General features: G+C 44.8%; 10 protein-coding genes across 13 annotated transcripts in view; 6 read left to right on the top strand and 4 right to left on the bottom strand.

The window, feature by feature from the left end:
• Positions 1-14,418: 14,418 nt before the first annotated feature.
• Positions 14,419-20,250, bottom strand: LOC105566579. Of its 2 annotated transcripts, XM_012020695.1 has the most exons (3): positions 18,917-20,250; positions 17,691-18,883; positions 14,419-14,499 (listed from the first exon to the last, which is right to left on the bottom strand). In XM_012020695.1, the coding sequence occupies exons 1-2, from the start codon at positions 19,984-19,986 to the stop codon at positions 17,992-17,994; spliced, it is 1,962 nt and encodes a 653-aa protein (XP_011876085.1). In that variant the 5' UTR covers positions 19,987-20,250; the 3' UTR covers positions 14,419-14,499; positions 17,691-17,991. The 2 variants fall into 2 exon arrangements, with proteins under 2 accessions (XP_011876085.1, XP_011876084.1); XM_012020694.1 differs by having other exon boundaries at positions 17,691-20,247.
• A 643-nt stretch (positions 20,251-20,893) lies between these two features.
• LOC105566614 (J domain-containing protein CG6693) lies at positions 20,894-22,463 on the bottom strand. The gene is made up of 3 exons (XM_012020757.1): positions 22,370-22,463; positions 21,929-22,243; positions 20,894-21,108 (listed from the first exon to the last, which is right to left on the bottom strand). The coding sequence occupies exons 1-3, from the start codon at positions 22,461-22,463 to the stop codon at positions 20,894-20,896; spliced, it is 624 nt and encodes a 207-aa protein (XP_011876147.1).
• On the top strand, positions 22,463-26,537 carry LOC105566578 (60S ribosomal protein L18). The gene is made up of 4 exons (XM_012020693.1): positions 22,463-22,780; positions 22,920-23,006; positions 24,907-25,113; positions 26,174-26,537. The coding sequence occupies exons 1-4, from the start codon at positions 22,778-22,780 to the stop codon at positions 26,441-26,443; spliced, it is 567 nt and encodes a 188-aa protein (XP_011876083.1). The 5' UTR covers positions 22,463-22,777; the 3' UTR covers positions 26,444-26,537.
• A 1,217-nt stretch (positions 26,538-27,754) lies between these two features.
• Positions 27,755-45,495, top strand: LOC105566581 (cAMP-dependent protein kinase type II regulatory subunit). 2 transcript variants are annotated; one of them, XM_012020696.1, is made up of 8 exons: positions 27,755-28,067; positions 34,166-34,257; positions 40,891-40,974; positions 41,590-41,696; positions 41,990-42,248; positions 42,492-42,650; positions 42,771-42,873; positions 43,146-45,495. In XM_012020696.1, exons 1-8 carry the CDS (start codon positions 27,851-27,853, stop codon positions 43,274-43,276), a joined length of 1,152 nt encoding a protein of 383 aa, XP_011876086.1. In that variant the 5' UTR covers positions 27,755-27,850; the 3' UTR covers positions 43,277-45,495. The 2 variants fall into 2 exon arrangements, with proteins under 2 accessions (XP_011876086.1, XP_011876087.1); XM_012020697.1 differs by lacking the exon at positions 27,755-28,067 and adding an exon at positions 31,976-32,418.
• Positions 45,496-49,362: 3,867 nt separating this feature from the next.
• LOC105566582 (transcription elongation factor, mitochondrial) lies at positions 49,363-53,088 on the bottom strand. The gene is made up of 6 exons (XM_012020699.1): positions 52,800-53,088; positions 52,505-52,653; positions 52,201-52,414; positions 51,935-52,081; positions 51,646-51,817; positions 49,363-51,314 (listed from the first exon to the last, which is right to left on the bottom strand). The coding sequence occupies exons 1-6, from the start codon at positions 52,857-52,859 to the stop codon at positions 50,989-50,991; spliced, it is 1,068 nt and encodes a 355-aa protein (XP_011876089.1). The 5' UTR covers positions 52,860-53,088; the 3' UTR covers positions 49,363-50,988.
• A 1,137-nt stretch (positions 53,089-54,225) lies between these two features.
• Positions 54,226-57,781, top strand: LOC105566583 (H/ACA ribonucleoprotein complex subunit 4). Its single transcript, XM_012020700.1, has 8 exons — positions 54,226-54,380; positions 54,683-54,807; positions 54,896-55,228; positions 55,557-55,967; positions 56,048-56,168; positions 56,316-56,566; positions 56,921-57,136; positions 57,217-57,781. Exons 1-8 carry the CDS (start codon positions 54,371-54,373, stop codon positions 57,292-57,294), a joined length of 1,545 nt encoding a protein of 514 aa, XP_011876090.1. The 5' UTR covers positions 54,226-54,370; the 3' UTR covers positions 57,295-57,781.
• Positions 57,782-57,820: 39 nt separating this feature from the next.
• LOC105566584 (26S proteasome non-ATPase regulatory subunit 14) lies at positions 57,821-59,662 on the bottom strand. Of its 2 annotated transcripts, none has more exons than XM_012020702.1 (6): positions 59,447-59,662; positions 59,213-59,330; positions 58,991-59,140; positions 58,656-58,919; positions 58,323-58,589; positions 57,821-58,218 (listed from the first exon to the last, which is right to left on the bottom strand). In XM_012020702.1, exons 2-6 carry the CDS (start codon positions 59,303-59,305, stop codon positions 58,057-58,059), a joined length of 936 nt encoding a protein of 311 aa, XP_011876092.1. In that variant the 5' UTR covers positions 59,306-59,330; positions 59,447-59,662; the 3' UTR covers positions 57,821-58,056. The 2 variants fall into 2 exon arrangements, with proteins under 2 accessions (XP_011876092.1, XP_011876091.1); XM_012020701.1 differs by having other exon boundaries at positions 59,412-59,662.
• Positions 59,663-60,233: 571 nt separating this feature from the next.
• On the top strand, positions 60,234-61,667 carry LOC105566585 (COX assembly mitochondrial protein homolog). Its single transcript, XM_012020703.1, has 3 exons — positions 60,234-60,411; positions 60,707-60,811; positions 60,882-61,667. The coding sequence occupies exons 1-3, from the start codon at positions 60,354-60,356 to the stop codon at positions 61,091-61,093; spliced, it is 375 nt and encodes a 124-aa protein (XP_011876093.1). The 5' UTR covers positions 60,234-60,353; the 3' UTR covers positions 61,094-61,667.
• Positions 61,668-63,215: 1,548 nt separating this feature from the next.
• LOC105566586 (calumenin-B) lies at positions 63,216-66,071 on the top strand. Its single transcript, XM_012020704.1, has 4 exons — positions 63,216-63,558; positions 64,793-65,348; positions 65,416-65,531; positions 65,632-66,071. The coding sequence occupies exons 1-4, from the start codon at positions 63,469-63,471 to the stop codon at positions 65,818-65,820; spliced, it is 951 nt and encodes a 316-aa protein (XP_011876094.1). The 5' UTR covers positions 63,216-63,468; the 3' UTR covers positions 65,821-66,071.
• Positions 66,072-66,164: 93 nt separating this feature from the next.
• Positions 66,165-66,638, top strand: part of LOC105566588 — a 2,326-nt gene continuing 1,852 nt past the window's right edge. The window contains exon 1 of the mRNA XM_012020706.1: positions 66,165-66,638. This exon is cut by the window's right edge and continues 257 nt beyond it. The gene's annotated coding sequence lies outside the window, so the exon portion shown is untranslated.

Genomic DNA, 66,638 nt, shown 5'->3' on the forward strand with positions numbered 1-66,638 from the left:
AGCGTGAAGCGGCGTAGCGCTTTTTACACGCACGTTTTTTTCGGATACGGGACTCTAACTCGATAGCTATAGCCTGACAATGTTCCTCCGTCGTAACTTTGCAGTTTACGTCATGAGACGCCGAGACAGGCCATTTTGCCGCAAGAATGGCAAAATCACGGTCGGGACAGGTTGATCGCGTGGAGAAAACGCGAAGGAGCCAAATTGTCACCGAACATCCGTCTTGACATTCGGTGTCGCGGTGGGTTCCAAAGTCTGACTCTCAAAGGAAACACGATCTTGCATCCTCGAAGCCGCTATTCTCTCTCGGCGTTCCGTGCTGACGCTTGTTAACGCAGCAGCACCTTGACCGTGCTCTTAGCCCATAATTTTCTCCGCGAACGTCACGGATCCTCTCTCGTTGGTGGATTAATAATCTAGAGTGCTCTCTCTCTCTCTCTCTCTCTCTCTCTCTCTCTCTCTCTTGCTCAGAGAGAGCGAAAAAACGATACGTGAGGGCTAGAACGAGGGGCCGATAGGAGGACGAACGGAAGAGAGAGGTGGAGGAAGAGAAAGAAAGAGCTGGCTGAAACTGAGAACGGAGAGAGAGAGGAAAACGTGGAAGGGTACACAGCGATCGTAGCTCGTAAGTTAGCACGTGGTCGAGTCAAGCCGTGCGAAGGAAACCGAGAAGCGGGAAAGGAGAGGTGGAACGAGTCAAGCGGGCTCACTACCTCATCTCGCTTCTTCAACCACTGACGTAGATGGAATTCTAAGTAGCCCTCGTGTCGACGCGATCTCAGGAAGCCGTGCCGTAGACATTATCGGCTGATTGCGATAATTCACGAGCATAAGTAACCGGAGAGAGAACCGGAATAACACGAGATCTCTAGATCTAAGGTCCTACCTCTCCGTTGCTCGTATTTCTTTCGAATTACAATTTAAATGCCGTTGGCCGTGTCCGTATTCTCATAAACTTTTGTCTCTCGGCTACGTGAGAAAACATACCGATCACGCGCCTTTGTAAATTTACGTCCACCAGTTCACGCTCGTCATAATCGTTATAGAAGACATTGCGTACTCGACGCATATATCTTCCGAACAGAATAGATTTCGTGGTGGTTGTCGCAGTTGTTCTCTACGTCCCTCAATACTCGCGCCACTGTCAGCGTCTCCCGCTCTTCTCTTCTTCGGAACCACCTCATCTTCGCAGCCCGGGCCCGAGCCAAGAGACGGCACGGACGGTGAAGGCAGTGGGCTGAACAGAGAAGACGAGGAGAAAGCGAGAAAGAGAGAGAGAAAGAGAGAAAGAGAGAGTGGCGCGCACGTAGCCGACTCAGGGAGCGAGCATCAAGAAGAGTAGTGAACAGAAGGGACGAGCGGAATGGAGTCAGGGGGTAGGGACGGGAGGAGAGCGAGAGCCCAGGGAAGGACCACACAGGACGCGGCACGCGCGCGCTCTACCGGGTGGGCCAGCACACGTCGGCTTCGGGCGTCTTCGCGCTACCTCGATCGAGCTCGTGCGTCCTCGGTCGGGCCCCGTGGTCGGATCGCGCCGAGGCCACACAGATCGCGCACGCGCGAACGCTTCCTGGGTGGCATTCGCCTGCCGGCCGGCAGGCCGAGCATAGGGTACTTCTCTTCGTTTCACCGTGGGCCGTACAACCTGTTAGTATCGTGCCGTCCACGCATTATGCCTCTCATTCTCCTCGTCTTTCACAGCGCGTCCACCGCCAGCCGGGCCCTCTCCTACTCTCTGTTTCTTCTCACCTTCCTTTTCTCGCAGCGGCCGTCGGCGCAGCCCGTGGGCCCCTCCCGTCTCAGTTCTACCGGCATCACGAGCTTCTAATAAGATTCCAATTTGTCAATTAGGGGGAGGACGGGCCCCTGACGCGCATCTCCCGCTACCTTGACGGGCATTCCTCTCCTGTTCTCTCTCTCTCTCCCTCCCTTCCCACGTTGGCACCTACCTGCATCAGCAATGCGCAATCACGACGCTTTACACAGCTGTCGCGCAAAGGTGCGCTCGATCTTTTTTATCTTTTCGCGCGATCGCGCGTACCGCCTAGCTTCATAGATGGAAGAAAGCTCGCGCCTTTTACGATATATTGATATACGAAATGTACATATCTACGAATTTCGTGTGCCACGCGAGAATGACGGAAAGTTAAACAGCCAAATGTTTACGCGATTTACGGCGATACTCGCGCGAGCGGTCGTTACCAGCGTGCATCACGCATTCTTATGTACTCGTCGGACGTAATGAGATGTAACGAGCGTTGACGCTCCGGGAAGTCCAGGGATTCTCACGACGTAAGCCACCCGCTGCGACTCGTTGTCTCGTCAATATCGCGCCGCAGCTTCCCCAGCATCGATTCCTTAACACGTCGCGCATCAGGCTGCCTCACGCGGCACGTTCGTACGTTGAATTATAAATTATTCTATATCTTAAATTATAAGACGAATTAATGAGACAACGACGATGTTCGGGGACAAAGTTCGTGTTAGTTTCTCATTAAATATGCACTCGAACGTTGAGAAGCGCTCTGCAAGTATTCAGCGCACAGACCTCTGTATACAGGCCTGTGTCCACGATGCTAGGACTTGGTCCAAGCTATTCCATAAAAGCTGCAAGTTGATTGGCTACACATTTCTCGAAACTAGAGCTTGGACCAAGTTCCATCGTGGACACAGGCCTTACTGCTAGACTGCTACCTCCGAGGTGAAGAGTGAGGCAACGGTTCCGCCATGTCTTGTTAAGTAAATAAAGTAAATGCGTGCATCGGTCTGTCAGTGGCACATACTACTTTACTTACCTAACAAGACATGGCGGGACTCTTGCCTCACTCTTCAGCTCGAAGGTAGCAGCAGTACAATAGAAGTCTATGATTCAGCGCCGGACCGATTACGTCGGCCCAAGGGAGCAAACTTTTGATGCTATTTCTCTCCGACGTCCACCGGTAATATTTTGACGTGGACGTAATCTTATGACGCGCCTGAAAAGTTGATGGGCGCTTTCGTCGTCCTTTCTTCTCTTAGACGGCGCCGAACTAGGAGCGTACCTTGTTGCCCACGTGGGTCAATCCTCGCGTACGTGCAATGGGTCCCGGCGACGCGGGGCCCCTCCTGGCCTGCGGGCGGACTATAAAGTTTCATTTCTGCCGGGCGAATGTCTTCGAATTAGCAATAAAGCAGCGATTCTCTCCCCCTTCGCAAAGGCCGCGGCGCGGCGTTGGCCCCTTCTCGTTTTTTGTTTACTCACCAACGAACTGGTTTTGCGGTATACACCGTCCGTTCTTCTCCTCGTCTTCGTCGCCCCGCTGCTGCACGCCATTCTCTCCCGCCGTCTCTCAGGGAAGCCCAGAGCTATTTCGGGGTACGCAAATACACCCGGCCCGCGTGCGAGGGGTGCCAACGAGCGGCCGCGGCGGGCAATATCGTCGAGAAGCCGGCGCGGCGCAAAATCCCGGGTCCGTTCGTTCGTCGACAATTCGCGAGGAGAATTTGTATCGATTTTAGCGCCTAGGGCCGAGCATCTTCGAACATTACCGGAGGACTCGCGGCTACACCACTTGGCCACGCGATCCTCGAAGCGGCCGACTCTCCCTCTCTCTCTCTCTCTCTCTGTCTCTCTTCCCGCTGGTGGTTCCGTAAGATTCATATCATATCGCACCAAGTGCCGCGAAGAAGAGGCCGCCCGGCTTCTCAACTCCTCAAATGATAATTGTACCCGTGGGTATAACGTGCGCGAGGCAAATCGAATTAACGCGGACGTAACTCATACCGTGTATATCATCCGGGACAAGAACCACCTCGAGATGGCCGGAGGGAATATCGCGGCAGGACCCTTTGAAAGCGCACGTGCACACTGTTGCTCGTCCGTGCGTCGCTTCGCGTGTGCGTCGTCGATGCGGCCCGGGTGTGTGCACGCATATCACGCGTCCGTATGCCTGCCTCTGCGCATTATATGCTATATATGATCTAGATCCGTACGCGCAGAGACAAAGGAATGCTTCCTTCTCCCTCTCCCTCCCTCTGTCTCTTTTTCTCTTTCCTTCTCTTTCTCTTTCTTTCAGCGGAACCTCCGGCGTCCTTCCACCGATCCTCCTTAGTACCCTGACCGAAGAGGGTACAAGGAGCTGCGAAGGACGGCGCGAGGAGCCGGGGTACCGCGGAGGAGGGCCGGGACGGCGGCGAGGGAGGAGAGGCGCGCGCGGGAAGAAAGAAGAATAAGAGAAGCGAGAACCAAAGGAGGAATAGGCCATTCTACTTATACGCTGCTCGGATTCAATTAACTCTCCACCTTCTCTTCTCTCCTCTTTCTTCCCGTCTCGCGGCCAGCATGCCTGGCTGCTCCCTCTCGCCCTCTCCTCCTGCCCCCCTCCTCCTCTTCCCCACCTTCTCCTGTCTTATACAGGGTGTTCCTCGGGACGTCTGTACGTCATCACTTGGCCAGTCTCGATCGGAGACTTTTGACTCGAGGGTATTCCGCGCAAGTCCAGGGTATTTGCGATCGCGGCGAAAGTTTGGAGCGCCTCCCGTTCCCACCTTCCAGGGTAAAATGGAGCCGGAGCGTGCTAATTGCGACGGTGTTGATTTTCCGCGCGTCGGTTACGGTGATTCCCCCCCCCCTCCCTCTCTCTCTCTTTCTTTCACGCAGCCAGGAGATCAGGTGCTTCTTGCGTGTGTCGTTGCCGCGGCGATAGCGTCGCGCGCGATTATCGCCGCGCCGTAATTGCCGGCGCGCGGTTGACGCGCCGACTCTTACGACACTGGTAATAATAATGAGGCGCTTTATTGCCGTCGTATACGAGGCGAGGTACCTGTCGTACCTGTCGCGCGTTAAGTGGCCGCGACGAGATAAGAACATTGTTACCAGAAATTGGAAACGTATCCGCGTTCGCGCGCTTAACGGCCGCGCTCTCACACTCGTTCGCTCGCGCGTACAGAAAGCAGACAGGTACGTGCGCGGATGTACGGAAGTGTCTCTCTCCAAGTCTCTTCGCGATTGACGACTCGCGCCGCGCAGACGTCGCTCTGTACGTCGGCGATCATGTTTTCACGTTACTTCGCGTTAACGAAACGATTTCCCGAAACGGGTCTGAGATGCGACAAATGCGTACGTCTACGACAATACTTTGTGCGTTGACTTCCGACACCGACCTAAGTCTTACGACAGAATCGTAAACGGTTACGACAATCTTTCAGTTCAGGCCCTTAAGCGTTTACGGATCGCTCTCTGCCATCAGCAACCTATCGCCGATATCGAAAGGGCCGAGGAGAATTGAGATTGGAGAGCGTCGCAAAACTACGTCCTCCCGTGGGACTCAAACGGGATTCGTCACTTTTTATCGCGCTTTTCATTAAGGCCGGTTCTACATTGGTCGTATCGTAGCATCGCAAGCGTCGCAAATTATAAGTTCGACCAATCAGCGTTGAATCAGCACTAGTCTACGACCCTTGCGACAGTTCAATACGACCAATGTAGAATCGGTCTAACTGGTACATTTTTACGTAAAGAATCCGCGCGAAATGAGAGAGGCTTCCCCTCCGCGCCGCGTCCTAGCTACAGGACAACCCTTCTTATCGTAAACGATGCGACGCAAATAGAGTTTGATTGTCGGTAATGATTCGACGCCTCGTGAACGTGCCATTATCTCCTCTTGACTCGTTCGTTCTTGACTCGGGAAGCAGTTGGCCGAGACCTTGTGCGGATTCGCCCTAAGGGCCGATCCACAGGGCCCGAGGCAGGTTGCCGTCCCGGTATCTCTCTTTATGCTAAATCGCGTCGCATCGGTTTTGTAACGCGAATATCGGTTTTGTAACGCGGACGTGATGGCAAAAGTAAAAAGTATCGCCGATTAAATGATATCGAGCGAACTAGAATGAAATCGACACCGGTCGGTCATCATACACTTGGTTGTGCCACGTCGCGAGAAAACTTCCGTCATTGGATTACAGTCGAGATCATTGTTACCCGATTTGCCTTCGCTAAGCGTTTCTTCAAGGGGCGGTTTTCTTTATATCGACTTTATCGCGCGAGTTATCGATATTGACAGCGCGGTAATCGGATTACGCTGAGTTGCATTATTGCGATGATAACCGTGGCATATGATGCAGCGATTGTACGCGTGAAACTACTAAACAAAGGACCAAAGACAAGTGCGAAAGCTCAAGTTGTGTTATCGCTCATTGCTATAAATAGACCTCTAATAAAATCTTTATTGTTTAATTTTGTCTTCTAATTAGATTGCTGAATACGTTCGATATTAAACATAGTAGTTCCACTTATTAATTTTGCCCGTTATTACCAGTGTACTTTTTTTTATTATTAGTATTACTAAATATTTGATGCTTTCGAAATTTCCGCGAAATACACTACTTTGACTTTTAATGAACACGTTCGTGTAGGCGCAATATTTCAATTGTTAACCGTTGATAATTAATTCAATTTATGAAATTATTTGGATAATTTTTTACAAAATAAAAAACTATTCGAATTTGTTACACATTCGGAATCATGTGATTGCATCTAACGATAAAAGTTTATGTTCATTATATCATTCATAATATTCACACATTCCGCATTGTATTGTTACATTATATTCTCTGGGTAGAATAAATTTTTAAAAGTGCTTTAGAAAAGCAGCATTTTGATTTGAAAAATTAAAACTTTCCAAAAGTATATCTCGATAAAATTTTCACAGGTGCGTTAACTCGTATTGTAAAAGTATCTAAAAATATTCCAAAGATCTTTTTAAAGATTCCAAATTTGAATTATCACTTAGAAACCAATTACATGGCGTTGCGTTAATTACCATAAAAACAAATATATATAATCTACTCTGAACTGCCTCGCGAAAGTAATCACGAGATCAGTTTTCGTAAATCCGTACATAATTGGAAACGTTTCTACTTGACAGAGATTATTCATTTTCCATTTTACGTTAATGTAACATTAATTTCCGAATTTAAGCTCGTTCCGAGCAGCGTACGGAGCGGCGCGCGAAGGTAGATTTTAACTGATTTGAACGTCGACCTCTCGACGGCACTTTGAGGAATCGCGCGAATCGAGGAGCCCCCGTTCAGCTTCGGGGCGACACGAGAATAGTACGAGAAATAATCGCACTCGTCACCGAACGGATTTATAAAATCAGCGACTCGTGGCAGAAGCCTCTACGATCTTGTCACACGTCGGGGAGATGAGAACGGTGCCTTAAGGCCCGCAACCTCTCCTCGAGACGAGATCTTTCTCCTCTCTCTCTCTTTGGTTTCCCACGAGAACCACCGCCGCCGCCGCCTTCTGGAATGTCGCTCTCCCCCTCCCTCCTCCCGCGGCTCTCCTCCACACCATCCTCCTCCTCCTTCTCCTCCTTCTCCTCCTCCTTCTCCACTACCGTCTCTCGGCTACAACCACCGGTCTCCCCCTCGCTCCACCGTCCCTTGTGCAACAGAGTGTCTTGTCTCGCTCTATCACACCAGCGCAACCCTGCCGCCAGCTTTGCCCCTCGCCCCCTCCGGCCACCTCCTCGTCTCTCCGCCGCTTGCTTTTCGGATTCAATGGGGTGAATCTCGCGCGGCGCGATGCTGCACTTCTCGATTTACGACGGGGATCGGATGGTTAGAAATGGTTAGAAATAGAATCGCGCTGCGCGTTGACAGAGCGCGAATAGTTCCCGATGTTTAGACGGTGTTCCTCCACTTTCCGCGAAGCTTCTCTCGTTCCCCCGCCGTCCCTTCGGCGGGGGTGTATCGCGTACATCGCGTATCTTAACGATCCTCGAGAGGAGAGCGAAGAGATAGGAGCATTGTTTCGCGGCGCGCTCGCCAGCTTCCTCCTCTACTTTCTCTGCGCGCTCAGCGAGAGAGAGAGAGAGAGACTTAGCGCGTCGTCGACGTACTCGGCGCTACACTCGATAGTAGATCGTAGATCCTCCTGCGCGAGAAGCGGAAATAGGTTACGAACTTTACGCCGCTTCAAACGCAAGTTTAAATGCCTGCGCGATTATGCGTTTCCCATTTCTGCGGTCTGAACGACGTACGAGAAGAGGATTCCGTTCAACGCGCACATGCGACGCGATGATTTACGAGTCGGTCTTTCCGCAACGCTTTTACCCGCGAAAACGTGGTCGACGTGTCAACTTTTTTTTACACTTGTTATTCGTGATCGCCGTTAAATAGCAGCGACCACGCCAGATCATTGCGAAAGGCGCTTTTTTTTCAAAGCGCGAACGAGCCCGGCGATCTAGCGTTAAGGCCGAATCAGACTAGCGATTGCCGACTCGGATTGGATTGGGATTGGCGATTGGCGATTGTCCTTTAGCCAATGAGAGCAAAGCAGCGATTTAATCAACTCTCATTGGCTAAAGGGCAATCGCCAATCGCAATCCAATCCACGTCGATAATTGCTAGTCTGATTCGGCCTTAACGCGGGTTGAAAGAGTCCCGCGAAATGTCAGACTCCACGGTGTCGTCTTAGATTTCCATACTTATCCCGTCAGTCTCTCGCCGATAATGCGATTTATCGGCAGATTTATCGATCCATAAACGTACAATGAAATATCCCCCGAGACTGAGAGCTCGATGCCTCGCTAATCAGATTGTTACTTAATGCAGCAAACCGCTTATCCTCTTGCACAACGCGATTCATCTGTTTTTCTCGACGGACCACGGGCCTTGCCGTTGCGTTACGACTTGCGAGAACGTTCTGCCACAATCGCCAACAGGTCGCGATATAATTGCCAGCTTAATGGGGCGAAAAAATACGAGCCCGGTTACTCTCGCCGGCTATTGTGTTACCGTTCTTTGGTAAACTTCGATCCGGCCTCCTATTACATGTCTGGCTAAAAATAATAATGGTTTACACTTTGCTGCCTATGTTTGCACCACATATCCATAATTGCCCGTACGTGATTCCGTCAAAGTGTGCGCCGATCTCAATGCACAACGGGTGGCTCGGTTTGCCGAGCGAGTCAGGTCTCATGGATGTTGGTTTTATCGAGACGTATGTCGAAAAACTGGTAACGGGGAAAGCAATCGATCGCTCGAGAGACAATTTTTCTCTTGTGGAATAAATTTAATTCTATTAGATCGAAGTTTTGGTGGAAGGTCTCTAGGAGCACAGTGCATGGATCAACCTTTGGTTAAACATTGGCTCAATACAACCAAATATTGGCCAATGTTTAACCAATGTTTGTCCCAGAACCAACTGGTCCCAGTTCAACGAGACAGACGTGGCAATGAATTTTCTGTTATAATTGGACGCCGCCGTGCAGGCTTGAATAAAAGAAAGCCACGTACGAACGTGCAATTCGTATTTTATATTCTCGACATAGACATGGAAAATATAGACTGAGCGTTCCATTGAATAAGCTGAGGATTGTGAAGAGAGAGAAAGAAGATTTAAGAAGACTTTCTTTCTCTGCCTTACACCATCGTAAAAGAATCGTGCCTGCGCAGTACTACACAGGCGTGATTATCCCTTGTCACGACGGTGAGACAGAGAAAGGTAGTCTTCTTAAATCTTCTCTGTCTCTCCCTTCACAAGCTTCAGCTTATTCAATGGCACGCTCAGTCTATATTTACTATGTCTGTGATTCTCGACTTGCAGAATTGTTTTTCAACTTTTAATTTAACGTCTGAAATTTCCCATTTATACTTTCAATAATACGGATGCGCGATATATTATAATTACAGCGAGCATATTATATGAATAATGTAAAATTGTAAATGAGGATCATAATATAAATAGATATTGACACTTTCGATTATCGGACAGAATTTTAATGCTTAACGATAGCTTCTGTGAGTTTCGTAGGTTTCGCCTTCATGCCTTTGAACCACTCGCCGATTATTAAGCCAACGGCACACGATACTATTTTTCCTACTGGATTGCTTATATATGCGGGGTCTACGATGCGAGTCTCAGGCCCGGTTTCACCAAACGGTTTCGCTTAACTTTAATCTTAGTTTAATTCATGCTTGTCTCTTTCTAAAGTAACAGTTGCGAAGAGACAAAGAACGAATTAAGCTAAGCTTCAAGTTAAACAACGTTGGTGAAACCGGACCTCATAGTCGCAGTGGTAAGAATAATCGACTGTAATCGGTCAATTCAGTCAGACACATAAGAATTGACCAATCATAGTCGACTATTCTTAGGACTACGACTCTGAGACTTGCATTCTAGATTCCATATTACGAGAACCAATAATGTAGGGCCTATGATGCACGTCTCAGAGTCGTAGTCCTAAGAATAGTCGACTATGATTGGCCAAATTCTTATGTGTCTGATTGAATTGACCGATTGCAGTCGATTAGGCCCGGTCTACAATAAGTCGTTAGTCGTTAGTCAGAAGTCGGAACTATATGTTGATCCTTTTCCTTTCTGGGTGGAAGAAAAAGGACCGACATATAGTTCTGACTTCTGACTAACAACTCATTGTAGACCGGGCCTTATTCTTACGACTGCGACTCTGAGACTCGCATTGCAGACCCCGCATTAGGATGCAGAGTTTTAGATCAGGTGACTTAAAGCTAAATCCTGATTGGCTCTCGTAAGCAATCCAGTAGGGAAAATAGTATCGTGTGCCGTTGGCTTTAATCAATCTTTAAACGTAGCTTTCTCAAAGCTATAGGTACGCAATTGTACATTATTAAATTGATAAATAATTTAATATTTCTGACGGTAGAAAGCATTTTACAAATACAAGGAATTTATTGCGAAGAGTTTCTCATTCCAGCCGAGTTTCGAGATCTTGGAATTCCCGACCGTTTGGGACAGATATTTTACCAATTCGACCACCGGAGGATCGATGCGATATTTATCGCGATACGCAATAAACGCGAAGAGGGACGTCATTTTTCACTCGGCGTATGATTGAAGGTAAATGATAAAAATCGCCGTTAAATGCCACGGCAACGTGCGCGCCCGGCGCATAAAACCGCATGTAAAAAGGAAGGGTATTGACTGGGAATTGTGTCACCCGATGTGCACCGTGTTGTCGCACCGGCCAGCCCAGACGTAACACGAGACTGACCATGCGAGGCGACCACTTGCTTAGTGTATACATACCATCTCTACCAACACCGATTTGAGAGCACCATAACACCGTGGTCACCATGATCTTCAGCTCGAGCCGCACGAAACACGAGGGACGCGCAAGCGAGAGAGAACAGACGCCCGGCAGGAGTCTTGCCCCTCTTTCTCTCCCTTTTCCTTTTTGCCATCCCGGCCTCTTCCCTTCGTGCCCATCCTTCACGAGCTGTGTGTGACCAACGGTGTGACTGACACATCGCCCGTGCTTATCGATGACCGTGACACTAATGACAGTGCCACCTAGGCCGCCGAAGAACTTGCGCACAGTGCCGGGGCTGAAAATGCATTTTTAAATATCTATTAACAGCATTTAACGTATTCTGCGAATCTAAATATACGATCTTAAATAAAACGGAATAAAAAGTACGTACATGTATGAACGACGTCGAAGGACGTTGTAGACGTCTTTCAAAAACGCGTGCTGTCTGCAAAACGTCACGAACGTCAAATTAAATAATATAACTATAAATTCTGGCTTTTTATATAAATGAACCCTTGACTTTGAAACGTTAGAGAAAACTTCCTACCTTTCTAACAAGGACTTTGTGCGGCGCATATTGTTTAAACTTTACAAAATTTAGCCATTTCGAATATCGATGATACGATAAACGTTCGAAATAGTTTAACTTTGTGGAACACGTGCGAAATATTTAATCTAATCAAGTGTTGTTCAGATTTGTTACATGTGACTGATTGCATCAACGTCATTTATCACAACAGTATAATTAATTTTACTTTCAAACGTTTATTTTGCCGTACAGCGATAAGTTAGATCGCAAATGAGACGAGAAAATACTTCTAGCGCAATCTTCCGGAAGTTACAGCAATCTTTCCGATCCTTTCCGCAACGATATCGATGTGGAAGAGATTTACAGCTTTCACATAATTATTTTATATAATTATTTAACATAATTATTTTATATAATTATGTCATATGAGTTAACATTTTAGATTACAATTATTGGGCTACCGACATCTAGCTCGGACCTCGCTCGTCTGATTTATATCGTAATGGTCCTATTTAACTCTATTTATTTTATATGTATAAAATGTACACATACATGTATAACACATTATATACATTGATATATGTATATGTACATACAATAAAAATAAAATAAAATAATATAATGGATTATTTTATATAAGAATACGTATACAAATGCATTATACTATACATATACTATTATAATGTAATAATAAATATATAATGTAATAATACATAATATTTTCATCCCCCATAATTAACTTGACACGATTAAAAATTAAGTACGTAAACGTTATTTTATTCTTGCGGCATTTCGTGCCTGGATTATCAAACATTACGTGCATGAAGTAATTTAAACTGCCAATGACGGGCATGGCAAGATATTTTCAAAATGTAGCAAAGTTAATTTTAAAGAGAGGTTATTGATTCCATCGATATCCGAAAGGCAAATAGTCCTTGTTTATAAGCACGTTGTTTTGAAAATCGCAAACGTGGCATGACGCCAGTACCGATTAATCGCTCAGATCACGAAAGCTTTGATTCAACATTCTATTAATAAGAGTCTCCCCAGCATTTATGACTTTCATGAAATTTTGCGATTATTCATGTGAAACTGTACAGGTTTCACATGAATAATCGCAATCTCGAGGTGCCTTAGAACGTTTCAAGAAAATTCTAATACAAATGACAGAGCTGCGCGGTCAAGCGAAGTAACATTAAATGATAAAATTGCTCCAACGAACACCTCTTTTCGATATTATCATACAAAGCCTGATTATTCATGTGAAACCTGCACAGCTGTCATTACGTTTGTCATGCTAATGAATGAATTTAGAAGCTTCTAGTTAACATAAAAGAAAACACTTGGTTTGTGTGAGCAAATTTTCTCAATACCTCTCTTTTTCCATTCTATTGTACTTTCATTTTTCTCTTTTTCTATTCGCGTTACAAAATATTCTTTGTATAAAGACTTTTTTAAATAAAATTGTCTGGAAAAATGAGAAGTCTTGAAAATTCTCGTATATCTTAACATTCATATTGTTCATTAAATTGCTGGTTCTGTTTTAATCGCGAGTAACACTTCCTCTCTTGCAAATCCCTAGCGGAAAAAATTCTATTATATAACTACAAAAAATTTACTTGAAATAGAAATTTATAGAAATTTTTATATCTTCGTTGAAACATTAATTTTTGTGTAAAAATATCTACGAAATAGTACCACAAATCACAATGTTCTCAAATCAAGAATAATATTGCAAGTAGTATTTCACGAAAATGTACAATTTTGTAAAAATTAGTACAAAACTTTACTAGTTTCAAAAATTTGAGAAACAAAATCTTAAAGAATTAAAACATCTGCTTGTAGAATATTACAAAAATTAACAAAAGTGTTCAAATCCTAGTTTTCCACTTTCATGTTGATTTTTATAACACACTTTTCAAATTTCTTTCTTCAATTCTTCAAATCACTCGTAAAATTTCTTAGATTCTGGCAGTTATATTGAATTTTCTTTTGCAGAATTTTGTATAATTATTTCCAGCAGGGATGGGCGTGTATTATTTTTATTTGTAACACAGGACACTTAAATGTGTGCCTAGGAAGCACTTTACATACGTAAGTAGAAAGAGTCGTTCGCGAGTGTAGCTAAAGCAACTTTCAGAATTATCATTCAATTATGTCACGGTACTTTCCATATGTAATTCAGCAGATCTATACCGCTGATCATACTAAGGTATACTTACCTCTTGGCTTCGATCTTTTTCGTCCTTAGCTAAACTAGACCTTTTAAAGAGTTATAAAAGGAGATGTTAAAAAAGTTTTCTATTTCTATTTCATATCTTACAATTAGATGGAAAATAATTACAAAAGCACCTTGGTTTCGAGGGTATTATTATGTTAACTCATAAAATGCGACATTTTTGTTTTTTTTATATAAAGTGTACAATATATCTACGCCGTTGTGCACACTTGTCCATGAGAAACTCGATATAGCGGTTTAATTTGCATTACGCGTGTTTAATTGACGACATTTATATTGGACCATGCAGGTTAATTCATTTGACTTGGTAAACGTATCGACCTTATACAAAAATTAAACACAACCGTTCGACATTATGGAAATCTACAGCGAGTCCGTGCTTTGAAACTTAAGTTAAAACTTTCGAAGACGCGAAGTGGATGCAATCCCGACACGACCGGTCGTCTCTACGTCTTCTTCTTGGTTGCCTTTGAGGATGAAGCTTTCTTCTTCGTTGGTTTTTCGGCCTTCTTCGCGTACTTGTCAATCAGAGAGTCGAAGAAACTGTCCGACTGATTGGCGCGAGCCTTATTGCGATTCTGTATCACCAGCGCGAGATCGTTCGTGGCTGCGTTTTCCTCGTTCTCGATCTTCAGCATCCTCTCCAGATGTTCGGCTTCCGCCGCTTCCTTGGCCCACTGTAATCAGAGAAGCCGATCGGGACCAATTAACACGAGAAGTCGATCGCTGTTTACTGTCGGACTGGAGAGCAGTTTAGTCAGCGCGTTTAGTTCTAAATTGATAATTCGATCCAGACTCGCCGCGGTGAGGAATAGATTTTTCAGAATAGATAACAGTCGATTCGCGCGAGACGCACAAGCGCGTTCTCTGTTAACGAGATTGATTGCAGCCTCGCAACAGGAGCGAGAGACGCGAACTCCATGTATTTCTATTTCCGAAACGCGCCACGCGCCACCGGACCCTCGATAGTGTTAGGCGCACGCGACTTCGCGTCCGAGCGACGAGAAGCGGGGATCTCTTCTTTCTCCTTCAGGGGAACGGCGCAGTTTCGTTTCAAGGGGATCGTCGCTTTTACCGATGGACGAATCAGCGTAAGACGCTGTACGCGGTCTGCAGCATCGAGCCTACACAGAAAGAATTTTCTCACAAAGTTTACCCTGAAAATATCATGTAATCGTGGGACAGCACCTCAAAGAATTTTGAAATTTTACTAGTAAAATGTACGGTAAAATTTCGAAAAACTTTCATAACATTCTTCGAAATGTCATGTTGAAATTTTACCATACATTTCACTAGTAAAATTTCAATATGGTATTTTGAAGAATGTTTTGAAATTCCACCATACATTTTATGAGTAAAATGTAAGGTGAAATTTCAAAATCTTATCCCACGATTTCGTGATATTCGGGTAAATTTTAAGAAAAAAATTTCTCTCCGTGTACTTGAACCGCGAGACCGCGGATCCTAAGACCGCAGAGCGTCGCGAGTCCAGCATCCGAGACACTCGCGCTTTTCAAAGTTTCCGCGGCTTCCCCTTCGGCAATGCCGCGGGCCACCTCCGGGGAGCATAAGCGTCGATGACGCTTCGTATCGCGCGTGACCTACTCCATAATCCGCTGCACAAGAAATTCCGTTATTTATAATTTCTGGCAAGTACGTCTAACGCTGGCTGCCTAATGCTGGTGCATTGCACAACGCCGCACGGAATCCTGACTGTACCGCGAGTCGCGAGAGACCGCAGATTCGTCAGCGGTTAAAAACGAAGATCTTACGTTACTTTATGCCGAGTCAATGGCAGTCGTTGTAACGAGCCGAGGGATCTTATTCATCGACTCTCCCGATCGCGAAAATGCGCGGGCGACGAGTAGCAAGATACACTTTGGCTAAACAATACTTTCCCGCCTCACGGTCGCTTCTCAAAAATCACGTCAATCGCGAGATAACAGAATTATTGCTCCAACTCGGACGAGGAGAGCGCTGCTCTTTGCGCAAGTACAATATTTTGAGACAGATCTCCCTCGGATCGTGCCAAGTAACCGCGAGGCCGTCAACGTGTCAACACACGTATCTGCCCGCGAGTATCGAAGGCGAGAACCTTCGGCAGAGAACCTGATGGCAGAGAACGATCCGTAAGAGCTTAGACTGTCCTGAGTCGTAGACGTAAGGCAAGGCAAAGAAAAACTTCAGTCGTATACAAGAGAATTTTGAGCCTGAGTAGAATATGGCTGTCTTGTACTCTTAAGACAACGTTCCATGTTTAAAATCTTTGTCTTAAAGTAACACAATAACAGTTTTGTGACTTAAGAATATAAGACAGCCATTCTGCTCAGGCCCTTTCGTTTACGGATCGTTCTCTGCCATCAGTCTTCCTAAGGCCTGTGCCCGTGATGCTAGAACCTGGTCCAAGTTCTAGCATCGCAGGCACAGGCTGGATCTACGCAGCAAGTTGCAAGCCGCAAGAAATCGGCCAGTGACGGTCGATTGTTCTTCTCATATTTGGCCGTGATTGGTCGATTTCTTGCGGCTTGCAACTTGCTGTATCCATTGTAGATCCAACCTTACCGCGGCCTTGCAGCGCGGTCCGAGGTCTACATTGATCGGAATATCGCGACGTGTCTCGGCCGAAGGAAATGGGCGTTAAATAATTGACAGCTATCGAAGCACTAACGGCGCGAAGTAATATGTAACACGATCGTGTCATCGGTATGGAATCCCACGGAGGAATTGACTGCGCGGCCCTCAGGCTCCCTCCACGGATCGACCGAGCCAGGGGGGAGGCTCTTGGGGAAAACATGCGTGCGGAAATGCGTTTGCCCGATGATGAACATCATTTTATGGAGATAAACGCCGCTTCTCGTTATAACGGGACGCTTTATTAACGCTTTATTCAAGGCCGCCCGACGATTTCTACGCGTTCTCTCTCTCTCTTTCTCGTTCCGTCCTCAGTCTCTGGCGCGAGAGCGACCTCGGCGGATTCTCCGCGGAGATGCACCTGTTGCATGAGGAATGACGGAAGCTGCCGTGCGAACTTGACTCCCAACAGCGACGCCTTTGAGCGTATATTTAACGCGTTTGTGCCGGAGCGGTGCCGGCCGAGTCGTCACAAGGTCGTTACGTAACGCCCGAGCGCGCGATTGGACGATGACACTTAATAATTATTTCATTACCACGACCGGAGTCGCCGCTTAATTGCAATTAAAATCGTTTCTCGACACGACGCGCCGACACAGCCCGCCCCGGCCGCTCTTCTCTACTTGGCAAACGTTTCACTGTGCTGCATGTTGCCGCGCCCCGAGTCTTGATTCCGAGAAACGAAACCGCGCTCGACTCGCGAGATCAAACGACTCGCTAAGTTTAGTAGTAGCTGAACTTCAGCAACGACTTTTCGGTTTTCTTTGGGTTTACATTAAATCGGGATGTATCGAATCGATGGGTTTGCGCCAATCGGAAAAGTTTACAGAACTCGCGTTTCGCATGTACTTTGAGCACGAGCGCGAAGGTCGAGCTTAGAAAAGAGCTTTTCGTGTACATGAACATTTCAACGAGTTGCCTGGACTTGGCAATAAAGTGCAGAGATGTGAGACTGAATCGTTCCTAGTATCCCTTTAATATCTACACGGTGAGAATTTTCTCTTACGATTTATCCTGAAAGTCATGTGATCGTGGGACAACACGGTATTTCGAAGAACTGTACGAGCGTTTGTTGAAATTTTACCATACATTTCACTGGTAATTATACATTTTTACTAGTAAAATGTACGGTAAAATTTCAAAAACTTGTAAAGTTGTTCAAAGTGTTGTTCCCACGATCACACAATTTTCAGGATAAATCGTAAGAGAAAGTCCCCTCCGTGCACACGATACCTACGCATCAAGTTTAGCTGGCTCTGCCGTTTCCGGAGAACGAGATTTTCGATCCCGAAGAGAAAGTCCCACCCATCTCGACTCTCGCTAATTATCTGCGTCTGGTTAATAATCCTATGAAGCGTCTTTGGGGGAAATACTCGGTGACTATGAGGAGACGTTACAATGTTAAATATATAAATGCGCGCGATTCAAAGTCCAGGTCATCCGGTCACAACGGTGTACGGATGCGTTCCTTGGACCGGCGGGAGCTCAGTTCGGATTCTCTCCTGCCGAATTGGACGACGAGGGAGGCGCGCTCGAGACTAAAACCTCTCCCCGACGGCGCGACCGAGGACGGCGACGACGACGAGCGTCAGCAGTGCGGCGGCCGGTCGGGCGTTCGGTGCCGAATTCTCCGGGCATTCGGGAAGTGGCTTGTCCGTCGTCGTCTCTATCGGGCGAACGCCGCCCTCCTGATAATTCTGCAACGGCGGATGCACGGTGACCGTCGACTCGTAATACGGAGCTTGATAGAACTCGTCCGTCGACAGCGGGTATATCAGTTCCGGTGGCGAGGGTCTGACGTAATGTAGGTCGGGTGTCGTCGTGGTCCGCGATCGATCCGTGGCGACGAAGAGGTCGTCGCCGGTCTCGGACGACGAGTCTTCGACGATCATCTTACTCGGGTCTTGTCCGTAATACGGCGTTCTCGTTGACCACATCGCCTTGTCGTCGTCGCCGCCGGCGGGAGGACGGCGAGACTGTCCGTGACGTTCCCGCGTCCAGGACGGGTCGGCCTCGACCGAGTCGTCCGTGGACCAAGTCCCGAGGGTGACCATGTCCGAGTTACCGGACGATGGGCGCGTCACTTGAATGGACCCATGCGGCGTTCTCTCCAGACCGCCAGACGTAGTGACGTACAGCGGGTACGTCACGGTGTTTCCCGCCTGCGACGGTAGTCGCCCGGACTCTCCTGTCGTTTCGTCGTCCGAGGGTCCTGATACTCGCGACCTCTCCGATGTGGGATACGACGGATAGGGCATCGTTTCGCGCGTTGGAATGTACGGCGGGTACGTAAGCATGCGTTCCGCTTGCGGCGGCCTGTCGGTTCCCGCTACCCTGGTGTCCTCCGACAACGACGTCACGGGCGGTACTCGAGATCTCTCCGGCGTTGGATATGACCAGTGGGGCGTCGTCTCGCGCGTTGGATATGACCAGTGGGGCGTCGTCTCGCGCGTTGGATATGACCAGTGGGGCGTCGTCTCGCGTGTTGGATACGACGGATACGTCAAGGTGTGCTCCGCTCGCGATGACTCATCGATTCTCGACAACCTGATGTCTTCCGGGGGCGGCGTTTCCGGCGTTGGGTACGGGTAAGACACTACCTGATGCGACGACTCCGACGGTGCGTGCGGGGGTTGCGCGTCCGGAAATCTCGGTTCCACTCGCGGCACGGGAAATTCCTCCTGTTTGGGCCGCACAGTGGTCGTGGTCGTCGGTTTCCTGTGGCGCGGGCGATGCGCCTCCGCATGGTCCGGATGAAACATCCTGTCTCTCGTCCCGTAAGGTACTTCCGACTCCTCCGGAGGTGGCCTCCTGTCGGGGTGCAACCTCTCGCGATGCGCCGGCACGGTTTCCCTGCCCTCCTGCACGCTCGGCGGGACGTGAACGTCGATCGTGTCACTGGCGAGTCTCCTCCACTCGGGGTCTTGCTCGAAGGCAACGCCCTGATTCTCGAGGAATTTGCTGACGGCGTGCGGGCAGGCGAAGTCGGAGTTCTCGCTGAGGAACATACGCTTCAGCTCCCTCAAGCGTGACATCTCGTCGAGATTCAGGCATCGCAGTCGGTTCCCCGAGACCCTCAGGTCCACGAGACTGGGTAGATTCTTGTAGACGCCGTCCTCGATGTCACGTATGTCGTTGTAGTTGAGATCGAGATACGTCAGGTAGTTGAGGCCTTCGAACCACGACGCTCGAACGGTCGTCAGGCGGTTGCTGTCCAAGCTGAGCTGCTGAAGACTGGCGAGGCGCCGAAAGCCGTCCGCATCGATGTCTGTGATCTCGCAGTGCGAGCAGCTCAGCACCCAAAGGTTCCTGCCGAATCTCGCGAACGTGTCGGCGGTTATTCGGCCGAGCGGCATCCTGATGATCCGCAATTTCTCGGTTGTCTCGGGCACGGTGGCCAAATCAGCGGGCTGGCCGCCCTCGCAGAAGTACTCCAGCATCTCCTCGTTCGCCATCTTCCTGCACGATGCCGCGGCATCGCCGGCGAACGCGATCAGCAGGCCGAATAACACTAAAGTTGCGGCACTATCCATCTCTTGAACTGACGTGCAAAGGGATTACAGGGCGAAACGATGCAGTTTCGTTGCGATTAATGGTGTGGACGAACGTCGTGAAGGAAACAGGCCTGCGTTGTACTCATTTCGACGATCAGACGGAACGAAGTGCGACGGTCATCGCGCGAGGGATTTTTCGTGCGAGCTGTTATGATTAACGGTAAACGGTCGAACTAATTGTAACGCGGACTGAAGCAGTTCTCGCATTCGTAGGTTACTTATTTACTAGACCTTCCCCTCCTAGCGGTGCTTCTATTTCTCCTACTACCTTCCACCCGTCAAGCTATACAGCCGATCGGTAAAAATAGAGAAGGTTGAAAATAGAGCGGCGCGGGGCGTTAAAAGACTGTTGAAGTGACATTTAGCAAGAATGTGCTAACGTGATTTAAAATTCGCGGTACTATTGCACGCGGTCGATCGCGGTCGGGGATCGATACACGGAGTGGTGAACGCGCGACAAATCGCCACGTAGGACGAAACAACATTTCGCAACAGTGTTTCTCTTACATCCTAAGTTTCAGCAATTCTTTTTTTTCGTTTGAATGCTATAGAAAGCTTCAAAATCAATAGAAATGCAACAGAAACACGCAATCGAATTAAGAGTAGCCATTGCGATTTCATTTAATGTCAACAAAATAAAAAAATTACTGAAACAGGGCTCTTAAACATTCGAAAAATATTGCAGGGGCAAACTATAGATTCGGTGATGAGAGACAATAGGATTTGCAAAAGGTACATTTTGCAAACGCATCAGGAATTCCAAACCCTTCGAAGAGTCAAGGCTGTTTCAATTACATAAAAATTTGGAAGATGGAATGCTATTTTTACATCCACTTGATCTTTTGCGCCTTACCGCAGTTTCAGAGGCTCTTTTCTCGCAGTCCTTTCAACACAGTTTCACACTGGGCTGTACAAAGGGAACTTGATACCTCACCTTTCTTTTCCTGCGCTGCTTTTTCTTATCATTTTCATTAGTGAAAGACGTATATTCGGGGACCTCGCCTCTCTCTATTAGATCTTCAATTATGGCATGCAGTCTAGGTTCTTCATCACAGTTTGTAAATGGAACAGCTTCCAAAATATAGTCCATATCTCCCTTACCTTTAAAAAAATATAAATATATATAAATAAAATGTATATTAGTTGATATACGTGCGATATAAAAAAATGGCTCTAATTTCGATTGGTTTTAAACAATCTGTATCGGCTCTTATTTTTGCGCCAATAAAATTATCTTCCGGATAATCAACGAGTTCGAAAAGAATTGAGAGTTTCAAAGGATTATCTGCACAAAAATAGACTTCTCTCTTTACAGAAATGTATCTTTTCGAACTCGTTGATTATTTGGAAGATAATTTTATCGGCTCTAATTTGCGCCAATAAAATTGTCTTCCAGATAATCAACGAGTTCGAGAAGAATTGGGAGTTTCTATGGATTATCTGTGCGAAAAAGACTTTTCTCTTTACAGAAATGTATCGGCTCTTATTTGCGCCAATTATCTTCGACCCGAGGAAATATGAAAAGTTACGGTGACGTCAATTTGATGTCATATTGACCAAAATATGACATAAACTTGGTCAATGCGACATCAAATTGACATCATATTGACTTTTTATTTTCCTTGGGGCGATAAACGAGTTCGAGAAGAATTGAGAGCTTCAAAGGATTAGCTGTACAAAAAAAGACTTCTCTTTCTTTACAGAAATGTACCAGTTCTTATTTGCACCAATGATCTTCGAGCTAATCAACGAGTTCAAGAAGAATTGAGATCTTCTAAGGATTATCTGTACGAAAAGACTTATCTCTTTAACAGAAATGTATCGGCTCCTATTTGCGCCAATAAAATCATCTTCGAGACAATCAGCGAGTTCGAGAAGAATCGAGAGTCTCCAAGGATTATCTGTAAAAAAAACAACTCACTGTCCGTGTACGCTCTCTTGAGATCCTTGATCTCAGTCTCCGAACCCTTGTAATTCTTCTCGTAATTATTGATGTCTTCAACGGTGATTTGTTTGAACAAGGACCGCCAGTAATCCGCCCAGTTGCGCATCACGACCTCCTCGCTCTCTTCGTCGTACTCGCCGGACTCATCGTAAATCTTGCGCTTCTCCGTGTCACTGAGGATCGAGTGTATTCTGCCGAGTACCTTGAACTTCTCCGTCGCCTCCACCTTGATGGCCTCCTCGACGCGATCCGGATGCACGAGCAGCGACAGCTTGTGATAAGCCTTCTTAACTGGTGGCAAAAGTAACGAGCGGTATTGTTACAATAAAAAGTAGCGAGCGGTGTTGTACAATAAAAAAGTGCGAAAGTCACAGCGAGCGAAGAGGTTAGCCGCGCGGCCCACCAGCGCTCGCTCACCTTGCTTGTCGTTCGCGGTCCTCGATATTTTTAACACGTCGTAGAAGTTACGGGCGCCGAAGTACTGCTCGCACAGGTCCAGTAGGCTCGCCATGCTGCCGGGTCTTCCAAGAGGATACTGGAAATTTTAGTTTCCGCGGGCCGGAGGTACGGAACGAACGATTTGACAACCGACGCGGTCAGCTGCTGCCCGCCCGCCACATTTCACCGTTCAAATTGACGCGAGCCGCCGCGGGCGCCATCTACGCCCCGGCGCACCGACGGGACGAGCTCTCCGTCGGTAACAGCGCCCACGTTACGTACCGACCGCGTCGCCCCGCTGAGAGAGCAGCGGCCGCGTCCTCTATCGTTTCCGGCCGCACGACTTCTTCTCGCGTGGTCTCTCGGTTTCTTTTCCGGTTTGTCAAAATGGTAAGAGGTGCTGTGGTATCCGATTCCGCTGAGAAATCGGGCAATATTACGCCGCCGCTCGTCGATCGCGATAAACGAACGTGACCGTAAGGTATTGAATTGTTTGGTCTCGATTAATGATGGGTATTTCTCTTCGCAGGGTATCGACATAAACCATAAGCACGATCGGAAGGTTCGGAGGACCGAGCCAAAGTCCCAAGATGTCTATTTACGACTACTTGTAAAGGTAAGCGCCCGTTGCCTTTAGCCTCGTCTACGCGACAAGGCGTAAGGCGCAAGAGCTCAGGCGTAGGCGTTGGTAATAAAATTAGTTTATTTCGCTTGCGCCGCTGCGCCACGACCCGACGATCGGGAAAAATCCCCTTGCGCCTGTGCTCGCGCCTTACGCCTTGTCTAGACGAGCCTTTTCGTATCTTTCGCCAGCGAGTGCGATCTCGCGAAGCAGATTGCACGTCCAAGTGTCACTTGGAGATTTTCGATTCCGTTCTACTCGGAATTTAAGAAATACCGCACGCCTGTCCCTCGTGACTGTGTCTCATTGAGGTTAGTTTTCACGTGTGGCTACGTGTGAAGAGTTTCGCGTCGCACCTCTCTTCGAGTCTTACCTTCGTCAATCGAGTGAGATCGAGTGAGATTTGGCGATTTGTCTACCTCACTTTTCAAGATTGCGAGCTGCACTCTGTGTCAGGCCTCGCATGGGTCTGATCCAATTTGAAAGTTCGCTAGAGAAACGCTCGTGTCAACTATCCTATCTCGCTTATTTGCAACATAGAAGGGCGATTATTATAGTTGATACATGATGTTCCGAATAATCCTGTATAATCGTAGACCTAGTTTACATCGTGCGCTTGATACGCGTGTCGAATAGTAATGAGTAGTAAATGGCTAGTAAATTTATTTAAGGCCAGTTTCACGGATGTCGGTTAACTGCCAACCAAAAGTTAATTGGTTCTTTCGCGCTTCTCAGGCAACAAGATAGAAAAAGATACGGAGTCGATACTGTTAACTCGGGTTAACAGTTAACCAACGTTTGTGAAACTAGCCCTTAGGCCCGGTTCCATCGACGTCGCTTAACCTTAAGCTTAATTCGTTCTTTGTCTCTTTCCAACTGTTACTTTAGAAAGAGACAAGCGTGAATTCAACCAAGATTAAAGTTAAACGACGTTTGGTAAAGCTGGGCCTTAGTGATTGGCTGATCACTTCAAATATGCCATTTCTGGGTGTCCAGTGTTCAGGGAAATCTGGAAAACTGGGAAAAGTCAGGGAATTTTACGATTTATCTGGATTTTTTACATTGTTTCACATTTTTTCTGAATAATTTAAAGTTTTTAGAAAATAAATTTTTCTCTAGCTCTCAGTACGCTAATTTTCTGACTTGCTAGACGTCAATTTATTTATAAGCGTGGTCGATAATTTATATTTTCATCGTCGTGTTATTTTATTTCGATGTGATCAACTGAGACAAAACTAAAAAGAGATGAATTACGGTATTATCTAAGTAAGTTACTATCTAGTAAGTTGCAGACAAAATGCACTTGAGCAAAATGAAAGCATATATGATTACGTACAGTATCACAAATGGTTCGACCGATTTGTAACGATATGTTCGTTTCTATTGCACTTTGTATACATAGATGGTATAATTGCTTTAATTTAAATTTTTATCTTTTCAAATCCCGGACTTTTGTTTCCCCGAGAAAAATATTTCAAGGACTTCGTCGTTTAACATTTACTTGATTTACCGTACAGATGTACGCAAATTATGCATCGTGAAAAAAGTTACACTAAACGGTCAGGGAAAAATTAATTCCGACTCCTGGAAAAAAAACCTGAAAAAGTCAAGGAATTGTTTTCACAGAGTTTGCTGGACACCCTGCATTTGATACGCGCATCAAGCGCACGATGCAAACTAGGTCATGGTTCTCGAACCTTTTAATCGTGCCGCTTCTCTTATAAGATTAAAACTTGATAGAATGTTCACGGGACGCTTGTACATATTTTCTGCGATGAATTTCTTCGTACGAGTTTGTGGTGAATTGTGCATTTTCGTCAGGTCCCCAAAAAGACCGCAGGTTGAGAACTTGGGGGCTTGGAATCGCAGTTGAATAACGGACGCTTTGTTGCAGCTGTACCGGTTCTTGGCGAGAAGAACAAATTCGAAGTTCAACAAAATAATCCTTAAACGCTTGTTTATGAGTAAGATACATCGACCACCGATCTCGTTGGCGCGCGTGGTCCGTTTTATGAAGAAACCTGGGAGGGCGAGTTGCATCGCCGTAATTGTCGGCACCGTCACTGACGATGCCAGGATCTTCGAGATCCCAAAATTGACGGTAAACGACTATTGGCGCTCTGACGCCTAAAGCCAGCAGCTTTTTTGCTTGCTGGTTTGCCTGCGTGCACCTTTACTAGCTGGTGCAACCCAATCAGGACGCAATCTTAACTAATCTGACCTATCACGTGGAATCCTGATTGGCTCTCACTAGCCAGCAAAGGTGCGCGCGAGTAAACCAGTCGACAAAAAAGCATCGTGTGCCACTGGCTTAAGACTGGACTTTCATTTGTCATGCTACATTTTAAGTGTGTTAATTGCATAGAACTTATAGACATGGAAGGGGGGGGGAATAGCATGTAAAGTTGTATGGTTAATTGGCTGGATGGACAATGTGTAGATGCTCGAGAATCTTACTGTTCTGTGCCTAATCAACGCGCTTAAAAAACTTGTGCGACAAATGAAATGGTACTGTTAAGACAGCGGCACACGATACTTTTTTGCTTGCTGGTTTACTTGCGTGCATCTTCGCTAGCTGATGAGAGCCAATCAGGATGCAATCTTAAGGTAGTTCTTTGCCAACTATGCAAGTCAAAATGAGACTTGATCAATAAGGTTCAATAGACAATGAATTCTTTTATATTAAATTCAAGAAGAGACTTTTAAACACTATTGCTTCTCTTAAACTCATCTCACCTACACTGAAGAAAAATTCTAGATAAACTTGCGAGGTGCATGTAGTAATACATTTTCGAAAAATTCGATCATTACTGAATTTGACATTAACAGCAAAACGTTTGGTAATATGTAATTGTGAACACTTTGAAAGAGTAAATTTTGCATTTAGTGGAGCCAACTAAATTCTGCAATGTTTCAACTTCCAACCAACTTTTATCATAACGACCTGTGCGTTTAGTTGAAACTATCTCACCATAGACCTAGGTAACGTCAACCAAGCTTGAATTATTATAACCAAGCCTGTTTTTTCAGTGTATCGCGTGGAATCCTGATTGGCTTTCGCTAGCCAGCGAAGATGCGCGCGAGCAAAAAAAGCGTCGTGTGCCGCTGGCTTTAGATTCGTGTTACATCGTGTGACAACTTTTTTTGTATTATTTTTTTAGGTGTGCGCTTTACGCGTAACCGAGAAGGCCAGGGCACGCATCTTGAAGGCCGGCGGCGAGATTATCACATTCGATCAGCTGGCGTTGCGCGCCCCGACCGGAAAGCGTACGGTCCTGATGCAAGGACCGCGCAACGCTCGCGAGAGCGTCAAGCACTTCGGCCTGGCGCCCGGCGTGCCCCACTCGCACTCGAAGCCATATGTCAGGTCGAAAGGCCGAAAGTTTGAGCGGGCCAGAGGCCGTAGGCGCAGCTGCGGTTATAAAAAATAAGTTTGATACAACGCGCATCCGACGGATTGTCCCGTCGGGTGTAATCCTTTTTTTCTCATTTGGTTAAGTGAAAAATAAACTAGCTTCACCACAACGTCCTGTTCTCCTTTTCTCGTAGTATCGCACACTTCTGAATGTTCTAGTTTAGAAGCTTCCGTCTTCGGGATTTACACGGTGTTGTTTCCGTTCGTTTGTGTTGGCGGTTGCCGCATATGCATCGCTACATTCGATATCTGATGGACAATGGGGACAGCACGGCGCGTTCAGCGGAAGAAGCTACGTCGCAATACTTGTAAAATTTGTAGATTTGACTGGAGTGTGCTCTTAGATTCTGCCATAATTAAAAGCACGCGCCGGCAGATCGTTACAGCAGTTGGAAAGCAACTTTTTTTTCCGCTTAACGCGGCCAATGATCCGCGTCGGTCGCTAAACGTGTGCACATTCAGTTTGTGGATTAACACGCGAAACCTATTGCTCGCCGTTCTTCATTTTAATTTCTACTAACGTGTAAATACGCGTCAAACGTTACATATAAAATTAAAGAATAACTAACACGTTGCAAGGAGATGTTTAAATTACCAACAAAGACGTTATTTCGCTTGCCAACAATCGCGACGAAAGAGCGATCAGACGCGCGCGCTCGCTCGTTTCAACTCGAATCGAACTCCGCGGGAACAATCGACCCCCCGCCGGCCTGAAGTTGGCGGCGGGTCGAGGTACCCGCGCATCCCGCCGCGCGGCGAGGCGCGGTTGCTTGCGGGCGCTATCAGTCGCCATCTTAGCGGCCGCGATCGGTTCGTTCTCCGTGTCCTCGGGGCTCCCCGTCGTATGTTCGGCGCGACTGTGCGCAGCGTCGTCACGGCAGGCAGCTGGCCCCGTCGTCGATAGTCAGCGCGGCGCACCGGGAAGCGAGCGGAGCTTGCTAGCGGCGGCGGCGGCGGCGGTGACGACGACGGTTTGCCGGTGCACGAGAACGGCCGGCGGCGCGGCGCGACGGCGACGGGAGAGCGGGTCATTGACGGCGGCGGCAGCGAAGCAGCAGCGCGCCGAAGGTGGGCGGCGGTACGACGCGTTCCTCTCCTGGCCCCGGGCCTGGCTTTAAAGCCCAGCTCCGGCTCTAGCCTAAGCCCCCCGTTCGCTGCTCGCTCCGCGACGCTCCCGCGCGCGCGGTCACCCTCCGCGAGAACGCGTCCGTGACGTAGGACGTAAGAGCGCGACAACTCGGCCGCGAGAGGTGCGGAAGCTCGGGGCGGTCTCCCCCCTCTTCCCTCCCCCCCCCTCGTCGAACCCGAAATCCCGCGGCTGAATAAAGGAAAGGGGGAGGGACGGAGAGAGGATATTCCTCGCTCGGCGGCGGCGGCAGCGGCGGCGGCGGCTGCGACTGGCGATCGTCTCTGGGACGGGAAGATGAGCTGCCAACGTAACGCCGGCAAGATCACGGTGCCGGACGATCTGCGCGACGTCCTGCTGGAGTTCACCATCAGCTACCTGCTGGAGCAGCCCGGCGACATCATCGACTACGCCGTGGACTTCTTCACGCGGCTACGCGACGCGAGGCGTACGCAGCTGATCCAGGCGGACGGTCAGACCTGCTCGTCCACGCCGGACGAGTCCGTCGACGAGGGTGAGTCTCTCGGGAGGGAGAGCGAGGTCTTTCCTCTCCGCCACTTTCTCTCCGTCTATCCCCGTCTCGCGGCGTCTCAGGGCGATTCCTCTGTCGGTTGACGCTCGTCTGCTCGAGCTGGCCGAGTCCGGGAGCTTTGTAAGCAAGATGGATAAGTCACGATTAAGGGTCCATTCTGAATGCAGCTCTTGCGAATCGAGGCGGATCTCACGACTTGTGGCCTTGTTAAATTTTTCAGGCGGGAGACCCGCGGGCCCTTAGTACTCCGCGCGGGAGGATAATTCGCTCCGAAAAATCCGTCGAGGAGTCCGAAACGAAAGGGATGCGTCGTCGCGTATGTTACAGTCGGTATTGCGCTTCGCGCAAGGAAGAAGCGAGAAGCGGCGCTGGGCTCTTCGAACACCCCGTTTCCGCAAAAACCGCAGCATCCCGCTGTCTTAATTGAGTTAACAAATCGAGAGAGGACGGTCTAATAAAAAAAAAGAAAGAAAGAAAATGCGTCCCGACACCGAGGATTCGACTGCCGTCTCGGCCGATTGGAGACCACGACGAGAATCCCCGTGTCCGAATTGTCGGGGAGAATCTCGGGCACTGTTCGCGCGGGCATAAGGAGAGTGACGGATGGCTCGGTTAAACTCGTCGTGATTAGCGTCAATCACGAATGTTAGCACAGTCAAGCTCGGGCTGGTCGAGTGCCGCTCGAATCGATATCGGTTGTAAGTTAAGCGTGCAGGGTCGATTCCATCAACGTCACAATTGACTCGTCGCCCGTAGTTTCGATTCTCACTTTCCTTCCGAGGGGGGTGGCCCGCGGGGCGGGCGGCGGCAGGAAAGGTCGCGATTCCGGGTATAATGCGGAATGTATAGCGCGACGTGTCGGCACGGCGGACAGCGGCGGCGGCGGCGGTTAATGATTTAATAACACCGAGCGCGATCTGCCGTTTACTCCGCTTATCCCACGCCGACACCCGTCCGCCTCCCCGCCACCCCGCGTGCCTCTTTTCCGTCGATCGGCAAATTCAACGGCGCGCCAGATGACCGGCCAGCGAACGGGGACGTCGGTCGATCGCCTGGATTTCCCATCCGATTACGCCGATCAGCTCGTTCGATTATCCCTGGGGGGTTTTCTTTTCTCTTCGTTTTCGGGGTCGCAACGTCGGCGATTCAATACGAGCGGTTACCCGGAATTAGCGCTGAACTGGCGGAATCGGTTCTCGGAAGAGTCCGCGCGCGTAACAGCGGGTGCGATATACGTTGTCTGAACAAACGTCGGGATGCTCCACTGGGGAAAAGGCGTGTCGGCGCGACACCGGCGCGCTTCTACCCGCGCGTAATTTCGACGTCGAATTCGAGGAAGGCACCGAGGACGTCCTTTTCTCTCTCCCTTTCTCCTCCCTGCGCGACACCGTCCCTTTACGAAAAACAACGCCGGCCCTTCCTCCCGCTCAGATTAACTCGATTTTCCGAGTCTTTCTGATCCGATCAAGCCGGGAAATCTTCTTAAATCTCTCTCTCTCTCGCGGAGGAGACCCACGAGTGACAAATGCTTTTAGGATATTGCCGGGTCCCCTTTCGCTGTGGGCGAAAAGTGTTCCCCGATCCTCGCGTCTGTTCTTACGAAATTGCACGGATTATCAAACTTCATCCCCCGCCGGCTATTACGTCTTGACATTTCGGCGAACTCCGCCTCGCGGGAGAACGAAAATAGCAACGCCGGGGCTTGCGTTTCTTCTTCCTTATACGGTTATATGTATCTTCTTCCTACTTTTTCCAATTGTCTTGCCCCTGATTGCGCGCAGAGAGACGCCCTCGCGAGCCGACGTGTGTTGCGTCGCCGCGAGATTCGCGGAGAACTAATAATAAATTATGCCGGACTCGCGTTCTGAACTTTCGCGCCTCTCATCAGATCGCACGGGCCACAATCGATCGGGATTCCACCGGAAATTCGCGTGATTTCCTCCCCCTCCCTCTGTCTGTACGTTTATCTAGACGGATTTGGATTTTTCACAATATAAACAGTTGAAAAATTTGCGTTTTTTTTTTGTTAAAAAAACGCCGGTTAAAATTTCTTAATTTAACATATTGCTCTTGTGTTCCCGAGTAGAAATGAAATCATGCATGCCTTATGTATGGTCAGGGCCCGATAGGGAGGAAATAAGGAATCCCTGACATGTGCCTGATCCGGTACGCCTGATTCCCTCATGGAATTTGATAAACGTTAACCTGAATATATAGTACTAGTACCACTCACTGCCGCGACGTGGCGACCGCGCGGTAGTTTTTCTCGTAAGTAAAAATTATCCCGTATTAGTGTAAGAGGCGAGCCGATATGATGCGACAGCGAGTTGTCTGGATCATGGATAAACTTCAATAACCTGAATATACTTTTGATGACTGTGTAATTTAACACAATTTAAAAATTACTTTAAAAAATTGAGTGAAAAACAAAGGGCAAGTAATGAGGTCTTAATAAGGAAAACGTGATCATGCAATTTTACTTTTCGACGTTACATTTACAAATTTAACAGATATCACATGTCCCAAACGGTCCACACAAATTTTTGTGTTAATTTAACATAATAAGGATATGTTAAATAATCACACTAACACTCTGTTAATATTTTAACACCAAATAAATGCTGCAAATCTCAAAATAATTTGAGATAAATTTTGTGTAAAATTAACACACTTAATGACAAAATAAATTTTTGAAAATGTAATTTTTACATTTTACAGATGTAATAAGTTAAATGACGGTTCAAAAGCACTCTCACTTATATTATATAGAATAAAATCTACATTTTATTCTGTAAATTTTAACTTAAATCTTGTTACTAATAATATAGAACATATTATATGTATTGTGTAAAATTACAAAATAAGTACACATTATGTTGTTTTAACATTTCTTTTCAGGTATTTTAATAATTTTACATTTGAGGTCAATTAACACAAAAGAGAAATATGTTAAATTAACACATGAATGTGTTAAACATTTAACACAAAAATTTTAACCGGCATTTTTTGTAACAAGAAAACACCAATTTTCCATCTATGTAGTAAAATGCATGGTAAAATTTGTAAAAACTCTCGTAAAGTTGTTCCAAATGCTACGTTGCCCTGCGATTACACGATCTAACAATGAATTTTCCGCTAAATAGATTTCCGTACAAGAGTAATAAGTTCACGTGGGGTCAACAGATGATGCCTTATTAATTTAGCAGAAACCCCGCTGTCCCATATTAGGAGCCCGTCCCACGAGGGGACTTTCCTCTATTACTTGTTCTTTACTAGTATTTTTTACTTTGTATTAGTGCACTCATTAATTTCTTATTATTCCTCTCCTCTACATTTCATACGCGTGCATTGTTAATTTTCTGTTATTTTCTGCAATATTGTTCGTACGCTTCAGGGAAAACTTGTCCCAGAGCACTGAATAAATAAATCTACTCGTCCCGTCATCCTTTCCCTCCACCCCGGGGTGAGGGCTCGGACTCTAGACGTCGTCATCGCTCGAAGGGACAAAGGGGGGAGAGCGTCGCTTCTGGCGCTGCCGCGGAGTCTGACACCTCTTCTGGTAGGAGATACCACGCGCCGCTCCGGCTTCAAGTCTCGCAGCCGCAAGTCCGAACGTCGCTCGTCAGCTCGTGCTATACTTTCCGAGACCTGCGCGCGATTTGGGGAACCCGATCGTTCGCTCGGCCGCGCCAACGTGGTCCAGTCCAGTCCGGTCCGGTCAGGCGCTGTCGAGGCGCGAGACTCCTCGGATGCGCGGCGGTTTCGACAGTTCCTCGTCCAGCGCTCGGCCGGCACGGCGCGACACGGCGATCGTCTCGTCCGTGCGACGCGTCCCGACATCCCGGACATCGCGACTCCGCTTCGGCCGCGCTTCACGCCACGTGGTTCCTCGACGTCGTCCTCCCGCGGGCGAGGATCAGCGCGGACGCGATACCTCGCGGGTCGCTCTTTTCCCCCGAGTCCAAGTCGTAGGTTGAAAGCCACCCCGAGGAACGTTCGACTCTCGGGGCTGCTCGTTCCGGCGATCGTACGGCGAAGCGCTCGCGGGGATTAACGTGTAGGAGGCAAGAAGAGCGCCGAGCATCCATGCCGTCGCGTTCCGGAGTCGTGTACCGCGCGCCACATTGACTCCGTGTCGCGGCTTCCTCCCTTTCGTGACAAAATCGTGCTTGTGAATCCAGTGAGTAGACATACTTGTTTCGTGCCAAGTGAACGTGCCACCAGGAAGGACCAACGTGTCCCTCGTCTCTCCGCCGCGCGTGTTCCTCTCCTCCCGCGGGCCAAATGTCGCTCATCTCCGTCATCGAGCCGGTGGATGACACTCATGACAAAGGTGCGAGAGAACCGGGCGCACGCGGACCCCCCGTTGTCCGAGCTGGATATGGCAGGCGAGCTAATCGGATAATCGCGCTGCTACTTTCGCGACACTTGTTACTTCTGCGGGGAACAATAGGAGAAGGCGCGCAGTCTTGTGTGTCTCCGTTCGAGAAAGATGTCACGGGTCTTTTAAACGCGAGGGGTAAACCGCTGGCCAAAATCATGTACACCAATGCCTACTGACGCCCAGTGGGCATTACTCGTATCTTATCATCTTGTTTTATCTTATTTTATGTTTATAATGCCCAGAAAATGCCCGGTAATGCCGCAAATCTGTACGCCACAATGCCCTCAGCGGTTTGCCCCTCGTTTAAAGTTGCGTCTTCGCTCAACCCTTTCATAATTGAATTATTTTCGTCCTCCAATTTTTCGTTGATATAATGGTTTCTTTCACTAATAGAATGCCAAGACTCGGTGTCACGTCGCTTAACTTAAGTCTCACAATCAGTTTAATTCATCGTTTGCCCCTTTCCAAGGGAACAATTGGAAAGAGACGAAAGATAAGTTGCAAGATGAAAGTCTGTCTTTTTAAATTTCCTACGTCGGATCTGTGTGTCACGGGCTGCGGTCCACTTGACGCTACAAGTGCTTCGAGGCGTTCTTCCTCTTCTCTTTCCTTTTGGTAAAGAAAGAGGGGGAAAGGGAAGCATTTGTAGCGTCAAGTGGACCGCAGCCGTGAAAGAGTTAAAGTCGCGAGAGGAAAGGGGTATCGTTAGTCCTCGAAAGAATTTGTCCGAGGAGGACTGTTATTAATCTTTCAATCCTCAACTTCTCGGAAAGGATGCCGTGCATTTTCGCCTTATTTCCTCTAAAATTCCCGCCGCCGGTATTTCCGGGAGACTCGCGTGACAACGGGAAAATACGCCGTGATCGGGGCGAGATAAAATTTTCACCTTTCATGGAAATTCGTGTCTCCCGAGGAAGGACAGTGCCGACGTCGCGCTTCGACGTATCCGCACTCGATGTTCCAAGACGAAAGGTCAACACTTGAGAGAGACGTCGACGGTATGTCATTACAGAGGGAAAAAGTTCCGTCGAGACTCCGGCAGAAATTGCGAGGCGATCGAAGATGGAGCTTTATCGCGAGCTTCCGTCGCGTAAATTCTACCAAGGGAGGGACATTTTCCGCGACATCGTTCAAAGTGCTAATGTCGAAACTCCGAAAATCAACTCCTCCTGCCGTCGTTATCGGAGACCGGATATCGCCGCACTTAACCGAGCGCGCCTTTTGCATTTGCATAATTGAACGACAGGCCATTTTTTTTTTTCTTTACGCGACGGCTCTCGCGATCCATCGTCGAGTCCTCTTCGAGGCTCTTTTCGCGAAAACAATCGTCCAATTACGTAAATGTCAAACTTGACGCGGTAAACACGCGTAGAATTGCCATTTACAATAAAACGCCGGGGCCTTCGTTTTATCATCGTTCGCGAGAGCCGTGCGTTTCCCGATTCCAACCGCAGTCGACTAGACTGCGTAAAAATTCATTCGTCGAACAATACCGCCTCTTTTTCCCTTGTTCCTCTCGTTAACAGGGACCAGAGTTAAGCTGCGCCGTTCCTCGCCCCCCCTCGATTATAATCTTGCTTTGCGCTTTAATCAGTCGACGTGCAATCGATTTCACTGATTTCCATATCTTGCTCTTTTCTCAGCTCGATTGCGATTGCGTCCTCCGTTTAATCGAGGTGTCTCTATTGTGTTTCAGAGCCGCCAGTCGGTCGGTTTGCCTCCAGAAGGAAGAGCGTTTTCGCGGAGACTTACAATCCCGAGGAAGACGAGGAGGATGACGGCTTCAAGGTATGCCAGCCGCGTTATTGTCACCGTTCTACAAACTATCGCGTACGTTCCCGATAACGAGACCGCGCGCGTGTGACGCATCGTTTGCGAGGTCTCGCGTATCTATATCTTTTCGAAAAAGAGAAAAACGGCTGGAGTGACGGAGGAGCCCGAGCTGATTGAACGAATTACACGCCACGATATGAATTCTATCGATGCAATCACGCTGATGGTCGTAATGACGCTCTATTGGCTTAATGGTTGCTCGAACAACGGCAGATTTGTTCGTCTTAGAAAACGTGGTTTCGTCCTCTCGACACGCGTCGCCGTCGCGTTTCAGACTTTTGGACTTCTATTAGGGCGAGAGGGTGGGTAATCGGCGTGTGCAGTACTTGATGAATACTGTTACCAAAAAAAAAAATTACTAGTAAGGATATTCTTCGATGTCGCCAGCAGTAATTAACAACATCGGCGTTTTCTTGACCATGTCTGGCATTTTGTAATAATACAGAAAATTTATTGCGAAAAATATTACCTCAGCCAGAGTTTGAACCTGGACCTCCTCCCTACACTCTAGGCGGGCGCCTCACCAAATCGACCACTGAGGCATATTGCATTCTAGCTCTGGAAAAAGAGATTACATCTACAAGCGTGAACGTGTAACAATTGGAGACAGATCTGTTGCTCACGTGAATATGGTTCCGGTCGCTCGCAGCGTTTCGACGCGGAGTGAAGATATTTCGTCGCAACACAGAGATCCCTCGTACTTTTTCATGATTACGCAATAAGGAATAATATTGTTCGTGGGATTTTCAAAATGTGTATACCGCGCGTCTGCGGCGCGAGGAAAAACACGACAGGCTATTTCAACTTGTTTTGTATTATGTTTCTAACTTTTGAGTTTTTAATTTCGCCGAACAACTCGGGCAATCCCAGTCGGCCGAAGGTTGATGAGAAAATTTCGATTCAAGAAGTTGGGAAAGAAAGCACCGAACGGCATTGATTCTAACATCGCAGCGAACGAAAATTGGAGAAAGGAAGGAAAGGCCTAAAGTTCAAAAACAAGCTGACAAGAAGGGAAGAAGAGAAACCGTAGCAACGGGAGAGATACTGGAACAATTTTTAAGAAAAGTAGTTCACAGTCTAGTAAATTATGTCAAGGCGGACGATGGACTGCTATTGCCGATATACGCGACCCTTGTCTACTCTGGCAGTATCGGCCAAGTGCTATTTTTTTTTAAGATTTATTATGGAAATTGATAAAGATACAACTTCGATTTACCTAACAAAATAGTACACTGAAAAAAAAGTGATGTTGCAACTGCAGCAACAATTTTCTAGGTACGAAAAAAATAACTGAGATATGTAAATGAATAGACAATACTGCGAAATTGCATGTACTTTGTATTTAATCGATTTAAATAACAAACGGAATTTCTATCTGAACCGTTGGCGAATGTTGGGAAGGAAGTTCTGTAGCGCCCATCCATTATAATGTTTGATTGTGGTACACGAACAGTTAATATTCCTTACTAAGATTGTTCTACCTGTGGTACCGACATTCATTTTTATTCAGTGATTAAGATTTAATCGTGAAGCAAACTTTCCAGAAGATGTTACTAGAATGCTGCTGCTATAAATTTTGCAGGCTACTCTGGGGAAAAAAAAGACAGCAGCCCATTTTGGGGCCCGCAATTAGTAATCGAATTCTTTGGACTGTTCGTAAGAGTACAAACAGTTTTCTAATAGGTACAAACACTGGCGATAAATTTTCCTTGCAACAATCTACCTGCGTTAGCAAGATATTTTTTTGCGTGTAATAATAGGTCTGTTTTCTGTTCCCGCACTGATGAACTAGTGCAGTAAGCTAAAACGAGACGAAATATGCTTGTCTTACTCTAATTTATTGCACTAGTTCGCCAGTATAGGAACAGAAAACGAGCCTAATGTGTTGCTCCTCTACAAGTATGGTTGTCGTCAAACCATGAAGATATTCTTCGTTGCGCCTCATCGTGCGTCAAGCGATCGCTAGCTGTTACTCTAGCAGATGTCGCAACGACTGATATTTCGTTTCTACGCGGCGCGAGGCCTTCGGAAGCAGCCGCGCTTTTCACGCTCGTCACGTCCGTCGAATTGGCGAAAACCGATACGTCGATCGCCGAGGTTCTTCGCTGAGCGAGTGATTGCACGATCGCAAAAAAATGCGCCGAGGCGGCGATCGCTCGCTCGCGTCGACTAAACGCGGGAGGTTCTGTAGGCGCGCGGGTGTAAGAGCGGGCCGAAAATCCGACGTAGAGCGATAATCTTCCGCGGCGAATTAAAATACCGGGATCGATCGCCCGCTTTTGGCGCGCGGCGCTAATCGAAAACCGTCGCGCGCTCTTATACGTGTTACGTTAATTATTTCCGCGGGGCGGTCGCGCGTTTCTAAAATCGGTCGGCCCCGAAGAAACGCGTGGCCGCGCGCAGAGGGGGTTTATATAACGCATTCGCGCCGTGCGGTGCATCCGCGCGCACTTGTTATCGCCGGTATTTCGCTTCGACGAGGAGAGAAGAGCAACGGTGACGAGCGCGCGCCGTCTTCGACACGGAGGAAGTTTAGGTTTTTTTTTCGGTGGCGGCAGAAAATAGAGTCTCTCTCTCTCCCTCCCTCCTCCCTCCCTCCCTCTCTCTCTCTCTCCTCTCTCTCTCTCTCTCTCTCTCTCTCTCTCTCTCTCTCTCTCTCTCTCTCTCTCTCTCTCGCTCATTATGAAATGTCGTTATACGCCGCGCACGTACATGGTGTGTGAGTATATACACATCCACACGAGGTACATAATATATATCACAGTCTATTAAAGCATAGCTGGCGCACAGTCTCTCTCTCTCTCTCTCTCTTTCCCTCTCCCCCCTTCTCTCTCTCTCTCTCTCTCTCTCTCTCCCCCCCCTCTCCCTCTCCGTCTCTCCCGCGGCCTGCTGCCGCGCGAGTGACGAAACGCGAACGAAGAGAGTTACTTTGCTCGGCGATGCGAGGTCGGCGATGTACCTTTGTGACGTCAGGCCTCGTGTTCGATAACCTGGCACGGACATGATTTACATGTATGCATGCATCATCGCCGTGTGTACGTACCGTACATACGCGCACGTGAATGAGGGAGAAAGGAAGCGTGCACGGCGTAAACGCCTGTGCGCGCGCGCGCGCGAGAGAGAGCGCGCGAGCGCGCTTATATGTGTCCGTGGGGTAGTAAGGGGGTTTTGCGAAGGGTCGGCGGCGACGGGTCGGGTTCGACGGGAGAAAGAGAGAGCATTTTCACAAAGATAGCCCCGGTGAATCCGATTATCGTCACCCCGCTGGCGGCTGGTTACACGAGGAGGAAAAATCGGCCGTCTCCTCCTCCTCCTCCTCCTCTTCCTCCTCCCCCCTCCCCTCCTTCCGGTAGGCCAGGCCGGCCGATCGTATTTTCTCCCTATATATGCCGCGACCAAGAGGACAATAGCAAAGAAAACTGGGGCACTCGCGATTTTTAGTAAAGGCCGAGACAAGGCTGCGCGGACCTTCTTGGCCGTTTTTCCGATCAAAGGTGCAGCGCGTCATCATCTTTTCTCTTCGGGTTCTTCCACCATGATAATAAACAGGGCCGTATCTTGGGTGAGGCGGGGGAGGCGCTAGCTTGATAGGACGGGCTTAATAACATAATAACTTTTTGGCGGGGAAAATAATGGGCTGGGATCAGGATTTCAACGGCGAATCCCCCGGCCAATTTGGATCGTTCGATGGCAACGTCCGCGTTACGAGCCGAAGGGAGGGGCGCGGCTTCTCGCGAATTTAATTTCAGAAAACTCTGTACGTTGTCGGTTAATTTGGTTGACCGACGAACGAGAACCTTAACTTCCCGTTCAGGGAGAGACTCGGGAAAAGGGGTATACGAGATTAACTCCGAGGAGCCGAAGAGGTAGAGGAATCGAAAGCTGGAGAGATCGGTCGATTTCAAATATCGGAGCACCGCGAGGTGCTCGTCTCCCGTTAAAGTATAACGCGCGAGAAAACGGGACGGGTATCCCGGCGACGGGGAGAAAGAGAGAGAAAGAGACTAATCGCGCCGAATACACGGCGAAATAACAGCTTTGCAGGTGGCGAGCGTCGACGTGCGGTTGACCCTCGGCGAAGTTCTAATCGTACACGATACACGCGGCCCCGGCCGCACAATGGCGCGGCAGATGGGACGACGTCGGTAATGGGAACGTGGAGTAACGGTTCCCTGCGAAATTGATCGTTTCTGTGTGCAACAATTGGCGACGATAACGAAACAAAAGAGCTCGCGCGCGCGCGCGGCTCGCGGCGCGAGAGACCGATTGCCGCGTGTGCACTTGCCGAGCTGGCGGCCGCGAGACGCTACGCCCAACGTGACAATGCGAGAGTGCTGAGTTTTAAAGCCTCGTGTCCACGACCTGAAGAACTGTGCCCAGTCTTTTACGGAAAAGCAAGTTGATTGGCTACACATTTCCCGGAACGAGAGCTTCTTGGGAGACACAGTTCTTGGATCGTGGACCCAAAGCCTTGGGGTCCACGATGGTAGAAATTGGCCCGAGATCTCGATCCGAGAAAGATGCAGCCAATCAACTTGCATTTTTTTTACAGAATAGCCACAGTTTTTGGCCACACATTTCTCGAAACTAAAACTTGGACACAGTTATTGGGTCATGGACACAAGGCTTTAGGGTCCACGATCCTAGAAATTGGTCCGAGATCTCGACTCGAGGAAGAAGTAGCCAATTCTGCATCTTTTACAGGAAAGTTGCAGTTTCTCGGAATGAGAACTTGGACACAGTTCTTGGATCGTGGACACAAGGCTTTAAGGTCCACGACGCTAGAAATTGGCCCGAGATCTCGACCCGAGAAAGATGTAGCCAATCAACTTGCATCTTTTACGGAAAAGCTGCAGTTGCTTGGCTACACATCTCTCAGATCGAGATCTCGGAACGATTTCTAGCATTGCGGGCACAAGGCTTTAGGCCCGACGCGCAAAGGAGAAAATATTGGGAACAGGAGTGAACCCATATTGTAAATTCATGAGCTACAATAGAAATACCTTGAATCACGACACAGTTCCCATGTTTAGATCTTACATTATATTCTCTTGCATTACTGTACGTTATATTGATACTTAGTCTCCCTTATCTTTCCTCTCTTCAAATATTTAATACATATTCCTCTTTTGTGCGCAGGGCCTTAAAGGCGAATAATTTTTCATAGCAGAGGCACAAGCTTTCGCGGAGCGGAAGGATTAAGGCGCATTAAGCGAATAATGTATACGTAACGCGATATTAACCGCAGCCTCGGCGAGAACTCTTATCGAACGATACAACTTTTTTTTTTAACTTGTTTTTTCCCCGTTTTCTTTATGCGCGGAAAATTTAGAGCGATTACAGTGATTACGCGTCTCGTTCCGAGCGCGTTTAGACGCTGAAGATTCTGCACAGGTGTTAAAACGTCTTGAGCTTTACGTTGTTATTGCGCAAAAGAAGAAATACACGGCGAGAAGAGTGCTCCGTTGCGTAATTTTTACACGACCGCGTGGCCGTCTCGGTTATTAATAATTTCGCCAAGAATCCCAATTTCATTATAGCGTGATATATAGGCTTGATTATACCGCCTGATAATCCTTGGAATCTGACAAATGATGCACTTTGTCTCTGAAATAACGGCGAGTGGAGCGTGGGAGAGGTCAAAGGTCACCGTACCAAGAGTGTAGCATAAAGGGCAATATCTCAGGTTCCAGTCGAATTAACGAATTTACTCGTTGTAGCCTTTAGAGAGAATTGCACTCTTACGGGGGGCCCGTGTGGTGTTTCCGGAAGTTCAGAATTCAAGAATAACCCTAGGGGAATAAGTGACAAAATGTTGAAAATTGTAAATACGTCGATACACATAAAGTGTTAATTTAACATACCGCTCTTGTGTCGATTGACCTCAAATGTAAAATTATTAAAATAACTGAAAAGAAATAGTCAAAGCAACACAATGTGTACTTATTTTTTTAATCTGACACGATACATACGTTCTATATTATTAGTAACAGAATTTATCTGTTAAAATTTACAGAATAAAATGTAAATTTTATTCTACATAACATAAGTGAGAGTGATTTCGAACCGTCATTTGACTTATTACTGTAAAATGTAAAAATTACATTTGTTAAAATTCATTTTGTCATTAAAAGTATGTTAATTTTACACAAAATTTATTTCAAATTATTTTGAGATTTGCATTTATTTTGTGTTAAAATATTAACAGTGTTAGTGTGATTATTTAACATATTATGTTAAATTAACGCAAAAATTTGTGCGGACCGTTTGTGATATCTGTTAAGTTCAACACAAATTTTTCAACTGTGTACATGCAATACATGTTTTCTACACAATAATGCGTCTTATGAATAAACGATGCTTTAATATTGTCCGGTAAATAATAGGTGAAACGTCGTGCGCTGCGCTATTCTTGCTTGTTCGGACTCGAACCGCGTTAAATCTCTCTCTAATTATTCATTATTTCGCGGAGGGGCGACGTCTCGATTATTATGTATACGAGCGGTTTAACAGCGGATGTAGAAATTTCGTCCGAGCTGCATTTTACCTAAGCTTCATTTTGCCTTCATTGCGGCTCATTGGTTTCAGATGGTCCATCCAAAGAGCGACGAGCAACGACAAAGGCTCAGCGAGAGCGTCAAGAACATACTCCTGTTTCGCGCTCTAGACGAGGTAAGTTAAACATAGTGCGTTCATCAGCCGCGATCGCAAATAGGCATAAGGTGTAACGGCAACTTGGTGCGTACATCCGCGCCAGTTGGGCGAAATACCAAGAGACCCACGAATAATCTCTCATTAGGAACGATCGGTTTTTGCCAGCGAGACAATTCGCGTAATTGAGATATAATTGTCTCTCATTAGCGACTTGTTGATGCACTGGAGTATAAATTACCAGCCATCTGCTTCGACTATTAAATAATATTGAGCGTTATATGAGATACTTCATTTTTTAAAAATATATTTCATTTTAATTTATCTCAATTTTTTCTTGACGCGCACGCATTAAGTTCTATCTAACGGGGGACTAGTCTAAAAATTGCCGCTTGGCAAAAATCGATTTAGTCAAGAATCAATTATGTTAAGAGGAAACGTGTAATAATGAGACACCCTTGTATACGTATATAAACGTATTTATGTACGTAGGAGCGCGTACATCGATTATCAGCGCGATATTAACGTGCCTGTCCCTGCCTGCGTGCTACAATTTTAAAGCCGATATTTTAAATCCCGGATGATAATATCGCGCTAAAACGTATTTATACGTGTATAATAAAATTACTTTTGCAGGAACAAATGGCGGATGTACTGGACGCAATGTTCGAAAAAACCGTTCAACCGGGAGAATTTATTATCCGACAGGGCGACGATGGTGACAACTTTTATGTGATCGAGAGGTAATACTTTTTCTTTATATATTACAGTTAACGTATCGATAGGCTTCTCCCTTCAGCGGCAAGTTCCAGTGAACCAAGAGGGGATGCGCACAGTCGATCACTGCTTTTACTCAGAGCTGAAAATATTCGAACAATAACGTTTAGTAATTCAATTATTCGGTTGTTCATTTTGAAATTCGAGTTCACGCGGACATGAGCAGGAGTGTGTAGCTGCCTTACAGTCTGATCCTCTGTCCTATATATATATATATATATTTCCAATCGTCTCTATCTGTTCGCATTTCGTGTTCTAGGGGCAAATTCGAGGTGTACGTCAAAGATCCCGCGGGAATGGATAATCATATTCACACTTACGATAATCGCGGTGCTTTCGGAGAACTGGCCCTTCTGTATAACATGCCCAGAGCAGCCACTGTCAAAGCTTTCACGTCTGGCACACTCTGGGCCATGGACAGGCAAACCTTCCGACGTATTCTCCTTAAATCCGCGTACAAGAAGCGTAAAATGTATGAAAACCTTATTAATAAAATGCCGATGTTGAAGTCTCTGGAGGTAAATATTACGCAGCTATTTATATATACATCTAATTGTTTTTCCACGAGATTTATAGAATATATTTTGTGATTTAAAATCTTAAATAGCTCTTGAGTTCGTATTTTAAGATTAAATACAATTACCGCGTATCCCTTTTATTAAAGCTATTCCCTTTCTTTGATTAGAAAAAGTATATTCGAGCACAAAAGAAAAATCAGCTCCCACGCGATTTAAATTGTAATATATTGAAAAATTTTGCAGCCTTACGAGCGGATGAACTTAGCGGATGCCCTTGTACCGAAACAGTATTCCGATGGCGAGCAGATAATCAGGCAGGGCGACACCGCAGATGGAATGTACTTTGTCGAGGACGGCGTCATCAGGATCACCAGACTCGGCGAGCACGGCCGTGAAATTGAGGTGCATTTATTTATATTATACGTTAATCCGTTTCCCTCCCCGCGGAACGATCCGATTACGCTGGCGACGAGCCAAGAAAATTCCCTCCTTACTTAACCCAGCACCTTTAATATCCTGCAGATTACTCGTGTTCCGGCTGGCGGTTATTTAGGCGAGTTGGCACTCGTGACGCATAAACCACGCGCCGCTTCGGCCTACGCTGTGGGGGACATCAAACTGGCATGTAAGTTTATTTCATTACTGCCCACCGTTTCCCGAATTGATAGGTAATCAATAACATTGCGCCGAGTAATTGCGGATATCGATATTCACCGCAGTAATCGGGCTTATTAAAGGACGGCAGATGGTCGCGATATCTCTCCCTGCGCATTAAAATTGATTTTGAAAATTTCTATATACAGGATGCCACACTTCAGTGGATTCACAAAAATAGCAATTTTGTCTGCCTAAAGTGATTATTTCATTTATTCAACCGGTCATTCCTTACGCTTACAGTTTTGGACGTTGAAGCTTTCGAACGTTTGCTCGGCCCGTGTATGGAACTTATGAAACGTAATATCGACGATTACGAGGAACAACTAGTAAAAATTTTCGGCAGCAAAACCAACATCTCCGACATTCGATGAACTGCTTCCGGGTGGAGCTACATCGCCGTGCTGCTGTACTAAAGGACGCGACACTTTCGTACAGCGCATAATGTATATCAAGCACAAAAGAACTTGTACCACCTATTTCTGAATCTCATCCCGCGTGTTTCGGGTATCATCTCGGAATCAACAACTGTTTCATATGACTGTTCACTTAGACGTATACCGATTAAGATTCGTCGATAATAGTTACCAAGTTTATACCTACGGCACACATTGAACAAAGCTATAGGCTGCTCGATTATGTGCGCGTGTATAACGTAACGACACGGTATTAATGACTATTCTCTAAGACTGTATTGGATCAAAAAGAGAGTATTAGTGCATCCTGTCGCTCGCGCTCGATCGTTTGCAAAATGAATATTTTTTATTTCTTGTTGCCCCAGTGAAAAATCGGAATATAATATTTTGAGACACACGGTCATTATTACAGTATTTAACTTTATCCCCGGAATGACTCAATTTTATCTCAATGTATTCTATCTATATGCTCACACAATTCGTCTATACTCTCGTCCATTATCCATCTTTAGACAAATCAGCGGCTATATTTATAAGACATAGTAGGAGTATCGAATATTCGAAATCGAATGCTCTTCTAACGCGCTACTTTCTGGCAAAAGATAGATTACAAGAGAAACGACCACATTAGTAATTGAACATTGACACGAATCTCTTGCAAGGTGTTTGTACGAAATACCTAATATGCATATCACTCTTTCGAAGATAATGAAAGTAACATTGCCATTTTTAATGAGAACAGACAGAACTGTACAATATTCTTTGATACAGCCGTTTAACGATGTAAAATATCTTGATAAAATATCAGATCAGACAATCACGATTTTGTCTATGATTCGTGACGAGTAGTAGATACGCACTTTGCAAATATGCACATATACATACACAAAAATGTATCACATGCAACGTGCACACAATGGTAAAATAATTTTCTAATTCGTGTTTTTTTTTATATATATAAATGTGACTTGCGTATGAATTACTTTTTTTTTACGTACTAATATATCTTTCACGAAACAATGCATTTACATTATCGTAGTTTTGTGCATAATTATTTATAATTAAATTGGAATACAGTATCACTTAATAGATTTTTACTTGAAAAAATAATCAATTATTTTCTAACAAGTAACAAATTCTGATAAAAAATTTAATTTATGTTCTTTATTAATAGAATCGATAAACGCCAGAGTTGTACAAACGCATTCTATTTCGGATATAGAGTACTCTCAAAGAAATGCATAGAAAGTCCAGAACTAAAGGAGCCTTAAAATTAACTTAAATGCGCGGATATAACAATGCAAAAGGAATATATCGCATATACACATGTACAAAGTAATGTAAAAGAAAACATAAATGTGAAATGAGAGAAAAAAGGAGTGTAACATTTTCTAATTGCTTTGTACTTGTATGTATCAGATTAGGAATTTTAGCGTAAAAAGGTAACCGCGCGTTTAAGCTAACGTTAAATTCAAGTGTGTCTTGCCGATAAATAATGGTAACTCGAGGATCGATTACGAGAATCCGTCAACTTATTTTTATTACATGTGTACAAGACACGTTATGTGTATGATGATATACGTCTATCATCGTGATAAAAGTCCAGTCGAAAACCGATTCGATTATAGTAATGGACAGGTGCGAATGCTAGTCACTTTTTATGACCGTGTTTTTGTCACGTTGTCTTCTGACAATTACATCTGACACGAAAAAAGAAAGGATACTTTTTATTACGGTGAACTATGTGTATTTACCTCGTGACTGAAACTCGCGATAAAGCGGCAGGGCTTTTTAAATAATATCACAATCGTGTGAGGGAGAAAAGGGAGACTAGTACGAAAGTGAAATAGAGAGAGAAGCTAATATAGGAATTGTTAATAATGGTTGTATTATTCTTCAATGTGCGGCACTGATGCCTTGCATAGCCTTATTTTTTTTATGCATGGCCCATTTTCTTATAGCTGCTTGATCAAATCTCGTGAAATTTTTCAAATAAACAGTTAAATGAATTAAATGAAATCTAATATCTCTCAATGATCTAAAAATAATTCAGATTTTAAAACAGTTGAAAAACAATTTGTTTACAACATAGTATCAGTATCTTTAGTCTTCCACTGTATCTCCAGGCTGTGATATTATTTTCGACTGAGTATTTCATTCCTTTCTTGTAATCTCTTATAAGAGAAAATCGTAAAAAAATATCGTAATCGTTATGGAATTTGTGAGGCATTAAATTGATGGGTTTGTTTTAAATGATTCAATCAACGTATCTCGTATATGTAGATACGAGATTTTTATGGATTAACAAAAGTGACTTGATCATTGTTGGACACGAGAAACACTACACGTATCGCAAAAGAAAAAAAAAGAAAAAAGAGCTGATTCGCATACTGAATAAACTCAATACGCATAAGTACTTACTTGTGTTAGATTACATTCGCTAAATTAAGTGTGAAGTATTGAAGTTAGAATCTGTCCAATTCGCATTGCTGTATGTATCTATCATGAGATTTATCTTATGTGTTGCGTGTTGTCGTTTATGTATGAACGTGGATGTGTTTGCATGTGTGTATGTGACGATCGAGCCAGTAATTTGTTAATTTATGTTGCTACTATTGATAGTTTACACTCTCCAATAGTTGTATTCATGTTATCGTCATTAAATCGTAATGCAATACACCGAAATATATCCTACGGATAAATATTGTAACAGTAGTATACCTTATCGTGCCACTGGATCTTCGTCTTTCTGCTTTTAAAGAGAGAAAGATTTATGAAATATCGAAGATGCAGATTTCGTTGTACATCCGCGATCTACACTGCTGGATAAAACGATTAGACACTTTAGTAAATTTTCATAAATGCCTTTAATAAGTCAATAACGTTAGCGAATTAAAAATTACGATTTGACATGAACGGCATTGACGAGGATAACTAAGAATAAGATAACTAAGAAAAGATTCACTTAAAGAATGATTCAAAATAGCTTCCTTATTAATACAAGAAAAAGTATTAGAATTTTATTTTTAACTACAATATTTTTCTAAGAAAGTGTCTTGTAATGTAATTCAATTCAAATTCCGTCATTTTTCTTTCAACGAGAAATTGGTTGGAAATTTCATTTATTGAAATATCATTTAACACTGATATTTTTATTCGTCATATAATGCTATTTGATATAAAATCGTCTCCCAGTAATGTTCACGGTGTTTTATCATTATGTCCAGCAATGTATTATGTATCCACGTGCTATATCCAGCGATGGGCATTCGATTTTCCTTCTTGCAAGTTTTCAAACAATTCTAGCATAAAGTTTCGAATAATTTCGAATATTATGCGGAGATTATACGAAAATTATGAATTTTAGTGAATCTTTAACATTTTGACAAATTAATTTTAAGAAATCTTTAAAATTCTTTAGAAAAGTCGTCGAAAATCTTGTCATTTTTGTGAAATAATTTAACAGAGAGACATATTAATTTTATTTGAATATATTTATTTGAATATATTTATTGTAGCTACGAATTATTGCGATTAAGTTATTTATATTATATAAAAAATAATTTTAATATTTTCTTAACGTTGAAAAAAAAATATATATACATTTCATATACATGGTGTATGCGTTTATCATAAAAACTTTAATAAGTGCAAATGTTTTAGGATTTTTGAAACTTGAGAAGACTTAAAGCGATCTCTCACTAATCTCTCTCAAGAATTTTTTATTTCAGATATATACTCGAAATAATTCGAAATTTTTGTAATGATTCAAAGTACTTGTTTTAGCCCATCGCTAAAGTTACGTCGTAATTCTAGTCCAGAGCGACATAAAGAAATGTTTTCGACAAAATAGCACGTATCGAATCAGAGAGTTGACGGATTGAGGGCGGTAATATCTGTAATGGCTAATAATGTGCCAGTAATACTTAGTTTTCTCATTTGACGTGTGTTTTTCCTTGTGCAACGGTATATTCCTAATGTTGTTTTTTTAAGTTATCAAGCGTAGCGCGTTAGTAGCTGTTATGTATGTATTAGCAATGTGTCATTGTGCGTGTAACAGTGCACTTTGCATCGGACCAATTTCAAGGAGCAATTGAGCTTGCGACTTTCCTTCCTTTTGCTCGTAATCCTCCTCACCGTATATAGCTTCAGCGTATTTTTCGCCGATGTATAATCCTGTTGTACGGAATTTCAAAGTATCATGTGTAATAACTTTACTGTCCCTGAGTCATAATGATTTAAATATTGCCTATTATTTCTGTACGCGTGCTATTTATACGAAGTCAGAGCTCTATACATGGCTCGACAAATATCTGACGAAAAGTAAAGTTTCAAGTAATTATCAAATCCCCGTATTAATGCACTTAAGAAAAGCAATACGAGTCTCAAACTCGATTGCGTGCTGACAATCGTCCGGTGTCGTTGTACGAAAACGCTTGTATAATATTATTAAGAGTACCTTGGTACTTCCTGCCTTTTATTTCTTCTTTTAGGAATCTCTATTAGCATTTAAATCTTCGACACTCTCTCTTCGTTCTTGATCCATGCTATACTTGTCTCTCCATACTCGAATGCTGATAATATTAATGTTTCGCCATGAAAAAAAGAGATTATGCTTTTAAATTCCTTCGACAGCAACAGCATGTAAGTTAACGCGTCGCGGATACTTGCGTGCAATTAGAGTAAAATGAGAGAGAAGAGTACACTTCCTATATGCATTAAATATAAATAATCGGGCAAAAATTGGGACGTTCGAGGACCCAGAAGTGTACGTCTCTCCCTCTCTCTCTTTCTCTGCGTGTTCCCGTTGTGTCCCATTTTCCATTGTGTCTTCGAACCAAAGCATGGTAAAGAGGAACCTCTCTGATTGTACTGTGAATGTTGAATAAATCTAGAATATATAATTAGCCTTAAAATGTGTCTGTGTACACGTTGCTTGAAGCGTATTACATACATATAGCGGATAACATCAGAACGGTTCTCCTTGTGTTCCATTAGTAAAGTAAGTCTTTTAGCGAATTTCTCGGATGAGTTGTAACGTGTCGTTTAAAGTGAACCGCGTTCAAAGCTTACTGCAAAACGTATCTTTCATTTTGTAATTTATCCGCCTGGTGTGTCGAAATTCTTTGTATCTTCGCCAGAGGAGAAGCGACAAAAAAAGAGAAAACGGACACACACTTAGATATGTAAATTCTAAGTTCTTTAAGACCAATCGGTATATCCGTATACATATCGCTTATTTTATATTTTAACAAGACTCCGCAGTTTCTTTTAAACGCGCGTATATAGACCCATTATTACTGTCCAGCCTGTACCGTATACGTTTGATAATATTGTTTGGAGTGCGGCCCTCCCCCTCCCCTGTACATTTAATAGATTTTATACACATATGCGCATACGTAGGAACGTTTCTAGGTATAACAAACTGTTGTAAATTACAAGATAGTATGTACTTAACGCCCCTTCGTTTCGCAATGTGTTATAGTATTGTATAACGAAATATACGCATATATATATGTGTATATATATATATGCATATATCTATAGTATATTGTACACAATTGTTAGATATATATAGCATGTATATCTAAAGTGTACATACATACGTGTGTATATACACGTTGGGTATGCATGCAAATATACGAATATACATATAAAATAATATAAAATATCAGTATATATGTCGACACTCGTTTCCAGCTGGTCTGATCGGGTATCATTCTAATAATTATAATGTGTTGACCTGACAGCGATACGATTCGAAGTAATCTAGAGCCGAATGCGCAATCGCACGATCCGATTTATTGTACGATACGATGCAAATGTATGTCCATATATAATTTGTTAATATATATCGAGAAGTAAATAGATTTTACTAAAGATTTCTGTATGCTGAGCAGCAGGTTTATCTACGTACAATAGATAGATGTAAACTGAGATAATATCGATAATTGAAGGACGTGGGCAAATTGAACGAGTATTTTGTGCTTTGTAATATAAATTTGTAAGACGCGCGATCACATGTCGTCCAGTCTCTTTTTCTCTTTCCGATAAAATATAAAAGTTTATTTATACAAAGGAAACTAATCTCGCCGCAGGCGCTTACAGACTTGTAATGTTTATAACAATTATGCTTACATTGTATGGGCCAAGATAGAGCAACTCGATAACTGAAAATCAGAAAGTTCGCCTTTGTATGCCTGTACCTCAGCGATACTTGGGAGCTAATTATATTTTGAACCAGTGAGAACAGAAAGGAGACGTGTGACATTTTGGCCGAAATTAAATTAAGAAGGTCCCTTGCTCTTACTTTAATAGATCCTCTCTTCGAGACGAAGTGGTATAAAACTTACTGAAAAATTAATATTGCTTATAAAACAATTTTTTGCCTTTCTCAAATATATGCTGTTGTCACATATACCCTTTTTGTTCTAACCGATTCATTTCTTATTGAATTGTGTATTATTTTTCATTGTTACATTCGACGATTCAAATCACAATGTCTTCAGACGTATTTTCCATCTAACATACTCTAGAATCAAAGATTCGAGTCTTTAAAAAATCATTCTAATTTAAACGATTATTAATTATCATGCCAAGTTCTCTCTTGTTGCATATCTTATTGTTAAATATCTTTTCTAAACGTTTTTTGCTCGATACAAAAATGGGGGAACAGATTTCTAGCGACATATCTGCATTTGTTCAACAACAACGTATCACTATTGGCATGCACAGCTATACCGAGCTGTACCGAGAAACTGAAATTAACCGAATGAACTTGTTCATGCATACAGCTAATGTAATTATCATTATAATCATCTTCTCACACAGGATGTCGTAGAAAAGTTGGATGCTGTTTTAAAGGTTGTGCTTTATCGAAATAAGGAGAGCAACTCGCACAAACCGGATCTCCCAAGTTGAGTTACGTTACAATCCTTGCGTTTCTACGACCGTCGTCATTGCAGTTCGTTACGTATCTACTTTTACCATCGCAACATTCCCTTTAAACAGCTTCCAAATCCTTTCCGCGATACCGTACGCGTCTCTCGTTGCGCGTAAGCTGAGCTCGGACGTTCATGTGCGTATTCTCGCGATGGAGCCTAAGCGCGGTTGTAAACCAAAGTCAAGTCTCAGATGCATACAATGGAAAATAAATATTTGGTGTGTCTCCCTTTATGCTTGATCAGCTAACATTTCGTACACGCTTGTAACACAGCGTCACTGCCCGAGATTAAGTAGCGGCATTTGATATATTCCCCCCCCCCCCCCGTGTAACACCGTACCTCACAGTCGTCGTGGTTTCATATATTCGGCACGAAGAATTCTATAGACGGATGTATATTCAGTTCACCAGCAAACCCCTCGTGGCCCATTCGCGAGGCTTCGCCTCCTGCTCTCGTATACTCGTTCGGTGGCTCCGCAAAACATCGTCCGGGTGATCCTATTTTTTCTGGCAAACACCCCGGTACGTTGTACAATCTTATATGAAATAACCGGATGCGAGTTTGTATTCGAGCAGCGAGCAACAATATACACTTGGTATACTATAGATAACATAATAAAAAGTGAGAATATAATAAATGAATGGACCTGTACAGAAGTCTATTGTATTTGTCATTGTATTTTTTCTTGCCATTGCCTGTTAAATTATTGATAGGCAATATCGTGTTCTACAAATTCAGAGGAGACTCCCTCTCGCGAAGAATCATATCGGTTCTTTTATGTACAATTAATTCAATGAAAGCTAACGCTATTAATAACGACCAGCCAATTTGTTCTTTACAAACAGAACTCTGTGCGTTGTACATGTTTCTCAAATCTGGACCTATCAACACTTTCGGTTCCTTTGTTTCTATTAGTTCCTCGCTTTCTTGCAGCAGCTTTTGCAACATATACTGCGTGGAAATAGCCTCGTTGTCTATTATAAGACCATAGATTTTTAGTAATACACGCTGCCGAAGTATAAAAATATTGTTTGCCACAAACGTTGTGGTGTCTGAAAGATTTGTAACAAAAATTTATATTAGATTTTTCTTCCCCGTGTAATGTGTAATAAAAAAATACCAGCATTAAAACGAGTGCTAATCTTTCGAATAAAATCATGGTTGCAGCTGGCAATCTTTATTTTAGTCTAATCGATCTCTTAAATTGTTATTAAACTTGTATTTTCATAAAACAATAATTGACGTATATAAATTAGAAAAGAGAAAACTACATTTTGTATTCCTCAATCTTGACTTCCCCTCATAAGAAAAAAATAACAATTCTAATTAGTAAATTTTAGTCGTTGGAACATTCATATAATTAATAAAGTACATTTTCCATACCATTAAATCTACTATCCAACAACGTCAGATACGACAGAATGATAGCGCCTATTATAGACCGTTGTACAAAGTCCTGATGAAGGTGGCGATTTTGTACGTGGCCAATGTCACCATTGGCCTCTTGCATCACATACCGATCAGCCTTCGGTAATTTTCTAGCAATTGGTATTGTCTAAAAACCAATAGAGAGGCGCGATGTGATATCGTACGATTGACGGTAACTAAGATCTCTAAGCAACACAGTTTTACTGAGTGAATAAAAAAGCCTCTTGAAGGCTTGAATATTTACTTCTTGGAGTAAAGTGTGAATAGTTTCCTTCGTCCCTTTTCGCGGAAAAGATTTATAACCCCACTGTGATACCTCACAATCACGATTTAATAAAGACCAACTGACCAAGTCGTGTCCTACGTATATTCCTAATACTGTGTTGACATCCTGTAACATATAGATGAAATTGATCGAAGATTCATAGAAACGAGAGAGAGAGGAAAACCGTCGATACTTTTCACCCAATTCTTTAATGGGACAACTGAGGAGAGTCTGGCTTCTCGTACCTTTTGATTCCCAGTATTTTGTGGTGTTGCAATTAAACCCGGTATAATCTTCTTAGGTGGTTTCTTCTTGCCACATAAAATTGACTTATAAAAATTGAACACCCATTTATTATTCATACTCTGTATTTGTAACAAATCATCCAGCGATTCAAACGGCCCATTATTTGCACGGAGCAATTCTAATTTCTCTGCACGATTCTTCGTAATGGAGTATCTTCACAAAGATAATATTAACAGTAATAAATGCACCGGAAATTTATAATATATGACTGTACGTAAGTTCTTAAAGAAATGGTTAACTCACTTAAGTAAGTCCGTTGTGGCTTTGGTATTTATTACTTCAAGTATTTTCTCCTTATCTTCTGAAGAGAGAAGATTTATATCGAAAGCATCAGCGAGTTCATTTTTGTTCAGTTTAAAAACAGTTGTGCTCAGTGCTCGATGCTTGTGGATCTACAAAGAGGATAAAAGAGAGATAAAATGGAGACTAATGAATACCAAAGGGGGCAATTTTTCATTTTTTTTTGTTGTAAAATAATGGCATACTTATTATTCAAAAAATTATTAATCTCTGCAAGGTACGTAATCTAAAATCATACCTGCCCTCGTTGGTTTTTCATAACTGTATTAAAAAACCTCGTCAGCATACCGTTCCACATTTTGTTATTGATATTGTAAAGTCATAGACACAAAATATGACACAGTTGATCGCTAATTATCTGAAATCTTCGATATGTAGTAATATAATTATTAATTAGCTTTATAAATGTGTCCGACATCAGTTCAATTTGCAAGCAACACGGATAAATATTTACACGTGAGTGCCGAAGAGCATGCTTCGGCAACTGCGTTACAGAACAGACGAAAAGTAGAGAAAGTGCAGCTACGAAAAGGCACAACTGCGTGGACCTAACCTAATCTAACCTAACTTACAATGACTGGTATTTAAAAAATGCGCGAGATTCGAAATGCCAGATAAGAATAAAGGCTGGTTTGTGCAAGATCGTAATCGTTAACTTAGGCCGCAATCGGTAAAAATTGGCCAATTACAGTCAACTATTCTCTTTACTTTTAACGGTGATTGGACAATTTTTACCGATTCCGGTATAATTTAACAGTTACGGTCTTGCAAAAAGTATTTAAAAAATCGAGCGCGTTTTTCAATTTTACATAGAAATTCTATATTAGAAAATGTTAAGAATTTTGGAGAATATTATCGTGATTATCACGTGCCCTTGTGTTTTAACGTGAAACGGTTAACACTGCTGATTGAGTTATTATCTATTTTATTTTTCGTGTAATTTCCTTTACAATGTATACAATAATATAAAAGAAATAATTACAATATAAAATTAAATATATAATATCTATACAATACAATATTTCTCTCGACGTTACATATGAAATATTCGGTATGCATACAGTAACATGAAATTCTTGCAATGTAACATATACAGGGTGTCGGATTCGCTTTGGACGACTCCAAAGATTACAGTAGATTGGGTCAAGAAGAAAAGTTATATACCATTTTACAAAATTCGTAATTATTATCGCGTAATTAAGAAAAACGTCTGAGCCAATAAGTGCACGGAGGAACTGAAGACCGGACTCGGCAGCATGCAAAATACGATTGCAATTATAATGTGAATCCAGCCGTAGTCGTAAGAATAGTCGACTGTGATTGGTCAATTCTTATGTATCTGACGGAATTGACTAATCGCAGTCCATTATTCTTACGACTACGACTTTACGACTTCTATGTAGACGAGGCTTGGATGTCGTAAGTCGTGTCGGAAGAAATTGACCAATTACAGTTCATTATTCTTCGACCGTAAAGCCTCCGCTACAATGATTCTCGGTTCTGTCTACAATGGTCGTAGTCGTAAGAATAATCGACTGCGATTGGTCAATTCTTATGTGTCTGACGAAATTGACCAATCGCAGTCGATTATTCTTACGACTACGACTCTGCGACTTCTATGTAGACGAGGCTTAAATACTTGCGTGCGTACGTGCGCATGCGCCCAGAAATAGCGGGGTTATAGATACATCGTCGTAGTACGCCACGTTTTCTCTCAATCAGATCGGCTTCCATGATTGTCTCGCGTGCCGACGCTTAGCAGTATTCCGGATTTTGATTGCAGTCGCACGTATTTTAGCCAACTTCAAAATGGAGCAAGGTGAGTAACATCGCTCTTGTACGAATGTTTAATTTTTTTTCTCAAGAATTCGAGTTCTCTCTACGTTTATTCGGGATCGCGTCATTACTGTTATGAATTCCGCCCGATCCCACTACGAACACGTGTCTGCGGCATCGGTTTTGCCTACGATGATAGTACTGTATAAATCCTTGCACAAGTTGTTAAATCAGTAAACATTACTCACTACGTTTGCCTCTCCGAATGTAATTCGTGAAAATCGCTTGTTCCATTTTTTAAATAGGGGTTAGGGTAGATTAGGTTATATTCTCGATTACTTGCAGAGAAGAGTAAGAAGAAGGATAAGAAGAAGTCGCTCGGCGAGCTGCAGTTGGCGACGAAATGCGAGCTCGAGCCCTCCAACGTGGAGGTGAAGCTCGAGTGCAAGGACTGGCCGCTGCTGTTCAAGGTGATTTGCTTTAAATTGTTCGCCTCGAATCGCGGCGCATGGGGCTGCCATTGCAACGACAGCTAATTTCGTACCATATCTATTGCAGAATTTTGATAAGATGCTGACGCGCACGAAGCATTTTACCCCGTTGACAAGTGGTTCTACGCCGCTACATCGCAGCCTATCAGAATACATAAAGTCAGGCTGCATCAATCTAGATAAGCCGTGCAATCCGTCGTCGCACGAGGTGGTGGCTTGGATAAAGAAGATCCTAAAGGTGGAGAAGACCGGTCACTCCGGCACGTTGGATCCCAAGGTATCGGGAGTCCTGATAGTCTGCATAGACAGAGCGACGAGACTGGCCAAGTCGCAGCAGTCTGCTGGAAAGGAATACGTTGCTGTGTTTAAGCTCCATTCTGCTGCGGAAAGTACCCAGAAGGTAAATATGCATAACATATTATTATGGATAACACAGAATAAATGTTTGTACAAGCAAACGGATGTAAAACAGGATAAACAAGTATTTACATAATAAAATATAATATACAGATAATACATTGAGTGATAGGAAATTGAATGCGAGTCTCTCTGATTGTTGTATCGCTGCGCTAGCTTACGATAAATACAAAATGTGCAAAGCTCAAAAGTTTTTCTTCAGCATAAAATCCTTTATTCATTTATTCTTTGTTATCCAAATTGCATCTTTGTTGCGTGTATTAATTCTCTGTGATATTTTATATTTATGTCACACTGATACAATGATTTAGGTAAATCAAGCGTTGGAGAAATTGCGCGGTGCTCTCTTTCAAAGGCCGCCGTTGATATCGGCGGTCAAGAGACAGCTCCGCGTCAGGACAGTTTACGACAGTTGGTTCCTTGATTACGACAAAGAGCGCAATATGGGGGTGTTCCGCGTCAGCTGCGAAGCTGGCTCTTATATCAGAACTATGTGTGTCCATCTCGGGCTCTTCTTAGGTACTGGTTGTCACATGCAAGAACTTCGAAGAAGTCGCTCCGGCGTTCAGTCCGAACAGGATGGTATGGTTACCATGCACGATATCCTCGACGCCCAATGGCTGTACGAAAATCACGGGGACGAGTCGTATCTGAGGAGAGTTATAAAGCCGCTGGAATCGCTGCTAGTGAATCACAAAAGGATCGTCATAAAGGATAGCGCTGTATGTATCAGACTTTTGCACCGATAATGGAAATTGAATATTGTTTAACAGCACTTCATTTGTTTATGCGAACTTACTAGGTGAACGCAATCTGTTACGGAGCCAAGATCATGCTGCCGGGCGTCTTGATGTACGATCAAGGGATAGAGTTGAATCAGGAAATTGTAATTGTGTCTACTAAGGGCGAGGCTGTAGCACTTGGTAAGTATATTTTTGAAGTAACAGCGACATATGTCGCAGTTGTTTAATCGCTGATGATATTTATTAATGCTCAACTTATCATTTTTACACTTGTGTTCGCAATACTTGCCCTTATAATCTTGAAATAATATTTACCTTCTATATCAGCCATAGCTTTGATGTCTACTCCAACTATGACTACCTGTGATCATGGGGTAGTTGCGAAACTCAAAAGAGTAATCATGGAGAGAGATTCGTATCCAAGGAAGTGGGGTTTGGGACCTAAAGCAATGCAAAAAAAACGTATGATAGTTGATGGGACATTAGACAAACATGGGAAACCAAATGAGAACACGCCCACTGACTGGTTACAAAGTTATAAAGACTTTGCGGCAGCACCAGCAACCGAACCTGCAACGGTAAGTCATTTCACGTAGATCTTTTCGGATATGAATGTATATCACGAGCGTATATTTACGTGCAAATTAGTAACGATTGAAGAGTGAAAGAATGGCGCACCAAAGAAAATTCTACGCGTGCTCACATAAAAAATTTCCAATTTTTTTTATTTTAAGGCCTGGTAAAATTCCTTTAACGGTGCTAAAGAATTATCATCAGTGACACTAAAAGTTCAAAATTCATAAGACTTGATCAAGTGGTTTAGAAATAGCATTTTTTCAAAAGTACTCATGCTTCACTGAATTATCCTAAATATATATGAAATATTACATTTATATTTTCAATAATCAATAAATTTTCAATAATCAATATAGACGGAAAAGAATGGTGACGTAACCGTTAGTGGTAAGAAAAGGAAAAGAGAAGAAGATACGAGTACAGTGGAAGTAACAGTTAAAGAAGAAACGATGGAGAGTATAGAAACATCGTCGCCGAAAGATAAAAAGAAGAAAAAGGAGAAAAAGAAGAAAAAGGAAAAACCTGATCCAGAAGGCGAAGAGTCTGTTGTAGTGGAAGAAGCTACCAGTGGGGTAATTGAACTAGTCCTAATAATTAGATGTACAATCGGAAAATTTGAATAGTATTACAATATGCAATTTATGTATTTTAGGAATGTACAGGAAAGGAAGAGAAAAGGAAGAAGAAGAAGAAGAAGAAGGACAAAGATCGGGAACCTTCGTCGAGTTAGAATAATGTTTAATAAAGAATATTTTTAAGACTAAACTGTTACGTAAAGTGTACAGTTATTTTTTTATTGAATCGTCTATTGTCCTGAATTATATTGAGACTTTGCTCCAATTTTATATATTATATATAATACTTATAATTTTTCTTGATTTCATAAAAAAAACTTTTGTATTCCGAAATTATAAAGGAATACAAAGTATCTACGAGATTCTCTTTTACGGTTTCGAATGTTTCTCACGATATTCCTAACGTATATCTTTTCTTTTTAGATATGAATGAAGAACTCTGAACTAGTATTCTAGCTTGTATTCTGACTTTTCGTAAGACTAAGTTAGAAGAATTTATTGTACATATATCTTTTTCCTCATCATGTATATGTATTATATATGCATTTTTTTGTTTCCTCCAATACGTAAATCTACAAATCAATGATATAGATAGCAATCACAGGTGTCCAAGTATCAATAATAACTGATTGTACATGTCTATACTGTGTAACTTTATACACTACATTAAATTCATTTCCAGGTATCAGCAATATTTATTATGTATCGCTTGTTAAACATCACGTGCCATAATTTAACAACGTTTAATGTTCAGTTTGATAATTATATCAAATTTGTAAAGACAACGTACTTTTCAAGAAAAATAATTAAGTTGTGCTCGATTGTGTGCACGTCGGGGATACAAAATGTCATATCTATTTTAAAAAGATGTATATTTCCTTTAAATACCATATTGCGAATGACGTATCAGAAAACAGTTATTTAAATACAACCGTATCGAGCATAGCTCCCAAACACTGAACAATATTTGTAGCCATCAGTGTGTCGACCTTTTCTTCCAAATGCCGTTTTGGATCTTGCTTGCCCACATTCTTTATCGCTAATTGCTCGGGTGTCATCTTTTCCTCCTCCTCCAAAGCCTGCGAGGAAAACTCGGCGATTATTATAACAGATACTTAACATGTCCTCCAATGTGCACGTACCATACAAACAATATGGTGCGTGCGGCTTTCGCATGTTTTACCTTGTTATAATTCTTGGCGAGTTCAAGCATCTCGGAAACGATATTCTCATTGAGTCGACTGTGCTCCGAATACTCGGCAAGGGTAAGACCGTCCATCCAGGTTTTCTTATGCAGATTCAGCAGCATCTTCTGCTCCAGCTCGTTCTTGCGGTAATTAATACTAATACTGTAATAATGCCGATTCAATCCGTGTATCAGCGCTTGAACGGACGGTTTCTGTAGGTGGCCTAAATTCGATGTCGTTTGTCTCGGTTCTTGTCCCAACACCTGCAATCCGTACACAATGAAGTCGCAATCGGGGGGAGGACATAATTGTTACAAGTGTGCGCTCACCATCATATTTGGATTGATTAATCTAAATGCGTCGATAACAACTTTCCCTTTCACTGATTGTATAGGATCGATGACGACAGCTACCGCTCTCTCGCTAAGCGCCTCGAAGGACTGTTGAGTGTTGATGTCCACTCCGGACAGCCAGCAGCCGAATCCCGGATGGGAATGGTACCAGCCGACCACCATTTCCGGCCGACCGGTCTGCTTTAGCATGTCCAACATCTTCGCCTGAAACACCGGATCCACCGCTTCCACACTGACGCCCTGAGGAAACGCAAGGAGTGTCAGTACACAAATACACCCATTGTATTAAATCTTCCCGTCCCAGCACTTACCGTTCCCGTTTGCGGCATAGCGAAGACGTCGATAACGCGAACGGTGTAATCGTCAACGAACTCACCCAGCATCAGACCCATCACCTCCATCGGCACCCCGGCGCGGCCGTGTTTAAGCATTTTCAGGAGGGCCAAGGACGATATGTACACCTGTAACAGGGCGAAGAGGACGGTGAGGCGACACGAAGGTGGGCAGAGGCGCGAGGGATTCGTGACGGATACCTGTTCCGCTGTGTCCACAACAGGCGCGTCAGAGGGTGGTGGTCCCTGATTCAGGCCCGGCATCCCACCGCCCAGTCGTAACAGCCTGTCCATCCTGACGCGTCACTCGGGCTCGACACTGCAAATATTCGAAGGCTACTGTACAACCGCAACGCGGAGCCGTCGGAGATTCGGCCTGAACGCGCCTCTCCGTACGTACAGGCGGATGTTTGGAGGTTAGGAAAAGAACGCTACGTGATTCTCGGGCTATTCCTCGGCGAACCGCGGGGCAAGAGGGTCGCGCGCTTCTTATCGGGCCCAGGACGCAGCTGTTCGCACGGTTGCTCCGTTCTTCAGCGAGAGAATTTCCCCGTCGTCGCGGCAGACCGGGCGAGTATTCCCGTCACCGCTGACAAGCCTCAAAATCCTCAAAATGTGCACAATCACGAGCGCAGCGCAGCCTGCTGGTTGCTGCCAGCGTTGCGAGACGGCACTGACGGCAGGACGTAAACAGGGCTGTCTGACACGCCTGTGTATCTCGGGCACTCAGCTGACTCAGCACCGATTGTTCCGACACGGGATGAGAATGTCTCCGCCTCGGGTGCAGCTGCGCTCCGGGCTCGCCCCGCCTTGTTGAGCTTGAAAAGTTAGCTGGAATGAGAGTTGAAAGTAAAGCCCGCTGCAGACGATGCTATTTTTCCTGCTGGATTGCTTGCGATCTAATAAATTACTATCGTTGCTAGTAATTTAGTATAAATATATATAATAGCATCGTCTGCAGCGGGCTTTAGGCCCGGTTTCACCAGCGTTGTTTAACTTTAAGCCTGGCTTAATCCGTTCTTCGTTTCCTCCTAAGTTACTTTAGAAAGAGACAAACGTGAATTAAACTAAGATCAAAGTCAAACGACGTTTGGTGAAACCGGGTCTAAAGGCTCTGCGTCCATTTCTACCAATATAGATTAATCCTTGTTATTTAAAAAAAAAAGGATTGCTCGAAAATACAAGCGAAAGTCTAGGCACGAGTCTGTCGCGGCGATCACGTGGCCCGACGCACGTGTGACGGAAGTCGCCAAGTGGGGTGGAAAGAATATCTCCCCGCAATTCGTATCTCCGTGTGAGACTCCGTGCAGAAAAACGTCTGCTCCGAGAGCTACCGGACAGCATGAAGGAGGAACACTCGGTGCTCCCGCCGAAATTTGGCGGGGGACCTCAGGGACTGGGTAAACTTTCCATTCTGACACGCGTTCCCTGCGAACCTGTAGCGTCGCAAAACGGCAGATAACTTGGTTGCCGGCCCGGGACACCGGGGATACCGTCGGTAACAGGTTACACCTTCTAATCCCGTCGGTAGTCGAGCGCGACCGGGGTCTTGCGTTCCGCGCGAAATCCACTGACGCTAAAACAAAAAGAAAAGACAAAGAGCAAACGTTGCCCCTTCAGCGATTCGCGTGTTTACTCGAGGTTGCGCGACTTCCCCTCTCTTGGAGTCTATTTTCTGTGTCTGTTTCACTTCAGGCGACCCGGACGACAGAAGTTTGAGGAAGGTGGAGAAAGACGTGCTGGTGCCCAAGTTGATGCGAGAGCGGACCAAAGCCGAGAAGTGCGTCGACGAAGTTAGAGGTAAACGTCCCGGTTGACTTCCGGGGGTCAAGAGTACGGCGAGTGCGAATCACCCTCTCTTTTTCCGTAGACTTCCACGACTGCTGCCTCAAGGCCGGCCTGCTGCACGTCGTAAAGTGCAGGGGAGAAAACAACCGGATGAAGGCGTGCATGGAGAAGTGGTACTACAATCAGGACTTTATTAAAGAGTGCACGGAACAGTATCTGGACGAGCGGAATGAATTTAGGAGGACTGGACTTTCGAAAAAGCAGAAGGACACTAAATTGAAGACCTCAATGTGAATTGTACGAGTAGCGCGCGGACAGTGCCGAGATGGTCCATGCGCTTTTCGCTTGGCCGTTGAAATGTAACGTCTCTGTGATTGATACAGCGACAACTCTTCCAGCAGCTTTCGGGACGTCGCACAAGTTGCTTTGTGCAACGCCGGAAAGCCAAACGGTTTAGTTGGAAGTTATACAAGTCATGTTGCGATCCCTGCGACTCGAGTTACAGTCGAATGTCTATATGGCAAACTCGTGTATTCCGATTCCTGGGGCTCGATCGTGAATCCTTTCTAGGGCAAACTCGCGAGAAGTAACTACTATAATTTCATTGACTAATACAATATCATCAAGAATTGTCACACGCCAGCAAATGACTAACAACGATCGAGCTTCTAATCTTGCGCACCGATACGGGTTGTCGGCTGTACACAGCACTATCGAAAATATACGCGTAGACAGCATCTATACTGTTATTGCGACAAATATTATCACACGCCTCGGTGGTTGAATTGACGCCCGCCTGGAGAGTGTAGGGAAGTCCAGGTTCAAGTCCTGACTGAGGTAATATTTTTCGGAATAAATTTTCTGTGTTAGAAACACATCGCCAGTCATGGTCGATTAGAAGCTTGAGCATTGTTAATACAATAATAAAAACAATAATACAAATTTCATTGACGAATTCGATATCGTCAGTGAAACTTTTCACTTTTCATGCCGGAAGAAAAGATTCACAATCGAGCTCCTGGGACGTTGTTATCGCTTCCTATCGCTTGTACTTGGCGCGTTGGCAACGTAAAGAGTAGTGTTCTGTAAACGTCCATTGAAGCGTCGCGACAAGAACGTTGGTATACGGGGAGAGAATTTTCTTTTAAAATTTACCCCGGAAATCATGTAATCGTGGGGCAACATGGCATTTTGAGGAATCTATGAGAGTTTGTTTGAAAATTTATCCATTCTACTAGTAAAATGTATGGTGAAATTTCCAGAAATTCCTCAAAACGCGACGTTGTCCCACGATTGCATGATTTTCAGGGTGAGTTTTCAAAGAAAACGTGTAACACGGCGAATCGTTTTATCTTTGTTGCTTGTCATTATTGAACAAGGACAAAGTGATTCTCCGCGTTACACTGCGTCAATCTGGGTCTCTTGCTGGAAAGCACCCAGTGAATTCAGGATACCAACATCCTAATTGTAAGCCGTGGTACTTTGCAGAGGACGAAGACCCATGGTAGAGCAAAGGAGCGAGGAGGAAGGAGAGCGCGCAGACATTCGACCGTATCCCAGAACTGGCGTACGTGTTGTTTTAAATAAAAGCCCTGTTTAAAAGAAACGAGCACGACCGCGCCGAATCGCATTTGATCCCCAGAATCTCTCGTGACTTCCCAACCGTGTTTGTTGCACCGATTCAGATTGTCGCGTATAAATAAAGTTTCGACTTTATCCGACAATGAGATTAACTTGTCGAACAAACATCCGCAATACTTTTATTGACAAGAACGGAATTATCAGCGTTCGTCTGACACGCGAGAAAGTGGGGAACCGAGCGAATTGTACAGTTGATTTTTATCGCGGGCAATTCAATCTTTCGATCGAATTGATCGTCCACGAGGTCAGTCCGAGGCACGAGTATCCCCGGTGCAAATCCACAGAGGAAAGTTATGAGATAACGGAGTTTCTGCTAAATGCGATAGGCATCGTCTGTTGATTCCATCATCAATTTATTGCCCTTGGGGTGAAATCCGTTCGGTGGAAAATTCAATATTAAATCGTGTAATCGCAGCGTAGAAAGATTTGATTGAATTTAAACGATTAAAAGCCCGCTTTCACGGACGAGAAGCCTCTCTCGCAACAGGGGATCTTTTTCTACTTTATATCTTGAAATTCACCTTTAAGAACGCGTCGCGAGACCGAGAGATCTAAAATAAGAAGAGGGGGAAGCGCCACTCTCTCTCTCTCTCTGGTGTTTAAAGGGCGCCGCGCTCCCATAATAGAATCTCCGTTATCTCGTTATCTTCGCGGTCCACGTGGAGGCTGCGGATTCGCTTCTCGCGACGCGGGGCCGCGGAACGCCCGGCGTGCGCTCCTCGTCCGCCGTTAGCGAACGGCGGACGCGGCGGCGTGGTCGCCCCCCATAGACGAGCACGGGAAGTGGGGGTGGGCCGCGTACGTATGTACGAGTCTCTCGCCGCTCTTGCTGATGTGGAAGCCGCGAGGGCCGTGGAAGGGAGGTCTCTTCTCGTCCCGTCTTCTCCTCCGCGCGAGAGACGCCTCGAGAGACTCGACCCGCCGAGACGCTCTCAGTCTCGCGGCTGCGACGCGCGATCTCTCCCCTTTTTCTTCTCGCTCTCTCTCTCGTTCCCACCTCTCCCTCTCTCCCCCTGCGCCACGGTGGAATGCGAGCGCTCATGTTCCTCCAGGTCCTGATCGGCTTCTCGATCCTGGCGACGGCGGTCCCGGACGGCGAGCATCACGTCCTGAACAAGGTTAGAGAAACGACACCCTGTCGTTCGATCATTCGTTAACCCCGAGGGGGGAGACCGCTGGGGGGCCTTGTGGTGTGCAGATTCGCGGCGTTACTGGGCATTTTTTGGGCATTAGTTTGGGCGCTAGAAAGATAAAATAAGATGATGAGATAAAGAAATGCCCACTGGGCATTAGTGTACAAGATTTTTGTCAGCGGTTTTCCCCCTCGATCGACCCACTCTTATTTATTTTTGCTTCTCAAGCTTCTTGCTGCGTATGGTTTTTTTTTTCCAATGGAGTGCATGGAGCCTGGAGAATTTTTCATATAATTGTTTATGTGGAGATTTCATCATCTTTCAGACTTTCCTTCAATAATTTTAGAATTTTGCTAGAAAAGTTTTTACACAAATCGGCAGGTTTGTATCTCTTCTAGAATTTTTGCATATCTATTTGTTTGGAAATATTCCGAGTCTTCTAAGCCCTGATGAAAATAAAAATTGGAGCGTAAATCGAACGTAAGGGAAGAGTGACACAAGCGTAAACGAAATGTGTAGGAAGCGTAATTTGGAACAGTGAAGCGTAAAAGAAACCTCAAACACTTCTATTAACCTTCGCTGTTCCAAATTACGTTTCCTATGCATTTCGTTTACGCTTCTGTCACTCTCCCCTTACATTCGATTTACGCTCCAAATTCTATTTTCATCAGAGAGGGTGTCTTCCAGCAAAGTACACGGGAGACACTGCGTAACACAGCGAATCCTTTTATCCTTGTTGCCTGCCACTGTTGGCCCAAGGATGAAGGGAGCCTCGGTGTTACACAGGCCGTGTCTCTTGCTGGTAAGCACCTTAAGATCCCTCGTCCTGTAATGTCAGACGTGATTTTAGAGATCTTCAAAAGTTCAAGATATTTTTCAGAAACCATAGGAAGTAAAGTACTCGAGAATATTCACACATACGAAAAAAATTCTAAGAGAAACAAAGTAGACTCTCCCAGTATTTCTGACAAGTGTGCCACTTGGTGTAAAAATTCTGAGCCAGATTTTCGCCAGAGGAATCTTGGAATTTTTTTTAAAATTTCGCAAGTGGGACTTGTACGTCCCACTTGAATAATAAAGGTTCAGTCCTATCGTTAAGACAATTGCTTTTGACGACAGAATAGCAGATCGTGTTGGCGAGTAGCGTGAGATTTGCTTTCGTCCCGGTTAAGATTGTGGGGAGAAGAAGGGTGGCGATTTGAAGAGCATTGTATTCCAGGATGGAGGCAGTAAAGACCACTACGTCCACTCCCAGCACAACCCGGCCTACGATCACGAGGCTTTCCTCGGGGAAGAGGCCAAGACCTTCGACGAGCTTACACCCGAGGAGAGCACCAGGCGGCTGGGGATAATCGTCGACAAGATAGACAAAGACAGCGACGGCTACGTGACTCAGGAGGAGCTGAAAGATTGGATAATGTACACGCAACAACGGTACATCAGGGACGACGTGGAGCGCCAGTGGAGGTCCCACAATCCGCTGGGCAAGGAGAAATTGTCCTGGGCGGAGTACAAGGATATGGTCTACGGCAATATGGAGGAGCAGGAGGACGAGAAGGCGAACCACTCCTTCTCGTACGTTCAGATGTTCAAGAGGGACCGCCGTAGGTGGACCACCGCGGATCTGGACGGCGACGACGCCGTGACGAAGGAGGAATTCACCGCCTTCCTCCACGCGGAAGACGCGGAGCACATGAAGGACGTGATAGTGCTGGAGACGATGGAGGATATCGATAAGGACGGGGACGGGAAGATATCTCTCGCGGAGTACATTGGTAAGCGGGAATCGTCGTTGCCGCCCTTGAAGCCCGAGCGGTTCCTGAATCTTTGTTTTGTCCGCAGGCGACATGTACAGGGGCAAGGAAGATGAGGAGGAGCCGGAATGGGTGAAGAACGAGAAGGAACAGTTCTCGTTGTACAGGGACAAAGATGGCGATGGATTCTTGAACGCCGACGAGGTAACTGGCCGTTTCTTGCAGCGCTCGTCCCGAATAAGAACGCACGCCCGTAGGGCCGCGTCTCGGTGCGATTAAACTGATTCGTTCGGACCTGAAACAGGTGAAAACGTGGATCATCCCCGCGGAATTCGATCACGCCGAGGCGGAGTCGAGGCACTTGATTTACGAGGCGGACACCGACGCGGATCACAAGCTGACGAAGAACGAGATTTTGGAGAAGTACGACATCTTCGTCGGATCCCAGGCGACGGACTTCGGCGAGGCGTTGGCGAGGCACGACGAGTTTTAACGAGGTGCAATCTCATAAGAAAAAAAGAATCACTAACGAACAAATTACTTGTAACACTTAAGCCTACTTAAGATCTAGTTTACCCCTACGAAGAGAAAAGAATATTTATCTACTTGCTCCGATAAATAGATGTGTTTTTATATATCTTGGGTATTCACACAATTGATATCGTAGAGAGAATGCTATATCTGCCAAAAATTGTGAAGCTCGACTAGCTGTTGTTACAATAAATTTTTCATATTGTCATTGTATTAACTTTCCATTGTTCTCTTTGGATATTTTGAAAAGTATCAACCCTTCCTCGTCACGTCGGTACAGTATGCAAATAGGAAGCGGTCGCAGCGAGACAAATTCCGGCTGAATCGGTTTGAAGCAAAATGTTCAGGAGTATGTAAATAGCGCGTATGATTCACAAAAAGCAAAACTAGGGTCAGAACACAAAGCTTGTTCTTGCGGTGAATGGCGCCCAGGTCTCACACTGGACCCGACATGGCCAGCGTCCTACTCAGAGCACAAGCTTACGACAAGACATGAACGTAGTGCACAAGCTTTGATGTATATTGCACTTCCAGTTATATACGTCGTTTACGAAGCTTGTGCGCTATCTATACGTTTATAACGCAGCGCACGCACTTTTATATAAGCGCACAAGCATATGCATAAGGAATTTGATTGGTCCATCTCCTTATGCACTTGCTTACGGACCAATCGGTTTCTTTATGCATATGCTTATGCATTTATGCAAAAGTGTGCGCTCCACCCTTATGACTAACATCTCGTCGTAAGCTATTACGCCGCTCTTTGTGCTCTGACCCTTA

This window comes from Vollenhovia emeryi, unplaced genomic scaffold (genome assembly GCF_000949405.1).
Source record: "Vollenhovia emeryi isolate VEMERY1.0 unplaced genomic scaffold, V.emery_V1.0 DF939144.1, whole genome shotgun sequence".
Lineage (NCBI taxonomy): Eukaryota > Metazoa > Arthropoda > Insecta > Hymenoptera > Formicidae > Vollenhovia > Vollenhovia emeryi.

Excerpts from the sequence above, each read along its gene's own strand:
- LOC105566579 (XM_012020694.1), bottom strand. The coding sequence starts at position 19,986 with ATGGATAGTGCCGCAACTTTAGTGTTATTCGGCCTGCTGATCGCGTTC.
- LOC105566614 (XM_012020757.1), bottom strand. The coding sequence starts at position 22,463 with ATGGCGAGCCTACTGGACCTGTGCGAGCAGTACTTCGGCGCCCGTAAC. Across the intron at positions 22,244-22,369 it reads GACCGCGAACGACAAGCAAG|TTAAGAAGGCTTATCACAAG; the intron begins GTGAGCGAGCGC and ends TTTTGCCACCAG. Across the intron at positions 21,109-21,928 it reads CAAGAGAGCGTACACGGACA|GTAAGGGAGATATGGACTAT; the intron begins GTGAGTTGTTTT and ends ATTTTTTTAAAG.
- LOC105566578 (XM_012020693.1), top strand. Across the intron at positions 23,007-24,906 it reads ATTTACGACTACTTGTAAAG|CTGTACCGGTTCTTGGCGAG; the intron begins GTAAGCGCCCGT and ends GCTTTGTTGCAG. Across the intron at positions 25,114-26,173 it reads TCGAGATCCCAAAATTGACG|GTGTGCGCTTTACGCGTAAC; the intron begins GTAAACGACTAT and ends TTATTTTTTTAG.
- LOC105566581 (XM_012020696.1), top strand. The coding sequence starts at position 27,851 with ATGAGCTGCCAACGTAACGCCGGCAAGATCACGGTGCCGGACGATCTG. Across the intron at positions 28,068-34,165 it reads GGACGAGTCCGTCGACGAGG|AGCCGCCAGTCGGTCGGTTT; the intron begins GTGAGTCTCTCG and ends ATTGTGTTTCAG. Across the intron at positions 34,258-40,890 it reads AGGAGGATGACGGCTTCAAG|ATGGTCCATCCAAAGAGCGA; the intron begins GTATGCCAGCCG and ends CATTGGTTTCAG.
- LOC105566582 (XM_012020699.1), bottom strand. The coding sequence starts at position 52,859 with ATGTGGAACGGTATGCTGACGAGGTTTTTTAATACAGTTATGAAAAAC. Across the intron at positions 52,654-52,799 it reads TGAAAAACCAACGAGGGCAG|ATCCACAAGCATCGAGCACT; the intron begins GTATGATTTTAG and ends TCCTCTTTGTAG. Across the intron at positions 51,315-51,645 it reads GTTGGATAGTAGATTTAATG|ACACCACAACGTTTGTGGCA; the intron begins GTATGGAAAATG and ends CAAATCTTTCAG.
- LOC105566583 (XM_012020700.1), top strand. Across the intron at positions 55,968-56,047 it reads TCGTCATAAAGGATAGCGCT|GTGAACGCAATCTGTTACGG; the intron begins GTATGTATCAGA and ends CGAACTTACTAG. Across the intron at positions 56,567-56,920 it reads CAGCAACCGAACCTGCAACG|ACGGAAAAGAATGGTGACGT; the intron begins GTAAGTCATTTC and ends TAATCAATATAG.
- LOC105566584 (XM_012020702.1), bottom strand. The coding sequence starts at position 59,305 with ATGGACAGGCTGTTACGACTGGGCGGTGGGATGCCGGGCCTGAATCAG. Across the intron at positions 58,590-58,655 it reads TAATCAATCCAAATATGATG|GTGTTGGGACAAGAACCGAG; the intron begins GTGAGCGCACAC and ends TACGGATTGCAG. Across the intron at positions 58,219-58,322 it reads TCGCCAAGAATTATAACAAG|GCTTTGGAGGAGGAGGAAAA; the intron begins GTAAAACATGCG and ends TTTTCCTCGCAG.
- LOC105566585 (XM_012020703.1), top strand. The coding sequence starts at position 60,354 with ATGAAGGAGGAACACTCGGTGCTCCCGCCGAAATTTGGCGGGGGACCT. Across the intron at positions 60,412-60,706 it reads CGGGGGACCTCAGGGACTGG|GCGACCCGGACGACAGAAGT; the intron begins GTAAACTTTCCA and ends GTTTCACTTCAG. Across the intron at positions 60,812-60,881 it reads GTGCGTCGACGAAGTTAGAG|ACTTCCACGACTGCTGCCTC; the intron begins GTAAACGTCCCG and ends CTTTTTCCGTAG.
- LOC105566586 (XM_012020704.1), top strand. The coding sequence starts at position 63,469 with ATGCGAGCGCTCATGTTCCTCCAGGTCCTGATCGGCTTCTCGATCCTG. Across the intron at positions 63,559-64,792 it reads AGCATCACGTCCTGAACAAG|GATGGAGGCAGTAAAGACCA; the intron begins GTTAGAGAAACG and ends ATTGTATTCCAG. Across the intron at positions 65,349-65,415 it reads ATCTCTCGCGGAGTACATTG|GCGACATGTACAGGGGCAAG; the intron begins GTAAGCGGGAAT and ends TTTTGTCCGCAG.